General features: G+C 33.8%; 4 protein-coding genes across 5 annotated transcripts; 2 read left to right on the top strand and 2 right to left on the bottom strand.

Moving 5' to 3' along the window:
- Window positions 1-14,338: 14,338 nt before the first annotated feature.
- Window positions 14,339-18,033, top strand: LOC131634899 (probable beta-D-xylosidase 7). Its single transcript, XM_058905520.1, has 6 exons — window positions 14,339-14,813; window positions 15,090-15,389; window positions 15,498-15,667; window positions 15,766-15,863; window positions 16,230-17,000; window positions 17,290-18,033. The coding sequence occupies exons 1-6, from the start codon at window positions 14,403-14,405 to the stop codon at window positions 17,877-17,879; spliced, it is 2,340 nt and encodes a 779-aa protein (XP_058761503.1). The 5' UTR covers window positions 14,339-14,402; the 3' UTR covers window positions 17,880-18,033.
- A 23,329-nt stretch (window positions 18,034-41,362) lies between these two features.
- LOC131634896 (uncharacterized) lies at window positions 41,363-43,585 on the top strand. Of its 2 annotated transcripts, XM_058905518.1 has the most exons (6): window positions 41,363-41,462; window positions 41,993-42,087; window positions 42,195-42,371; window positions 42,458-42,556; window positions 42,673-42,915; window positions 43,026-43,585. In XM_058905518.1, the coding sequence occupies exons 2-6, from the start codon at window positions 42,001-42,003 to the stop codon at window positions 43,407-43,409; spliced, it is 990 nt and encodes a 329-aa protein (XP_058761501.1). In that variant the 5' UTR covers window positions 41,363-41,462; window positions 41,993-42,000; the 3' UTR covers window positions 43,410-43,585. The 2 variants fall into 2 exon arrangements, with proteins under 2 accessions (XP_058761501.1, XP_058761500.1); XM_058905517.1 differs by lacking the exon at window positions 41,363-41,462 and having other exon boundaries at window positions 41,507-42,087.
- LOC131634895 (2,3-bisphosphoglycerate-dependent phosphoglycerate mutase 1-like) lies at window positions 43,576-46,450 on the bottom strand. Its single transcript, XM_058905516.1, has 9 exons — window positions 46,226-46,450; window positions 45,547-45,817; window positions 45,143-45,366; window positions 44,786-44,904; window positions 44,520-44,676; window positions 44,332-44,433; window positions 44,123-44,242; window positions 43,954-44,011; window positions 43,576-43,865 (listed from the first exon to the last, which is right to left on the bottom strand). The coding sequence occupies exons 2-8, from the start codon at window positions 45,812-45,814 to the stop codon at window positions 43,967-43,969; spliced, it is 1,035 nt and encodes a 344-aa protein (XP_058761499.1). The 5' UTR covers window positions 45,815-45,817; window positions 46,226-46,450; the 3' UTR covers window positions 43,576-43,865; window positions 43,954-43,966.
- Window positions 46,451-62,039: 15,589 nt separating this feature from the next.
- LOC131634893 (uncharacterized) lies at window positions 62,040-62,858 on the bottom strand. Its single transcript, XM_058905515.1, has one exon. The coding sequence runs from the start codon at window positions 62,856-62,858 to the stop codon at window positions 62,040-62,042; it is 819 nt and encodes a 272-aa protein (XP_058761498.1).
- Window positions 62,859-72,089: the final 9,231 nt, after the last annotated feature.

The raw sequence follows: 72,089 nt of genomic DNA on the forward strand, positions 1-72,089 counted from the left end.
AAAGACAAGCGGACATTCCTCCCAACGTATACTGGGAGTTAATGATGAATGAGTTAGTAGATTTGGACGAAGACAGACTTCGAGCACTGGAAATGATAAAAAGGCAAAAGGAAAGAGTGTCCAGAGCTTATAATAAAAAGGTGAAAGGTAAAACTTTTGTTAATAATGATTTAGTCTGGAAAGTTATTTTACCTATAGATCGAAAGAATCAGGCACTTGGTAAATGGTCCCCACATTGGGAAGGACCCTTTCGAATCTTGAAAGTATTCTCGAACAATGCTTACGAAATTGAAGAATTAGCAGAAGATCATAGGATCTTGAGAGTAAACGGGAAATATTTGAAGAGATATAAACCAAGTATGTACGAAGTAAGGATTGCAAAGACGTAGATACTCAGGGTACTACGAAAAGCCAAAATGGTCAGGCATGTGTCAAAAAATATACTTCACATTGATCAAAATGGTTTCACAATCAGAAAGAATTATGGAAAGAAAAATCAAAGAAGACACCAAAATATTCTTTTCATTTCAAGCATAGAAGTACATTCATTACAAAAAGATCCAAAGAATAGGATCTGAGGTTACAAAAAGAAAGGAAGGCATATATATATAAAAAGATTAAACCTAAGGTAAAAACTTGCTAGTTAATCCTTTGGTCTAAATTGTCCAAAGACAACACAGGAGAAGGTTCAGCCTCGAACATATCCCTGGCTCCAGAATCACGCATCCTTCTCACTACGCCTTTCCTAAGAAAAATGTAACTAAGGAGTCTCCCGTAGGGAAGACAAGTCACACTCCCTCGACGGTCAACACCGGCAGAGACAGCTTTAACAAGTCCTTTGAAGATCATTAAAGGAATGTTAATTTTCCTCCCTCGAAGACCACAGAGGATGAACTCCAAGTCTTCAACCATGATGTTGTTTTCATCGATCCGCCGGGGTTGGAAGTTCCCCACGAGCATCTGATGCTAGATCCTGATGACTTTGGCACTGAAGCGATCATTGTCCATAAGAGTTCTCAACATGAGATGAGTAGTCATGCTGAAACTGTTGTCATCAAAAGTTTCACCAGAGTTATTGCATTTTATCAGGTTGGCAATAGTGGTGGGAGTGATGCTGAGACGAGCGTGTCGAATTTCAGAATCAATGGTGGTCCTACCTTCAGGATCAATGCGTAAAGACGCATTCATCCAGAATTCTGCCACCATGTTGGGGTAAATAGCACCCTCCAAGACTTCTTCAAAATAGAAGTCCAGTTCTTGGTTGACAAAGAGGGTTTCGATGTTGATGAAATGACGAACAAGTTCATCCTCAGAGAGTCTGAACTCGCCTCTGATGAGGGCTTTGATGTCGTTAAAGAAGAGAGGTTCAGCCATTGCAAGATAAGAAAGTTGTTCTGAGAAAGAAGTTGTGTGTTTTCTTTTTCTGTGTTTGGTTGGGAGAGAAAACGCATGAATGAAGAAGTGAAGACAATATTTGACCCTTTATATAGACTGGGAATTCTGAAAGGTGGTTTTTAATTTTTAATGAGTGATTGGACTGCGGTTGGTTTTCCAAAGAAAGAAGTTATGGCTTCCGCCGTTTCCCGCCCTTGGAAGTTGAAAAGTAATCATGAAACGGATGCACGCACGTCTTAAACCGACGTTTTGGAGAAAGTGACGTCACTGTTTAGTAATGATTATGGCTAGAGAAGGGGAAACGTCAAGTCTAGAAGCAAGGATGCTGCGAAGGATGTTCAGGATTCTACACGTTGCATTAAATAAAAAAGCACTGTAGAGAATCTAAAGATATATTTTGGCAGAAATGTTTAGATTCGCTAAAAGTAATGCTGGCAAACATTATAGATATAAATGGGAGTTAAGCATACAAATATTATGAGTCTACAGTAGTTTCGATTACAAAACAAAGGTGCAACAAGTAACAGGATTAAAAACATCTAGTTAAAATCCTCAGGGAGATCCGTTTTGATCTTCAAGTATTGAGTCTCCCACGAAGACATACGAAGCTCGATTAGTGCCCGTTGTTTCTTCAAACTTTCGATTTTTGGCACTAATTTCTGTGCAGTCTCGAAATGTCTAATGCCCGACTGCACCACTTCGAGCAAATCTTGTTGGTTAGATTTTTGTATGGCTGCCTGACAACGTTCAGCTTCTTTTATCTTGCCCTCGAGTGCCTTTATCTCTTGTTTCCAGGAGTTGATGTTCTTCTCATAATCATCAAAGGCCTTCTGATTTTCTGAATGTTTGAGCTTGAGGGCCTCACCTTGTTTCGTTGCGTCTACAGCAGAGTTCCATGAAGAGTCATGAGAGGCTTTTGTCTCAGATAGCTCTTTTTCGACATTTTGCCTTCGAAGAATGTTGGCTTGGAGTTGCTCGAGTAGAGAGCCTAACAGAACAATTACCTCTGAAACTTCTGTGGAGACTTGAAGCAAATCTACCTTCTTTAGAAGTTGATTTAAGTTGTGACTCTTAATAGGTTCCCGGTTGAGGACGTCTACAAGATTGACCCCAAAGAATCTTTCTTTTATTTGTCGGAGGAGGCTAGGAATGTCTTCTTTATCACCAGATTCTACAGTTGCAACTGGAGAGACATTAAGCTCCGAAGGCGAAGAAGTATTCGCATCCATGATGGCCTTTAAGAAACTAAGAGGATCAGTTTGCTTAAGCTGTTCCAGCTCCAAAGGAGTAGGCTTCACAGGGGCAAGCGTCGAAGTTGTCTCAGGAATGGTTTTCGTCTCAAGAGTCGAAGTCCCTTGAGGATCTTGTTTTTCTGGTTGAGAAATTTCCTCCATAGCATCTCGCTCCGATGCAGTATCTTCACTGTCATGTGCTTGGGGGTTCACATTGTCGCTGCCTGAGAATGGGTGATCTTCTTCCAAATTTTTGTTTTGATGAATAGGTGGGGATTCGTCAGTGGAGTGACTTTCTTCGACTGGTTCATTAGGCAATATGGTAGCAATTGGCCTAACGTCTTCAAAGACTGGCGAAAGAACATGAGTTTGATTTTGAGAGGTACCTATATTAAACAGAGTAAAGTTAGTCATAAGCTTTTGAGGGGTTTAGTTAACGAAAGTTAAAGTTTGACAATTACTGTAAAGTTTGTCAACATTAATGGTAAAGCCATGGTCCTTGAAACCTGAAGTGGTAGTGCCAGCGTCTTCCTGCAATAACAAGGTAAATGTCAGTTTAATTATTTGGTTAAGATCATAAGATAATATGTGGGTTGGAACCCAAATACCTTGGTTGGGATATTGTCTGGACTTGAATTATGACTTTCCACAACGAAAGCATTGCTAGCAGCTTTCAAAGGAGACTCTTCAGAGGACGCCTTATCACCAGGAGAAACAGTTTTAGAAGGGCTTATTCTCTTCCCTTTTCTTGAAGGGGTAACAGCTTTTTGTCTCTTCTTGTGTCCTTGTCTAGTTTGGGGAGGAGATTTATCTTCACCATCTGAGGCAGCTGTCGAGGAAGCTTTCCGCTTCGAACCTGTTGGGGGTTTCGAGCTCTGGCAAATAGACGATAAATAAGATGGATACTACTCACAGATTGTACAAAATCAAGAATATGAGATGAGTATATACCGTAGGCTTCTTGTCAGTAACGATGGAATCACTTTCACTTGGTTTGTTGCTCTGACATGTCCCAGAATCTTTTTGGGCAGAAGCTTCCTTGATCTTCCTTCTTCGTGCAACAGCTGTAGTTGAAACTGAAATCAATATATCAGCAAAGAAAAGAAAAGTCAGTCGAAAAGATTGTCTTAATCCAAACCTTCAGGTATTGGGGTCTGGACACGAACATGTTTAAGATCTATATGAAGATGTCCTTTGAAAGTATCCAAGGTATGCTTAGTCGGAACCACTCGTTCAGCGCGTTTTTTGGTACTCTCTTGAAGAATTTTGAGAGCATTCCCACACACGAACCAGTCTGGGAAAGGAGGACTTAGAGCCACACCAAAATCAGCACTTGGTAGTGGAGGGAATTTTGGAGGATTAAGTTTGAAAGCCACTTCATAACGTAGTTCTGGTCGAACATACGAGGGCAATTTCAACTTATCCAGTTTGGCGGAAAACTTTTCGCGCAAAATGACTGCAGCCTCACGAACGGTCCGACTAAGATCATCAGGCCTGTAGATAGTTTCAAAGAATTTTTGAAAAGCTTGGATTTCTTTAATATGAGTTGAAGTACCTTTTTGAAAATTCTCCTGCACATCAGTAAAAGCTGCAGTTAGTGCTTGAGCAAGGCTATCAGCATCAAAGATTTGGGAGCTATAATAATCCGTCCACCATTGATGAAAGTCTGGTGTAGAATAAAAAGCAGGTTCGAAAGAGACAGGAGGAAGTTTGGTGGTGCCAACGTATTTGTTGATTTTTGTTTTACATTCTTCTTCAGTCAAGTACAAGGTATGGAAACACATATGGTTTCTTTTCTCATATAAACACTTGGGTTTTATTTGAACCAACCCAAACTGTCTCGAGACCAAATTTGGTTGGTAGCACATGAGAATGCATTGACCTTTTGATGGTCGAAGGCGATGGGAAAATAACCTTGGAGTCAGAAAGGCTTCCCAAATTTCCATAGACTCAGTTTGTTGATCCTGAGATGTTGATGGAAATTTTCGAGTAAACCATTCAGGACCTATTGTTCTGTGTACAAAGGGAGCCATAGAAGGATCGAACTGGTTACGCCGGGCAAACATCATCGAATACGCCAAGAAGTGTTCACGAAGCTTTCCAATTTCTTCTTTTGGAGTTAGGTAAGCTAACCTGGTCCCTTCTATAGTTCGATTCTTGATTTTGCTATCCTCCTCATTGACATTTCCTCGAAAGGGAAGGTGAGTTTCGAATGTAGCATTAAGCCACAGTTGTAATAGCCAGAAAGGGCCAGCATAAAGTAAACTACCAGATTTAAAATTCTTGGTGAGGGATGCAGCTTCGCTGAGGTTTTCATAAAGAGACCCTAAAAGCAGTTGGCTGAGGTTGAGCTTTTTTCCAGCATGCAACTGATTAGCCATGCAAAGATATCTCTTTGCAACTTGAATAGATCTTGAACAGAAGGCACATCGTGAAAGCCATAGCGCTAGAAAAGCAATATGTTCTTCATCGGATACTACCGTTTCGGTGGTAATATGATGCTTCTGGATGAATGCAGTATAAGTGACTTGTGAGTCATTAAAACCAATAGTATCATTATCCATTTCGTTAGGATCGAAGGTTTCGCCAGTTGGTCGAAGTCCTGTAATCGCAGCCACATCAAAAAGAGTAGGGGTAACCATTCCGCAGGGGAGATGGAAAGTGTTGTGAGAAGCATCCCAAAAGTGAACTGCTGCTACTAACATGGGTTGGTTGTATTCTAAACCTGTCTTTGACAGTTGAATCAAATCATATATTCCTAACGATTTCCAGAAGGATTCTTTCTGTTTCTCTACTTTTTCTAACCAGGCATAGTACAAATCAGGATCCTTGGCCAAAGGGATTGATCTAAACACTTTTACAGAGTTGGTCATATAGTTTACCCTAATTTTCGCTAAAGCTAAAGGAGTTTCAGTGGGAGTTTCTTCCATGTTAGCAGATTTTCCTGAGGGAGAACAGCCATCTTCATCTATCTTAATTTTGCTAACTAATGGTCTGGTCTTGTAATAAGCGGGGAAGAATTTATTCAGAGATGGGATATTTTCACCTGGTAATGGACCTATAAAAGCGAGAGATTTTCCAGAAAGTTCAAAGGGAATGATTACCTGGGAAGCGTAAATAGCGCGTATTTCTTCGGTGTTAGGGTTTTGAACGTGCTCTTGTTCCCCAGACCGTGTTGTTGATTGGAGCTTCAGAGCAGGTTGAAGAACATTTGAAGATGAAGCCATAGAGAAATTTCCGATTAAGAGAACGAGATTTTGAAGAGATTGAAGATGTTTGGTCTTTTTTGAAGAAGATGAAGAAATAGGAATGAAAGGTTGTGTAGAAGTGCAAGACCAAGTATTTAAAGGTTTTAACGGAAACCCTTTTTAAATCTTTTGGGTAAAATCCAAAGAACACGTGGCGGCTGGTGATTCAATCCAACGGCGGTCGAATAAAGCTAGCTTCACTCCTAGTATGTAGGAGTAATGATCAAGAAGTAAGGTTAAAACGTGGGAATGTGAGTTATGAGAAGACATCTTTGAAAATGACAAGACGTTTCGGAAACAGGGTCATCAATGATTATGACGTTAGTCAGCAGTCTTGGAACTCTCAAAGATCAATAAAGAACGAAATCTTATAATGACAAGAAACGCCTATTTCTGTTGACTCTCGAAACAGGCATTTATTGGGGGCAATTTGTTAGCTGAAGATTTCGTTTTATATTATTTATCCTTCGAAGAGGTAGAAAATCGAAGGAAAGATGGTTACTGATGGCCATTCCTTAAAAATAAAAGAATGACTACTGATGGTCATGCTTCGAGAGTAAAGGTTTCTAAGTTCACTATGAAGATAATGAATACTGAAAGCTAGTGAAAAGTATGTGTCTTCGGGGACTTAGACGAATTTGTAAGTATATTCAAGTATTACTACTTAGCGTGTTTTTTCGTAGTGTTTGTTTAATACACTGCCACGCGTCGAAGACAAACTCAGGCGGGAAGATTTGAAATCCGAAGACGGTTTCATAACTGTCCAAGTAACAGATGGCATCGCTGGAAGTTCTTATGAGAAACGTGACAGCAGATTAGTATAGGACCGTTAAGGTCGAAACTAGTATAAATAGGAGTCTTAATGTTAGGATTCTGTGTGTTCATTTTGTACAAATCATTCACATATTTACTCAAGTATCAAGCGTTAAGAGAAAGAGTTCGCTGAGAAAATGTACGTATGACACCACCATTTTAATACATGTGTATTATCCTTTGTTTTTAAATATCTTCCAGAATTACTGCATTTCGTTTACTTCTTGTCATTTACATTTCTGTATCTTTACTTTAATGTCATTTACTTTCGAATTACCTTTCATGTTATTTACTTTCAAAGTCTTTTACATTTCTGCAGTTTAAAATTCTTTACGTTTCAATAGTCCTTTTAATTTTCTATGTTATGTTACTTATCTTTTCGTTGAAGTCACATTTATATGTAACGAAGTGATTGTAAAGACTATTTGTTCTTTAATCGAACAACTCTTATTGAAGAAGACAAATAATGAATATGGTTCGAATAAACATTGATAACAATCTTCTTGACTATGTGTCCTAGGATCAATCTAGTCGATCCTGCGAGTAACCAAATCATATTTATTATAGTTTGGAAGACTAGCGGTTGTTTACCGGAAATCACCGTAAACACTAGCTCACTGCGGATTTGCTATCCGCTCGGTATCCCCTTTGTCCTTTTTACTCTCTCGCGCACCATACCTTGCCATGAGAAGTAGGGTAGGCATGCAGCATCATATTTGCCATGAGAAGTAGGACCTAGGCATTCATCTGGCCAAGCCCTCGAAAGAGGCTCTGTTTTTGTTTGTTTACTGTTTTCAGTTTATTTCCAGTTATTTTCGTGTTCAACCGTCTCGGAGGACTTTCCCCGTGGACGGTAGCTTCGGAGGACTTTCCCCGTTAGCTAGAACGTTTATTTTTTGTCTTGTTCACCCGTCTCGGAGGACTTTCCCCGTGGATGGTAGCTTCGGAGGACTTTCCCCGTTAGCTAGAACGTTTATTTCCCGTTATTTGCTTGTTCAACCATCTCGGAGGACTTTCCCCATGGATGGTAGCTTCAGAGGACTTTCCCCGTTAGCTAGAACGTTTATTTCCCGTTATTTTCTTGTTCAACCGTCCCGGAGGACTTTCCCCGTGGACGGTGGCTTCTGAGGACTTTCCCCGTTAGCTAGAACGTCTCTCCCTAGCTCCCAGGTCACTACTTCGGTAGTTTGTTTGCTTTACGAGCCGAGCTCGTTTGTGTGCTGTATTTGCATTGTTTACTACTTTGGTAGTTTGTTTGTTTCTCGAGCGGAGCTCGATTGTATGCCATATGGGTGTGATGCTTGTTCACTATCTTTGTATCTGCTATGCCTGTTAGTATGATATCTTTGTGATGCTTGTTCATACACCTGCACATGTATGCCTGTTACATGTTGTTTGAGATGCCTGTTCGCATTTTTATTCGTGATACTTGTTCACATTTGACGTGTATGCCTGTTACATGTTTGCCATGCGTGTATGCCTGTTACGTGCATGTCATTTATCTGCTATGCCTGTTAGTATGTTATCACTTGTGATGCCTGTTCACATACTCACATTCGTGTATGCCTGTTACATGTTTGTTTTTGTTTGCGATGCTTGTTCGCATGTTTTTATCTGTGATGCCTGTTCACATGCCATGTTTGCTAGGATCTTTGTGACGCTCCTTGTTTGCATGCTCCCTTAGGGTGCTCGGTTCCGTTTCGCTAGGAGACGCGAATCGAGATAGAAACAGAAACTTTTTGGCCGAACTACGACGCTCTGATTTCTCCATTGCACATTGGAGGTACGTAGGCACAGGGTACGAACACCCTAGCGAGCGAACTTTTCTTTTTTTTTGTTGTTTTGTTCGACCTTTCCTTCTTATCTTGTTTGCCTATTGTTTGCATGTTTCCTATTATCTGTATATCTTCCATTGCATGTTTCCCTTAGCACATAGCATGTTACACACACACACACCCTTAGATTAGAAAATTAGCAAGAATGGATCCTATGGAGTACCACAGACGTGAGGGGTGCTAATACCTTCCCCTCACGTAACAGACACCCTTACCCTTTCTCTGAGACCATTGCTTGTTATTTGGTTTTCTTCAATATTTTCCATTCCTATGGGTAGGATAAATAGATGTTCGATGGCGACTTCATTGTTTTTGTTTCGATGAGTTTTCCAGTTGCCTCAACAACATTGAAAAATTTACCGTTAAATATACTGTAAATTGCAAGCAATGTTTGAATATTGCAGCACACAAAAAAGTGGTGAATGATAAAAAATTGAAAAAAGAAACATTATATTTTACTTTCAATTTTTTACCACTCACCATTTTTTTGTAAGTAATATATTACATCGGTTATTTTGTAAAATCGATGGGAACGTCTCTATTTTATTTTATTTTTTAATTAAAAAATGAATAATATTTTCCCTCGATTTTGTAAAAGAAACAAGGGGGTATAATTACTCAGATAGCTAACAACGAATCTACACCTTACGTTCATAAAGTAACAACATACAAGATATTGTCAACACATCAATCCACAAAAAATTCCTACATCCAATAAGAATGCAAACACCACCACTATATATCGTGGACGATATCTTGTGAAACTCCAACATTGATAATGAAAATATTTACCATGAAAACAATGAAAACATTGATAATGAAATCCTGGAACAAATCTCTGAGATGGATTGCAAGTGCAGAAAAAAATTGTTTCAAGGTCGGTGTTCTTATATAATATCTTATTTCTTTACTAGAATTTTATGTTATGTATCTAACATTTTTTATGTTATATTGGAAATTGGAAGCATGCAAACTATTGAGCTTGAAAAGCATTGAGTATACAACAAAATCTAAATTTATTCAACGTGATGATGATGAATCAGATTTGTCAAAAATGTGTACATGTAGATTGAAACCAATATAATGTAACATAAGAAACTTTGAATTGAATATTATGTGTGTTTTAATTATTCTGTGTAAATAATGTAATTTAATATTTTGTGTAAACAATGTAATTTATATTAAAAAATATTTTTTTACTCGGTTTTTGATTGAAACCGAGAGGTATATGACTTAAGTTTTGAAAATACAAAAATGTTATTGTTGGGGATCGAACCAATGACCATTTGAACTATTCCCTCGGTTAATCAGAAACTGAATGGTAAAGTGGAGAGTTTTTATGACGACCTTTATTACCCCGCTTGTGTAATGATGCGTCCGCAAGTGCACGGAAATATAGAAGTAATATAAAATATTGTCGAACCCACAGAGACCAATGTCAATCTACTGTAATCTATCGTCACTTTGTAAAGTTAAGGCTAAGGAATAATTGATTAAGGGGAAACTAAGACTAGAACTGAAATAAAATAAAGATTAAGATAAATATAAGAAAAGAGAGGTCGGAATGTGGATTTCGTGTACCTCAGGAGCATCACGCTCCGATACATCCGCATCATTATATTACTTCGATACATCTTTGATAACACGTAAATGTATCATATTTTTATATATGATTCACATGCTATTTAGTATCTTTTACTTATTTTCCTTAGTATTATGTTTTTGTTTCAGGTATTTGTCGAATAAGAACGTTCGTGCGAGAAAACTAAGAAAAGAAGTAGAAGAGAAGAAGAAAGTGCGGGAAAATGGCATTTCTGGTGCACAACGTTCGCCATTACCTAATGGCGTCCGCCATGTACCTAGTCCACATCATTTAATGCATGACCAAATGGCGTTCACTGTTGGTCTAATGGCGGCCGCCATTATCATGCAGTAGTAGAAAACGTGGAAGTCAACTTCTCATTATCTCCACTTTCTCCAACTTCCCATTATCTCCACTACTTCTCACATAAATTTTAAAGTAACTTCCACTAGTTTTCACTATATAAAGGACCTAGCATTCATTTTTCAAGACATCCAAGTTTGTGTGCGGAAGCGCTGTTCGTAGGTTTAGGCAGAAATTACATTTGTAAAAGTGATAGTTTCTCACATCGAAGAACTACCACACCATTAGTATTAGGCCTATAATATGTGTACTTTTGGATCATCAAATCTTGCCGGAATTAATAGAAGCATTTTCAGTTCATCTTTGTTTCAAGCATCGCACTTTATTTCTAACATTTTTCCGTGTTTGGATTCATAGATGATTTGAAATAAATTTAATTTTAGTTTTTTTATTTTCAATCTATAATAAAAATGTAAATAAGAAAACAAAATTGTTTTAGCGAACTTTTTTATTATTTTTGGAAAAATAAAGTCAGAGTTTGTAAAGAAAAACAAAATTGTTTTACCTATATTCTTTCAAAAAATTTAGTAACATAGATAATTTAAAAACTATACATTTTTTTTCGTGTTTGAATATTAGGAAGATTCTAAAGTCTCACATTGGTTGGAGATAGAGCATTGAAAGAGTATATATATAGAGACACTCCTCACCTTACAACCAGTTTTGTAAGGATGAGTTAGGTCAAACTCTAATATGGTATCAGAGCCTATCGATCGGACCATGGGCCGCTCACCGTTAATATCCACGCACCAAGCCCAAAAGAGTGTTGGGCGTGAGGGGGTATATTAGGAAGATCCTAAAATCCCATATTGGTTGGAGATAGAGCATTGAAAGAGTATATATAGAGGGACACTCCTCACCTTATCAACCGACTTTGTAAGGATGAGTTAGGTCAAACTCTAATATTAAAGAAAACTTTGTTATGTATTTTTTAATAAACATTGAACTATATCTTCATTCTAATAATTTTTTTAATTCACTTATAAATGACAAATATTTTTCCGTGAATACATTAATGCAATTATTGTTTTAGTTATATATTAGTAACATGCATTTTAAGTAACTCACTGTTTTTTAGCTCACTTTTTTTTAATGTTTGGACCAATAACTCATTTTCCGGTCTGATTTTATATACAAGTTGTATCAACTACTTAAAAATGATAATCTAATTTCAACCGTATGAGACAACAAAAAAAACAAACTAAAATTCACCTATTAATGTAAAAGTATTTTAAATTTATAAAATAATTTATAAGAGACATATTTTAATATTTGGATTAGTATTACATTATTCCCGAAGATATATATTTTCTCTTATTTACATAAATAAAATAAAATTATGATTCATATGATTCATGCTTTGGCAGTTTTTATGTAAAAAAAAAACTTATTCGAAAGTCAATACCACAAAATTTACTCATTCCTCTCCAAATTAGTTATAATTTTTTAATGAGTAACGGTTTTTCTTTTGATTTATTTTAATATAAACAATTAATATAATATCCAAATCACCACGAAGGTATCATATCATGCACGTAGGTGGTGCACGTATGAGTTTGATAAACTTTGTGGCACCGAGATTCATACTAGTCAATTTTGTGTTATAATAATAGTAACAATAATTTACAATTATAATGAAAAAGACATTCATTAGATAAGGTAACTAGATTAATTAAGCGTTGATGGACACATTGCACTTACATATGTAGCTTCTTGATTAAGGTTGTTTCATTAATTCAACTAATTTTATAATTTTGATGCAGATAATTTTGAATAATAGGTTACTTAAAAGATATCATATTAGACGCAACTTTCTTAAACTAATTCGGTTGTTTGAATCTGTTGAAAAGTGCTCCTTCTGGTTCCATCGGTATGTCGACTTTGATTAGTTCTTAGTGTTTTGCTTTATCATCGGATTAGGATTCTATAATATTATTTAAACGAGGATTGTGTCATTGTTTGGTTTGTAATTTGAATGACATTGTTGCTGTGAAAAGAAAAATCTTTTTGTTAGAGGACTTGAAACTGACAGCAACGACTTGTCTAGGCGGATGTCGGCAAAATATTTTTCTTCTGATGTTAACATAAATATATTTTAGTTCCTATGAATTTTAAAATTTTAGTATTTAAGATATTTTATTTTAGCATACAATTTTTTAGCTCTGGTCCTCTTTAAAAATCTATATATTGATATAGATTTTTCTCTTAAAAATTATTGATTTATAAGAAGCACTTATTCTTTGAATTACATTCACCCATAAATTAATATACTATTAGGAGTGAGTGAGAGTTGATCAGATCAACTAATATAATCTACAGTCTAATATACACAGACCATATTAAGCCGAAAAGGCTTAGACCTTTTTATAAATCTATTTAGTTAAATATAAATCACAGATTTTTAAACAATATTTTAAATCTATCAAGTCGGCCTATTTTATTAAATATGATTAAATTAATTTTTTAAATTCTGTTTTGTATTTCTTATTAAAATACAAAAGTAAAGTGTAGTTATCTTGAAGAACTTGTGAAAATAAATTAAAATTTTCTTACGGAAAATGTTATAAGTTGTTTTCATAAGTTCTCCGAAACAAATATCTTCGTTGATGCTTGTTTAGCTTCTTGGTTAAGGAATAACTGCTTGAGGTAGAGGACTTCGTTGATGCCTCCTTAATTTCTTTATTGTTCGAGTCTTTAGTGGAGTGGCTGTGATATGTAGCATTGGAGGACGAGCTGTTCTATTTTTCTTATTGCATATTTTATGCATTTTGGAGTTGTTAAACAGTTATTCTGCGATTGATGAGACCTTTATGTTAAACTTATTTGTTTTTTCGCTGCGTATTTCCAAAGATTTTTTTGTCTTTATGATTGGATCATGTGTGACACTCTAATTAGTTGATTTTATTTACTGAATTACGTTATTTTATATCAAGTCATAAATTAGGGTGTTACAGTATGCCTCGTTAAAAACCCTACTCTTGTAGGGAAAAAGAGTGTCACTCAACCAATATATTTAAGCTTTCAATATAGTAAATCATAATAGAAAAACAATTCATGGCGGGTTAAACAACATAACTCACCTTATTAATTAAAAAACATAAATTAACTATAATAATGCCTCGGGTTAACTAAGTTCCTCATCATAAGGACAAGATCATCATTCATTTCTTTTAACTTGTATTCCATATGAGATGTGGATTTCAACTATGAACTTGAGCTTCTAGTACGGTGGAAGAGGGATGACGTACAAGATTATCAGTCCAACGATCAAGTCAATATGAGAGTAAAATGAGTGACAATTAGTTTGATATCAAATTTCAAATTGTTCCTGAAAAATAGTGTGCTTCATTCTTATATAATAGGACGGTTATAACAACTTACTAATATTTAGGCGCGGAATGAGTGATCTATTTGATGAATCTTAGATTTAGATCACCCGCACTCTAGACCAAGATAGCATACCTGCTCCGCGAGTGACGTGGTGAATCAATGTGATTTTTGGACCGTAATTATTAGACCTTCTAACAGGTCCAGAACAATTCAAAATAAACAAACCAACCAAATGTGAGTTTAATCAAACTTATTCGATTTAAATGCACAAACGATTCTATTCATATGAAGAATGATTCAATTCCCAAAAATCAACTCGCAAAATAACCTTTAAAGCATTACCTTTATTAATCATGTTTAATTCTTGATTATTTATATTCATAGTATCATTCCTTATAAACTTAACCAATCCTAAAGGGATATAGTGGTTGAATTGAAAGTTTCACATGTGAGGCACATCTATTGAAACATAATAATTACCAAATAAAATAACATAAAGTAAGTAGTGATTACCTTAGTATAGTAACTAGTCTTCTCTCTCTATAACAAGCACAATTTTCAGCTCAATAATGCAACTTCACACTCTCACTTCACAGTTCACACTATGTCCCTCTCATCTCCCACCTTTACCTTTCTCACCATCATCTTCCTTTTCCTCACTCTCACTCCCAACCTCACCCTCACTCAGCTTCCTCCATTTGCTTGTGACTCTTCAAATCCATCCTCCAGATCCTACCCATTCTGCAACCCAAAGCTTCCCATCACACAACGAACCAGAGACCTTGTTTCCAGACTCACATTGGATGAGAAACTCTCTCAACTCGTTAACTCAGCTCCTCCCATTCCCCGACTCGGTATCCCTGGTTACCAGTGGTGGAGTGAAGCACTTCATGGAGTTGGCAATGTTGGTCCTGGCATCTTCTTCAATGGCACTATCACATCTGCAACTAGCTTCCCTCAAGTTATCCTCACCGCCGCTACATTTGATTCTCACCTTTGGTATCGAATCGGTCAGGTACATCGTCCACATTTAGAGTTTAAGTTTACTTGAATAAACTTTACTTGCTGATCAAGGTGCTTATTTGAGTTTATGTATTCATATAAATAATAGTTAACTAGCACCGACACAGACACCATACACGTCAATATCAGTGTCAGATACTGTATAGGCACCAGAGACGTCTGTGTTCAGACTCTCTGGTGTCCATATAGTATCTCTGACACTACATGGATTGTTAGACTAGTTGGCAAAGTGTTTTATTGTTTTTGAATTAAAGTGGAAATGAAATAGGTAATTGGGGTTGAAGCAAGAGCAATGTACAATGGAGGGCAAGCAATGGGGATGACATTTTGGGCACCAAACATAAACATATTTAGGGATCCAAGATGGGGGAGAGGACAAGAAACAGCTGGTGAAGACCCTATGATGACTTCTAACTATGCTGTTTCCTATGTTAGAGGACTTCAAGGTGATTCTTTTCAAGGTGGTAAGTTAAAGGGACACCTTCAAGCTTCTGCTTGTTGCAAACATTTCACTGCCTATGATTTGGATAATTGGAAGGGTGTTAATCGCTTTCACTTCGATGCTAAAGTAAGTTCGTCACTTGATATTACCGAGTCAAACTCTTACCACTTAGCGCTGACATCTTGTAGACAATCATTGAATTGATTTTGAATTGCCCTGAGTTTTATGATTCAGGTGAGTTTGCAAGATTTAGCAGACACATATCAGCCACCGTTTCGAAGTTGCGTAGAGCAAGGACGAGCTAGCGGGATAATGTGTGCTTATAACCGTGTAAATGGCATTCCAAGTTGTGCTGATTACAATCTCTTAACTAAAACAGTTAGAAAACAATGGAGATTCCACGGGTGATTAATCATTTCATTTTTTACCTTATCTATTTGAATCAATGAATGGTTGGTTAGTTGTTAATTACGTGTGTAACGTTGTGAACTGAAAAAAACAGGTATATTGCTTCAGATTGTGGAGCTGTTGGGATCATACATGACCAGCAAGGATATGCAAAATCAGCAGAAGATGCAGTAGCCGATGTGATGCATGCTGGTATATATTTTGAAACCTAACCATCACTTTCTTGCTTTGCTTTATTTGTGATAATGCTAATAATAATAGCAATCCAAGTAAATCTTGGTAATGATTGAAATGAAATCACAGTGTAAATGGTAATACCTAACCTGTAAGCTTTAATGCTTACTCATGAAGCATTTGTCACTTATCTTTTGTCTGTTTGTATATGGCTTTGAATATCATCCGCGTGATAATTATAAATTCATAGTAAGCATAATAGTCACATGGTTTTGGCCCACCTGTTGTATTATACCACAACACCAGCCATGCGTTTCTCAGTCTCAACTAACCCTTTGTAATAATTTAGATGAATCATAATGAATGTGCTTTGAAATTTCGCAGGGATGGATTTGGAATGTGGAACTTATTTGACAGACCATGCAAAATCCGCAGTGGAGCAGAATAAGTTACCGATATATCAAATAGACCGTGCTCTTCACAATCTATTTTCAATTAGAATAAGGCTAGGCTTATTTGGGGGAAATCCAACCAAGCTTCCATTTGGAATGATTGGTCCCAACCACGTCTGTTCCGAAAATCACTTATATCTAGCTCTTGAAGCTGCAAGAAACGGCATTGTCCTTTTAAAGAACACTGCTTCACTTCTTCCTCTCCCAAAAAGACATAGTATTTCCTTAGCAGTGATAGGTCCTAATGCCAATGCTTCACCTTTAACTCTACTAGGAAACTATGCCGGTCCTCCTTGTAAATATATCACTATACTTCAAGGGTTTCGACATTATGTTAAGGACGCTGTTTTTCATCCTGGTTGTGATGGTGGACCAAAGTGTGCTTCAGCGCAAATAGACCAAGCAGTGGAAGTTGCAAAGAAAGTTGATTATGTGATTTTGGTTATGGGTTTGGACCAAAGTGAAGAGAGGGAAGAACGCGATCGTGTTCACCTTGACTTGCCAGGCAAGCAACTTGAACTCATTAACAGTGTTGCCAAAGCTTCCAAGCGACCAGTTATTTTGGTGCTCCTTTGTGGAGGCCCGATAGATATTAGTTCAGCCAAATATAACGATAAAATTGGAGGTATCATTTGGGCTGGTTATCCTGGTGAACTTGGAGGCATTGCACTTGCACAGATTATCTTTGGTGATCACAATCCAGGTGAATGTTCTTCTATAAAATTCGCACACGTGAACTATTGAACAAACATAAGGAGATCAGATATTTTACAATTTGGTTCATGAAAATGAGAATTTTTGTCACAACTTATATAAATAATATAACAAAGCGTCGTTATGGTGAGATCTTGGATGACTGTGCAAAAAAGTTTTACACTGATAGTACATAGTTCTGAATTTCGTTATAGATTAAATCTTTAAATTACAAAAATGCAAGAATTTTTGTAGATTTACAATTTTATTACTCAATTTTAGTCATCAATGCAATGCAGGAGGAAGACTACCAATTACTTGGTACCCAAAAGATTACGTAAAAGTGCCAATGACAGACATGAGGATGAGAGCTGATCCTTCAACCGGCTATCCAGGAAGAACTTACCGATTTTACAAGGGTCCTACGGTGTACAAATTCGGCTACGGACTAAGCTACACAAAATATTCCTACGAGTTTGTCGCCGTCACACATGACACACTTCATTTCAATCAATCATCCACTCATTTGATGATTGAAAACTCAGAAACCATAAGGTACAAACTAGTTTCAGAGTTGAGTGAAGACACCTGCAAGAGCATGTCGGTCTCAGTCACAGTTGGTGTCAAAAACCATGGAAACATGGTGGGGAGACATCCTGTATTGCTGTTTATGAGACCATGGAAACAGAGAATTGGAAGTCCTAGGAAACAATTGGTTGGTTTTCATAGTTTGTTGTTAGATGCCGGAGAAAGGAGGCATGTTGGATTTGAGCTGAGTCCTTGTGAGCATCTTAGTCGAGCGAACGAGGCTGGTTTAAAGATCATAGAAGAAGGGTCTCATTTGTTACTTGTGGGAGATGAAGAATATCTAATAGATATCATTGTTTGATGCTATATATTCATTCTTCAATTAGCTAAAAGCTAATATAGTGAACCTGTTTATGAAACATGATTTTTTTCAAGGATACTAGACCTTAAAATGTACTGTAATGTAATGTATATGATGCTTAAATGATGGATACGCTTCTTTTTCAAGCTTTTTACATTGCTTTCAATAAAGGGAGAGTGACTTTCAGCAAGCCAGTTATTCAGCAAGATTAACACATCTCAGTATATTCCTCAAGTCTGTGTGTCAAACCGAGAAGCATTCCTATAAGTTTTCTATAAGAAAAGGGGTCATCCAAAGGAGCACCATCGATGCTAGAAAGCGTAGTAGTAATTTTAAATGGAATATTGGAAGGTATTATTTTTATTGACAAATATTTCTCTTAGAATTTGGGTTGGAGCTAGGTCATCCCTACAAAACTTGTAGGTAAGGATTGCTGCTACTTATAAGGATATTATAAGGATATGTTTAGATTATATATTGTCATATCTTTTAACACACTCCCTCATGTCAGGGGAAACCCGAAAATAGGTGGCACATTGGAATCTTAAACAAGACTCTGATACCATTTTAAGAATGTGGGTTAGGCCTAACTCATCTCTACAAAATCGACTTGTATGGTGAGGATTTCTCCCACTTATAAACACAACACATGTTATATCTCTAAGCAATGTGGGACTAAACCCACCCCTTCAAATCCAACACAATAAAGGTGTTGGGGACTCCAATTAAGGCAAGCCAAATGTCGCAATTAAAGTGACTAGGGGTGGACCGCAAGACTAAATCCAACACAATAGTTGTGTTTGACTACAATTAAGACAAACCAAATGTCGCAATTAAGGCGACTAGGGTGGACCACAATGAAGGCGGAAATTACAATGCACCCTTTAAAAAAAAAAGAGTGTGTGAATGTGTGTTCGCATCTCTCGGTCAAGGACTTAGGATTTGTTTTAAGTGATGTCTATAGGTTAATAGCTAGTTTTTGCATTTGTATCCGTCTAGTAAAGTATCAACCCATTGCACAAGTTTTTAAAATGATTCCGTGCAAACCAATCATTTTGGTTGATTGAATCGATTTTCACATTTGTGAGAATCGAATCAGAGAGTTTTTTTAGAGTTTGATCAATTATTTAATTTGAATGAATTGAATTATGTTGTTTGAAAAACTAGTTCATTCTTTCCTATTTACATGAACTGAATCTTGAACTGATTCATATGAATAAAATCATAAGTCTATTGGATTCGAATAAACCAAGTTATTTTAACATGTAAAACCTTTGGTTTACATTAATTGAATCTTGGAATGATTCACGTAAATCAAATCCGGTGAAATTTGAATTAAATTGTGTTCATCTGATTCCTAAGAACTTTGAAAATCTTCATTTGAATCAAATCATTCTTCATTTAAATCAATTCACTCTCTAAATTCCATAATCCGTTTTAGAGAGAAGGATTCAAATAATTCTTTTATTGAATTGGATCTTTAATTCATGTTTACATTGTTTTCAATGAATTTTTGAATCCAAACCTTTCTCGTATAAAAAGGATTAATGGTTGTCAAGTTCAAGTAGTTAGACAGTTTCGTAGCTAGAAGAATTACTTGATATCAACATTTTACTACTTTGTGCAGATTTCGTAGCTAAGAAAATTACTTGTAACATCAACATTTTACTATTTTGTGCATCACAAAATCTAGTGGAAGGAATTTTGATGAAGTTACTATCAAGACGAGATTAGACCACATACGAGAAAAATTGTGGTTGAGCTAATATAAGGCATGGCCGTGTTCTCTCCCACCCTTACTCTCTATAATTCTAGTTAGATTTGGTGTAACATGTATAGTATGTATGTGTTAGGTGTTCTCTCCCACACACTTTTAACATGGAAAACTTTCCTCAATATTAGAGAATAAAAATCGCAGGATCTAGTCTAGTAAAACCTTCCACTATATCAATATAGAGAATATAAAAAGTCTTCCTAGTAATTCTAGGGAATAACAATCTTCACCGATAAACGATATAGGTGGGAAAACTCACTTCAAACATCACCTCTACAAATTGTAGGTATATCAAAACAACTCTAAAAGAAGGTAAAACAACAGAACAAGAATATAAATAAAATTACCAAAGTGATAGGAACAACATACTAAATTTGGAGCTCAAACCGATGAGATTTGCTACACATCCTTCTATCACTTGTGCTTTTTTGCTCTTCTTTAAAAATCTTGTGCTATTCTCTTAAACCGTTGTAAGTTTCTTATTTGTTGTGTTGCTTTAGGGATTAAAAAACCCCTTTAAATAGATGCCAAATGAGTTTGGCTCAAATAAAACAAATTTAATAAAATCTTTTTTTTTATATTTTTTTTTCTTTTTCTAAATTAATGGTGGGTCCCACTTTGAGAGTGAGTCCGTCCTACAAATATCCTCCTCATGACTCAAGTGGAAAGGATATGCTTCAACCATGCCCTCCTTCTTTCTGCAGTTGATCATCTTTGTCATCATATCTAAATCATTCTCGTTAGTATGGATTTTTTTCAAGGGAAAACAACTTCGTCTACAATGCATCTCGTATCCAATGATACCACACTTCAATGTGCTTTGACTTGGAGTGAAGCGTCTGGTTCTTACCAAGATGAATTGCACTCTGACTATCACAGAACAACACGAACTTCTCTTGCTTAACACCTAACTCTTGAAAGAATTTCTTCATTCACAAAATTTATTTAGTCGCTTCAGTTGTTGCAGTATACTCAGCCTTGATAGTAGATAAAGCAACGCACTTTTGTAATCATGATTTCCAAGACACCGCTCCCCTGTAAAAGTCATCATGTATCCAGAAGTAGATTTTATGGAATCAATATCACGGACCATATATGCATACTGTAGCATACATGAAATTACCAACTACAAATGCATAATGAACATTCTTCATATATCCTTTTTGTTCTTCACTTGTAGGATATGGTTCATAATTCAATTTGAAATGACTAGTAAGTGGAGTACTCACGGGTTTTGAATTGCTCATGTTAAACCTCTTTAACATCTTCTCAATGTAATTGTGTTGAGACAACCACAATTTACCTTTCTTCCTGTCACAAGAAATTCTCATGTCAAGAATTTGTTGTGCAGGACCCAAGTCCTTCATTGTGAAGGATTTGCTTAACTCTTTCTACAGACTTTGACTTTTCTTAGTGTTATGACCAACAATCAACATGTCATCAACATATAACAATAGAATAATAAAATCATGTACAAAGAATTTCTTCACATAAACACAATGATCAACAGCAATTTAACCATAACCATTTCTTTCCATTAAAGAATCAAAATTTTTGTACCATTATCACGGATCTTGCTTGAGACCATACAAGTTTTTCATCAATCTACAAACGAGCTCTTCTTTAACTTTGACTCCGAAGCCTTTAGGTTACTCCATGTAGATCTCTTCCTCCAAATCACCATGAAAAAAAATTTACTTCAAGTTGTTCAACCTCTAGATTCAAGCCAGCGACTAATCCCATCACAACTCGAATAGATGTCATCTTCACCACATGTGAGAAAAATTCTTCAAAGTCCATACTTTTTTCAGATTAAACCTTTCACAATCAATATTGCTTTGTTTCTTGGTTGAAATTTATTCTCTTTAGACTTTATCTTGTATACCCATTTATTCTTGAGTGCTCTTCTATCCTTAGGTGATTTTACCAACTAAAATGTGTGATTCTCATGTAAGGAATTCATCTCCTCTTGCATGGCCTTCAACCACTTGTCTTTATCAACATTTGAAATGGGCTCTTGGTAGTATTCTGAATCTTCATTATCAGTGATCATCACATACTCATGTGGAGGATATCTTTAAGAAACTTCATGCTCTCTATTAGATCTTCTCAACTCAGGTTTAACCGATGGCTCAGGTGGGACCTCTTCAACTTGCTCATCACGATAAGGTTCTTGGTCATTGGTTGCATTATCATCAAATATCTATATATCTTCCCCATCAACAAAATTTACACTAGGAAGTTTAGGCATAACATCAATGTAACTTCTAGGATCAGATTTTGGCTTCTTAGCTTTATCAAAATTTTCAATTGTTTGGTCTTCAAGAAATATCACATAACGACTTTTGATAATTTTCTTGTCAACTGCATCCAATAATCTATAACCAAACTCTTCATGACCATAACCTACAAACACACATTTCTTATATCTTTTATCAAGCTTGGATCTCTCATCTCTTGGAATGTGAACAAAATCCCTGCAATAAAACACTCTCAAGTAACCATAAGAGACATCTTTCCCTGTCCATACTTTGTTTGGAATTTCACCGCCAAGTGGAACAGAAGGAGAAAGATTGATCAAATCCATTGCAGTTGTCAATACTTCAACACAAAAGGCTTTTGATAACTTTGCATGAGAGAGCATACACCTGATTTTGTCATTAATCATATAATTTATTCTCTCAGAAATTCCATTATGTTGAGGTATCTTTGAAACAGTCTTCTCAATATTGATTCCATTCTCTTTACAATACTCTTCAAATAGACCTCTATATTCACCCATTATCAGCTCTAACACATTTTAACTTTCTTCCTTTTTCTCTTTCAATACTTGCATGAAAGTGATTGAACACTTTTCTAGAGTGGTCGTCAATAAAAGTAAAAATAATATGATACACCATCTAAAGATGTATCGTCCATCATACAAACATCTGTGTGAACTAAATCTAGAATATTTGGCCTCCTATGAGGACCATTACTATTAAAGGAAACTCTATGTTGCTTACCATAACGATATTGAGTGCATTTTTTAGAGGAGCACCTTTCACGTGAAGATTTTTTTTTGGTAAGAATATGTAGACCTTTCTCACGTAAGTGACCAATGCGTGTATGTCATAAATCACTAGATGTGTCTTCAGCCGCATCCATTTCCTCTTTGAATAGCTTTATAGACACCCTGTAAAGAGTTGTCACTACTAAAAATAAGACATTTGGTTTCAAGATTTTACATCAGGTATTAAGATAATTGATGGGAAAAATATTTGTCAAAGGATTTTACATCAGGTATTTAACTCAAATGATGGAAAAAAAATTTGATTTAGTGATTTTACATCAGACATTTAACTCAAATGATGGGAAAAATAACGCGGTGGCAAACTTGTAATTAAAACAAAAATGGGTTATAAGGTCTTTCCAATCGGTGCTAACACTAACCGATGGGAAAAGTTTGCTAACGTGGCGTTTGCATCAGCCCATATTTCCACCGATGGGAAAAGTTGGTTTGCTAACTGGGCTTTTACATCGGCCCAAATTTGCACCGATGGAAAAATCCCTCTTTTTCACTAAAACCCTAGCCTCCTTTCTACTAAAACTCAAACATTTCTTTTTTCTTCTTTCTTCACCGTGACTGAACCCGCGACCGCCAAACTCCAAACGCCAAACGCAAAACGCCGCACAGCTCTCACCGTGACTGAACCCTCGACCGTTCTCCGCCGTGACTGAACCTGCGGCGGCCGCAACCGTTAGCTGTTGAACCTGCGACCGTTCTCCGCCGTGACTGAACCTGCGACGGCCGCAACCGTTCGCTGTTGAACCCGCGACCAACCAGCCACCACCAAACGCCTTGACGTGTCTACTTTACAAGTTTGGAGCACGTGAGTACATTTTCTTCTTTTATTACTTTCAATAGGTTATATCTCCATCACTTTGAATCTAATGTTTATTTTAAAATTATTCAGGTATATTCATCGTCTATGTATTGATAATTCCACATCAGAAGTGTATGGAATTATGGATCCTGCTAGGTGTATATATAATGATGATGTGCCGAAATCTTTAGTAGATGTTAGGAAATACGTACAAGAAAAGTTGATGTCGCAAAACAAAGTTTGCTACTTACTACCACTTGTTCATGCGTAAGTTTTTATGAAATTCTGTTTTCTATTTTTTAATTTTGATAACATAGATATTTTATTTGACTTTTTGTATTTCTATACACATGTACAGAGAACATTGGCAATTATTTGTCTTGTGTCCAAGAGAGAATACTGTGGTCTTCTTTTGTTCACTTAATTGGGATGTTGATAAAAACACGAAGAAAATTATTTCAACGTAAGTTTATCTTTTATGGGAATTTTGTTATAATATAGTATATATCATATATATGTGGCTGAATATGGATTTTTATTTGAATCAGTGCTTTTGAGGTTCATCAAATTTCAAATGGCAATAGAAAAAAGGCTATTACATGGCTTAAGCCCGATGTAAGTGTGATGTAAATTATAATTCTATATTTAATTTTATGATAATTATTCATTAATTATGTCTTTCATTTTGTAGTCAAGGAAACAACATAACAATACTGATTGTGGATACTATGTGATGAAAAATATGTTGGATATTGTCTCTACCAATATAACTGAATCTTGGATGCAGGTAATAAAATAACTCTAATTTGTTATTTACTTTGCGTTTTGCAACTTAATAGGAATTTTCAAAGAATAACTCTATATTGTTATTTACGTATTGTAGGTATTTAATGATCCTACAGAATTGACACAAGAAAATTTGTATGATTTGCGACTCCGTTGGGCAAAATGTTTCTTTGAGTTATATAAAGGATAACTTTATGTTTCTCGTGGATGCGTGTTGGTTTTTCAAGTGCGCGAAAGTACTTTATGTTTCTTTGAGATAATTATCTTGTAGTAGAAAATCGTGTGTAAACCTTTCTTATCATTTTGAACACTTGTTTATTCTAGATTAATATTTTTGTATATTTTGACGAACATATATATGCATCTTAGCTATTTGGTCTGTGTGCTGTGAGTATAAAATATATAGCGACCTCTTTGGTCTGTGTGGTATATGCATCTTATATTGAAAATTAGGTACAGAAAAAATTACAGGTTAAAACAGGAAAATAGGAAAAACAGCCATTATGTGGTAAAAAACATAAGACATTTTACATCGGGCTTTACTAAAACCGATGTAAAAAGCAGTCTATTACATCGGTGTAAAATTATATCCGATGTAAAATGTGGCTTATGTTTTTCAAATAAAAAATTTCAATATTTTTCACATCAGACATTTTCCCTAAACCGATGTGAAAATCAGTCTATTACATCGGCCACGTTTAGAAACCGATGTAAAAGGTCGCGTATTTTTTTTTTAATAATTTTTTTTATTGTTTTTCACATCGGACCTATGAAATCAACCGATATGGTATGATGACTTTCACATCGGGCTCTGACCCGATGTAAAATGTCTCAGACTTTTTACATCGCCTGTGTTTACATCGGGCCTAGAACCGATGTAAAAAGTCTTTTTCGCCCGATGTAAAAACTATTTTCTGTATTAGTGTGTGGGACTTTACTCCTTTGCTACCACTAGTGACCCTTTGGTTATTTACAAGACACGTGCAACTGATGTCGCGTCTTTATCATTTTTCTTCCCATTACCTTCATCTTTATCCCTTGAATATTCTATTTTGAGAAACCTATAATTCATTTTTACGTGTTCCACCTTGCCACAATGGTTATTCTTTTCTAGTTCTTGACTTGTCGTGACTCTCGGATTTTTCACGCTTATGAAATTTTTTGGATTCGCTTCTCCCTCTTGACTCAATAACTAGAGCTTTAGACTGATTAGGAGTAACAATCAAACCACGCTCTTTTCTTCTAACTTCTTTATTAAGCATGCTATCTTTAATGGTTGACATTACCAATTTTTCATTTGGAGTTGAATTAGTAAGCGTTTCCAATTATCAGAGCTAAGCAGTAATAAGGCTCGCAACTCATCATCCAACTTAATATCAGTAACTGTCAACTGATTCACAGTATTCATGATACACACTCATATGCTCTGTCATTGAGTCAACATCCTTGTATTTCATATTAATCAGCTTCTTGATCAACCATCATAAACAGTTCTAGAACACAATAATAATAACAAAAAAATTAAATAACAAGAACACCAAATTTTTAACGTGGAAAATTTTCCTCAATGTAAGAGAATAAAAACCACGGGACCTGATCCAGTATAACCTTTCACTATATCGATAATGAAAATACAAAAAGTATTTCTAAATAACACTATCAAATAAGAATCTTCACCAATAATTATATTTAAATATTATTTAATTTAACTGTTTAAATTAATTAATAAATATGTTCTTCGCTAATTCAACCCAGATTACAACCCTTGTTAGGTACTCCCTCTGTCCCAAATTATAAGAGAAAATTACTTTTTAGATTCATTAAATAATTAATGTATTTGGTCTATATATAGACCAGATACATTAATTCTTCAATAAATCTAAAAAGTGATTTTCTCTTATAATTTGGGACGGAGGGAGTATTAGTCTGGCTATGTTCTATCATGATATATAAACCTTATGTTTCAACTTATGATTGTATAATGTTTGTTCAACTTAGGTATATTAGTCTATAATTATTTGAGATTAATTGTCAGTATAGTTGAAATGTCTTGTTCTAATTGAAAGAGACAATTATTCCATGTTACTAACAAATAGACTATTTTCTAAATTTTTGTTTTGCATTCACAAATTAGCTATAAACTCAATGATTGTTTTAGCTATAAATTTGTGTTTTAAATATACCAACAATCTCAACAAATGGACCCACCATCAACTTTATTGAGTTTCAATACTTGTTTGAGTCATCACTTGGTTGCACAAATATTTTTAAGTAAATCACAACTATTTATTAACTTTTATTTATAATAATAACTTAAATTTAAAGTCATATTTTATTTTTATATAATGATAGGAAGAAGTAGTTGAAGAAGCATGGGATCACATAAAAATAAGAATAGTTGAAACTCTAACATTTTAGAAATAGCTCACAATTAAGAAGAGAGGTATGGCACAGATAGGTATTGTCCATTTTGTTATATTCATGAATCACAAACACTTTGCTCTCTCCTATTAATAAATAGAGAGTCGTGTGAAAATTTCATCCACCTCTTAAAATCTTAAACTTCCACCTATGTCTATGTGCATTTAATTTGAATTGATTTTTCAACCACTCAATTCCTCAATTAAAATTTCAAAAAAACAGCATCTGAGTTCCTGTACTGTTTCCTTCTCACTGCTGGCCTTTTCTTTGGTCAATTGTGTGAAAGAAGCTATTGAGATAAGTCAACGTTTACTTAGATATTAGCACAACACAGTCGATGCATTTCATAGATCTCTTATACACCGCACGTAATTTTATTTTTGCCCCTGCTTTCGTAAATACACTCCGGAAGCATGCCATTTTTAAAAAAAATTTAGTTTTTTTTCGTAGATCATCTACATTTGATATTTTTCAATTAATTGAAAATTAATGTGGAATTTTCTCAAGTAACTTAATTTGAGATTTTCACAATTAATTGAGAAAATCCCAAGTTTCACTAAGGAGGGGTTAAAACATAATGAAACTTGGGATTTTCCTTTGAAAAATCCCAAATTATGTTACAAATTAATTATTGGTAAAATTTTAAATTAATTTCTCAATTAATTTTGGAAAATTCCAAATTAAGTTACAAATTAATTATTGGAAAAATTCCAAATTAATTTCTCAATTAATTTCATGAAATGATTTTTTTCCATAGTTGTATCTACGGAACATTCTGATTTTCCCAATTAAATGAGAAAATCTCAAATTTCACTATGTTTTAACGCTTCTGTAGATATATCTACGGAAAAAACTAATTTTTTGAAAAACAATGCTTTCGGAAGTCAATCTACAGAAGCACAAGAATATTTTGGTCAATTCGGTGGTACGTAAGAGACTCATAGGGTGGAATGAGAAATTGTCTATTTTTTAAAACTAATATACTATAAACTAAAAAAAAGGTAATAGATGTTATATAAAAGAATAATAAATTATTAAATGAAATATTAATTAATAGTATAAAATAAATAATAAATAATAAATAAAATAATAATAATAAATACTGTACTTAATGTGTTTTAAATTAACTGACTTACTTTAAAAAAAATTGTCTAAAATAATTAGAACCTCTATCCTAAATTATGAATCACTTTGTAAAAATTTGGTCTTAAAATATAAATTTCAATATTAATAAAAAAATATTATATCATCTATTACTTATTACTCTCCTTTTATTAATTAAAAAAAAAAACATCATACAAAATTATTACACCTTTAAATTGTTTAAAATGACCAAAAGTAAATGAATTTTTTTTATCTAAATCACTAAAAAAAAAGCTCTCTAGCGACATATATTTGTGACGTGTTATTCACGTGGGACGAAAAGGACTGTTCTGACGTGAAAAACACGTTGGTATATTATTTTAACAATTAATAATAAGAATCACGTATTCACATGGGGAGTCAGAAAAAAATAATTACAAAAAAAACTTGTGAAATGCTTTGCACGTCGCAAAGGATAAAACAAAATTTTTAAACTTTGAAATCTGTAAAGTCTTATGGTGGGAAAATAAAAAATTTCAAATTTTTAATTGTGATGTGGTTTTCACGTCGGAAGCCTTTAATACTGACTTTGAATAGACATGCGCAGGCTTTGGCAGGTTAGGACAGATGAGAAATTCAAAGTTTATGACCGTTAGGTCATTAGCGACGTGTATTACACGTGTGTAATTAGCGACGTGAAAATAAAGACGGAACATATTTGACCGTTGGCAGCTTGCGACGTGTCTGGCACGTCAGTAAATACCGGCTAGCTAATCACGTCGCTAATTATTTGATATATTCCGTTTCAAAAATGCTTTCCTTCTTCATTTTCTCTTCCTCTCTTCCTCATTTCTCATTCTTCCTCTCTTCTCTCAGCATACAAATTTCTCTCTTCCTCTTCTCATTCCATTCACCACACCATTGTTGAAGGTATGTTTTTTATAATTCTATTTTATATTTAGTTTATTTATTATTTGTATTGATTTATGATTCTAATTTATTTTAATTTTTTTATTCAAGATTTTGAAGTATATTTTGAAGATTGGGAGATATAAGAATTGAACTTGAAGATTGAGGTATTTCTATAATTTTAAATCTGATATTTTGAAGTATATTTTTGTGTTATATTTGTGTTAATAGATAAATAATATATTTTTTCTGTAATATTTGTGATATATTAATAAGATTATTGAATATTATTAGGTTAATATGTAGTATGAGATAGTTTGTGATAATAGATAAATTGTATGTTTTTTCTGGAATTTTTGTGATATATTAATGTAGTATGTAATATTTGTGATAATAGATAAATTGTATGTTTTTTATTGAATTTTTGTGATATAAATTGTAGGTTATGTAGTAATTTATGGTAAATAGATATATTTATGTTTTTTAATAAAACGTATTATGTTTTTTATTAAAACAAATTATGTTTAATAGAGATAATTTGTTTAGTTTATGATAAATATATATTTTTAATAAAACAGATTATGTTTTTTATTTTTAAATTTATAATATTATTTCTAAAAAAAGAATATAATTTAGTAAATCGAACTATATTTTTAAATTTATAATATTTAGATATGTTATATTTTTTTGTAAATAGATATAATATTATTAAACATAATTTATATATGTAATTTGTATATATTATTAAACATGATTTATATATATGTAAGTTATTATATATAATTAAACATAATTTATATATGTAAATTATATAGACAACATTTATATTATACAATTTTTTTTTAAATTTTAATATTTATTATTTAATGAAAAATAGAGGTTTAATATGTATTGGAAAATAGAATATATTTTAAAATGGTAAAAAGAAATTTTAATATGTATATAGTATGTTATTATGTTAAACAATGGTAAAAAAATATAATATTATATAATATATTTATATGTAAGTTATTAAAAATATGATTTATACATTCTATTTTTTTTAAAAGAATAAAGTTTATATATTATGTGAGAATATGCTTGTTATATGTTATAGATTTAGCTAATATATGTGAGAATATGTTATATATTATGTGAGAATATGTTAAACAAAAAAGTTATATAGTTTACATAAATGTTATAGATTAATCATTAAAATGATTGTACAAATATGTTGTATGGAATATTATCTGTACTATCGTAGTTGGATGTACGATAGATTGGAACCAGGAAGACGTGCACTTAAACCTAATTTCATAGAAGGAGTTGATGGGTTTATCAAGTGGGCATTTGTTCAGGAATGTTGTCGAAGTGAGGGGGGGTTAGGTGTCCTTGTCTTAAATGTGAATGTAGACGTATAATTAGTGATCCAGAGGAAGTAACACGTTATTTGCATAGAAAGGGTTCTATTAAAAATTATTGGGTGTGGACGTCTAACGGTGAAAATTTGCCGATGAACGTGCCAGAGACTAGTAATACTCATGCTTCAAGCAGTAGACCAACTATGGAATATGAGGAAAACTTTAATATGATCGATGAGATGGTTGAGGATGCTTTTGGTGTGAACGTGACCTATGATCAACCTGAAGATTTTCATGGGGAAGAGTTGTCGAATGAGGAAGCGCAAAGATTTTATCAGTTGTTGAATGAGATGAATATACCGTTGTTTGAGGGGTCGTCAGATTCAAAATTATCAATGTGTGTGAGATTATTGGCTGCTAAGGCAAATTGGAATGTTCCAGATCAGTGTTTGGAGTTCTTCGCAAAAATGATGTTGGACTCAACCCCTATGAAAGACAACTTACCTACAATATTTAAAGATGCAAAGAAGTTGGTGTTGAAGTTGGGTTTAAATGTAAGAAAAATTGATTGTTGCATTAATGGTTGCATGTTGTTTTATGACAATGAGTTTGATACTAATGATGGATTGTTGGAGGATTGTAAGTTTTGTGAGAGTCCAAGATATCAAATTCAAAGTAAAGCTGTTAACCGTAAGCAAACACGTGTCGCAGTGAAGTCCATGTTTTATCTTCCGATCATACCAAGGTTAAAAAGAATGTTTGCTTCAATGCATAGTGCAAGTCATATGACATGGCATCATACAAACAAAACAAGTTCGGGCACTATGCGACATCCATCTGATGGCGAGGCTTGGAAGCACTTTGATCGAATACATCCTGATTTTGTCGCTGAACCTAGAAATGTCAGGCTTAGATTATGCTCTGATGGATTTACTCCATATGTCCAAGGGTCGGGAACCGCATATTCTTGTTGGCCAGTTATTGTAACTCCTTACAACCTCCCTCCTGAGATGTGCATGACAAAACCGTACATGTTTCTGACATGTATCATTCCAGGACCATCGAGTCCAAAAGTTGGAATTGATGTGTACTTACAACCTCTAATTGATGATTTGAAAAGGTTGTAGATTGGAGTATGCACCTATGATATATCCCGTAAACAAAACTTTACTTTGCGAGCAACCTTGATGTGGACGATTAACGACTTTCCAGCATATGGCATGTTGTCTGGTTGGGGTACACATGGAAAAATGGGTTGTCAGCATTGCATGGGAAGCTCTACGGCGTTTACGTTAGAGAAAGGGGGGAAGAGCTCGTGGTTTGATTGTCATCGCAGATTCCTACCAATAAATCATACCTATAGAAGAAATAAGAAAAATTTCAAAAAAGACGAAGTGGTAAAAGATCTTCCTCCGCCTCGACTGTCACCGGGTGCAGTATGGGAACAAGTTTGTCACCTACCAAAATTCACAGATACGGATAAAGCATGTAGAATTCCAAGATACGGGGTCGAACACAATTGGACAAAAAGAAGTATATTTGGGACCTCCCGTATTGGAAAGATAATTTTTTACGCCATAATCTGGATGTTATGCACATTGAGAAGAATTTTTTTGATAATATATTTAACACAGTGATGGATGTTAAAGACAAAACAAAGGATAATGAGAAGGCGAGACATGACATGAAAAAATGGTGTAATCGAAAAGAATTGGAGTTAAAGCCTCAACCGAATGGAAAATTATTAAAACCCAAGGCTAGTTACACTCTGACTTCACAAGAAGCTAAAGCGGTTTGTAGATGGTTAAAAGAATTGAGAATGCCCGGCGGATATTCTTCAAACTTAGCAAGGTGTGTCGACGCTAACACTGAGAAGTTGCATGGCATGAAAAGTCATGATTGCCACATATTTATGGAACAATTGCTGCCAATTGCGTTTGCTTCTCTACCAAAACATGTGCTTAATCTACTGACTGAAATTAGTCAATTTTTTAGAGATATTTGTGCCTCAACTTTAAGAGTGGATGATATCATTAAGTTGGACCAAAATATTCCAATCATTCTCTGTAAGTTGGAACAAATATTTCCTCCTGGATTTTTTGACTCCATGGAACATCTACCTGTGCATCTTGCATACGAAGCTTATCTTGGAGGACATGTTCATTATAGGTGGATGTATCCATTTGAAAGGTTTATGGGTGATTCTAAGAGATCCGTGAAAAATAAAGCTAGAGTTGAAGGATCCATATGTTCACATTACTTGCATCGGGAGACATCACATTTTTGCAGTCACTATTTCAACAACTTGATGTTAACCCCAAGAATCATAAGGAATCCCGTAAATGTTAATGAAAGAAGCCAATTCACCTTATCAGTCTTTGGGCTTCCAGGTCGTCCATCTGGAAAGAAAGGTGTTCATTGGTTGACCCAACAAGAAATGCAATCCGCACATGTTCATGTGTTGATCAACTGCGTCGAAGTTAAACCGTATCTTGAGTAAGTATACCCAACTATTATTTTATCTATAGTTTGTAAATATTATTACCTTGAAACTTATAGTGTGTTTTTTTATAGGGAATTTAACAACGTCTATTTTCAAAGCACCGGTGTACAATCAACATCCGGTGTCATTCATGCACAATTTCCATCTTGGTTCAAGGATAGATTGTCATGCATTGTTACACCGACACCAGAAATACTCCATTTGAGAAATTTGTGTGAAGGCCCTATTCTAAGCGCAAACGAATGGCACACATACTTCGTGAACGGATATAAATTTCACACTGAGACTTGGACTGAAGGGAAAAAAACAAAAAACAGTGGTGTATTCATAAAAGGAGTTACAGATGGGGGTGAAGATGATTTCTATGGCTTTGTTAAACATATCTACGAGTTGGTATACAATTACTTGGACTCGGAGAATAATGTTGTCTTGTTTTACTGCGAATGGTATGATCCAACTAAAGGCATAAAAATAGACACGACATATGGTACTGTTGAGATTCAAATGGAGCGAAAGTACAAAAAGTACGACCCTTTCATAATGTCACATCTTGTTAGGCAAGTTTATTATGTTCCTTATCCTACATTTGTGCCACGTAAGCGAGGGTTATGTGTTGTTATAAAAACAAAACCAATAGGCCATATTGAAACTGACGATCTAGTGGAAGATGTTGCTTACCAAGTTGATGAAGTTGGACCAATTAATGATGTCATTGCAGTTGAGCAAATTACCAATTTGTCTGATATAACAAATGAGGGGTATGAAGTTGATGCTTCTATATTGTTGGTTGAAGATAATGTGAATGAAGAGCACGAAGGCGTTGGGTATGAGGATAGTATCACATCAAATGATGATAAAGATATGTATGAAGAGCCTGTAGATTTAGAATAATAAATGTATTTATAAGAGAATGTGTTTTTTGTAATTTTACTTAATGAACCATCTATTGAATGTGTTAATGAATGTATATGAGAAACATGTTTGAATATATTTGTGTAAATGTATATATTTTATTAATTGTGTATTCTCAATAAATAGGTAAAATGTCATCCCGATCTGAGAAGGGTAAGGGTCAGAAGACCCGACGCCCAAGGATAGTAGTATGCTAGTCTCCTCAGACAGCAGTGTGTCCCCCCCCTACAGAGTTAGTTAGATCACATGTCCATGGCCAGTACTCAACCTCTTACGTCATTACTCTCCTCTCAGGGGAGGCCTATGTCTGGGTCACCATCTTTTATTCGCCCACCTGGAGGATCTAGCTTTTCATCATACACACAGGTGCCCCCAGGATTCCAGCAGACTGGAGGATCCCACACTTCATATCCCACACAGGTGCCCTTATCCTTCCAGCTGACACAGGTGCCCCCACACTTCCAGCAGATTGGGGGATTCCACACCCCGCATCCCACTCATATACCTGCACGTGAGGATGATCATGTGGAGCCGGGTGGGGATGATACAGCGCAGGATGGAGACGATGTTCAGTCTGATGGTGACGATGTTCAGGGGGAGGATGATCCGAGTGAGATTCATATCATTGACGGTAGATATTATATTTGGCCCGCTGGAAATTCGTAAGTATCTTATATATTAAATTTTTATTAAGTTTACATTTCCTTTTTTTAATATAAATTTATATTTAATGCATGCTAATTAACATAATTGTTGTTTAGGTTTGGGCCGAGTCGGACTGCTGCCAGGTGTGTGTACTATGTGATTCAGCAAATGTATAAAGAAGCTTGGACGAGTTTTGGAGATGTTTCAAATAAAAATGCTTGGTTTAATTGTTTTGTATAATTAATATATTTTTTCGAGTCATTGTTTTTTTAAATTTTTTTACTATAGTTTTCTAACAGTTTATTTTAATGTATTCAGGAAAAGTGTACTTGGGATCCAATGAGCGAGAAACTTGTTAAAAAAATTATTTCAGCAGAACATTAAAAAGACTTTTTGACACGTTGCGAAATATTAGAAAGCGTTGGGAACGTGATGGTAGTCGTCCTGGGTGGTTGGGCCAAGAAGTTCTTGAGAAACTTCTTGTATATTGGAATTCAAAGGAATTTAAAGCTAAATCTGAAAATGCAAAAAAAAAATGAGGGCATCTGAAAAAGGAGGTCACCTTAATGCAGTTGGAAGTATAAGCACTTACGAATATTCTCGACGCATGGTAATTATTGCCACTTTTTAAAGTTATGTTTTGATTAATTATATTTGTTTTTAATTAAAGTTAATTTTATTATTTAGGCTAAGAGGTTGGGGAGACAACCACTCATGGTCGAGTTGGTTAAAGAAACTAGGACAAAAAAATCGGGTGATTTTGTTGACAAGCGTACTCGAAAAGCTTTGGTAAGTTATTCAGTTTTTATTTTTATTTTTTTTATATTTAATGGCAATTTTGTGATGTTATTTTCACGTGGCAACTAAAAAGTTCCGGCGTGATTTTCATGTGGCAACTCTGATGTTGTGTCATGTAAATCACGTGGCAACTAATTTTCAATTTATTATTTAATATCATTTAATTTAAGTTATATATACATAATTTTATTCTATTTTATGTGTAGGAGGATTATCAAACAATGTTTGTACAATTTTTGGTCGCTAATCCCAAATATTCTCCTAGAGAAGGAGAGCCGCTTCATCCAGATGTTGATTTTTATATTTGGAATGAAGTCATTGGCGGAAAAGGGCCTAATGGATGTTTTTTTGGTGGTGGAAATTTGGCGGGAAGCTTGAGAAGTGGAGATAGAAATTTATTTCAAAGAGTTAGAGATGGGGAAGGATCGCCACGTCCAACACAATTGGCACCGCAAGTAATGGAAACAATAAGACAGTTGGCCCTAACTGAGGCGAGACGCGAGTTAGCGCAACGTGAGGCGGAGCTAAAGACCCAAATGGATGAACGTGAGACGGCGCTAAAAGCACAAGTGGAGGGGCAACAACGGCAAATAGAGGCAATGGCGAAGATGCAAGAAGAGATGCAACAGCAAATGCGGTTATTTATGCAGTCTCAACAAAGTGGTGGTCAACCGTCTAGAGGAAACGTGGGAGCGGCTGACACTGAGCAAGAGAATGATGATGATTTCAACCTTGATAATTATCCCAATCCAGATGATGATTTTTTAGGATGAATTTTATTTTTATTTTAATTTGAAATTGTTTGGGATACTAAAATTTTACTTATTATATTTTAGTATTTTGGTTATTATATTATAAATTTAATATATTTTAGTAGTGTAATATATTTTTGTATTTGGTTAATTATTATTAATTTAACTAAATAAATATTTTTATTAATATTTATTAATTTCCAACAAATAATATTAATAATAAAACTTTTTTTATAATAATAATAATCATATTTTTTTTAAAAAAAAATTTAATGTTTGTGGCGTGTTTTACATGTCACTGATTTGTGAAATGTAAAACACGTCGCAACTTTCAAAATTAGCGACGTGATATTCATATCAGAATATTGTGTCATGATAATCACGCCACAAATATTCTCCGTGTTCTGTGCCATGCAGCTTTTTGCAGGCTTTGTCTGTTCCAACAGAAAAATGGGACTTGGTTATTGTGCAACATTAGCGACGTGTTCTCCATGTCACAAAGTTGTGACGTGATAAACACAACACAATAAAGTTTCCACGCACTCCCAGACGACGTATATGACCATGTCGCTAATTTTAAGCTCTGACGTAATTTTCCATGTTGTGTCGTGGAATTCACGTCGCTACAGACGTGATTTTTTGTAGTGAATTTCAAATATATTACCAAATAAAAAAAAGAGAGAGAAAGAACTATACCAAAATTTTCTCAAGAGTCAACAAATAAATGATAAAGATCATAATAAAAATTTAAACATTAATAATTTATTTTATTAATATTGTAAAAAAATTATAATTTAGCACCTATTTTCTCAATTCCAAAATGAGTGATCTGATAGAACATTTTATATATGTTAAAAAAAGTATATAAAAGAAAATTTGAAAAATTAAAAAAAATAAATTATTATCATAGTCATTATCATGTATTGATATACGTGGTTAGGAAACATAATCCCACATTCATGTCATTATTGAAATACAGGACCGATCCGGTACATATGCAGGAAGAGCAGGTCTCAAATAATTCAGGGTCCAAATTTTATTTTGGGCTTTATAGAATTTTAATAAAATTAAATAATATTTAATTTTGTTTTTATAAATAAGTAATATTTAATATGTAGTTTAGTGGTTATTGTGAGTTTTAGTGTTTACAAGTAATCGGTTTGGGTCCATTTAAAAATATTTATTTATTTTTTTTAAAAGGCCACATTTTACTATTTTTGTCTAGGGCCTCCGTATGTGTTGGGTCGACCCTGTTGAAATATATATTTTATTTTTTTCTTGGTTCTACCTTTTGGACTAACATTGGCTATGTTCATGTGCATATTATGGAGGTTATTGGCCATTTGAAGGAATTTTCCTTCTCGAAAAGCTAATTTATCGCATCAACACTAACTTCATTGACCACAACAATCAATCCATCACTTTTACTATTACCATAGGGGAGATCATCATTACTTGCATTGTCCTCTATCAAATGTACAACCCCTTAACTCGTATCAATCCTTGGAATTGCATTCAAATCATTGCTCAAGGGATCAGTAACCTTTGGCTACTCATTAAGGAATTCAACGCCAGTCTTCTCCCTAGTTCCTAGAGAGGAGGCACCTTCAAACCCTATAAAATTATTATTAAGAGTTCCACATCGGCCAATATATGACATTAACGTGTGCTTATAAATGGGGGAAATCCTCCCCTTACAAGCCGGTTTTTTTAAGATGAGTTAGGCCCAACTCACATATTCAAAGATGGTATCAGAGCCTCGTTTAAGATCCGTTGGGCCACCTACTATCAGGCCACCCTCCATTCAGTTCCACGCTCCAGGCGTTCATCTTAGGTGTGTGTGAGAGTGTTAGGAGTCTCAATCAGACAATATATGACATGAGCATGTGCTTATAAGTATGGGAAATCCTCACCCTAAGAGTCGGTTTTGTACAGATGAGTTAGTCCCAATTCACACATTCTAAGAATGATGATATTTGCACATTTCTTCAACACTTGTAACTTATTGGATATTTCCAATACAATGGGTCACTTTATTTGACATCACAATAGTCATGGGTATATAATCTTTTCTAAAGGTTAGATTGTTGACTAACTAATATTCCTTGGCACCTAGCTTTCTCGAAGGGTCTCGTTGAATTCCTTGCAGGCTTCAATTTGACAACAATTGTATCCTCTTCCATTTTTGTGGCCTTCCTTTAGCAAGGGAACTGCGGACCTTCCATTTTGAGGCAACTCGGATTAATCATGAAGAGTATCATAATATAGTTATCCAGACTTAGTCTTCCACCAACATTAGTCTTGTGGCTTTTCTAATGAAAATGCAGGAAGACTCCACCACCTTTAACTAGAGTGTCTTCTACAGTATCTTTCGTTAAAAAACACATTGAAGTCGGGTTTAAATGGATCTAGAACTACCTAGAGATAATTTATTATATTTATCATGTCTTTCTGGGCAACAACTGGAAAGAGATTTCAACCGCATCCTCTTCTAGGAGGAAATCCATTGGTTCCAAAAGTCTCATGACAAATAGATCAAATTCTCTGACACAAAAAACCTTATTTCTTTCAAGTTCAAACCATCATTAGAAGAAATAGAAACAAAATGCACTGAATCAAGATCTCTAATGAAATTTGGGCAAATCATTGCCTTGTCATCCAATATGAAGCTTGGAAATTATTTAAAGACCTTTTTTTGCCAACAACACTAGTCAACCCACCTTTCAAAACAATTAAAATCAGTTATTCATGGATGACGATTGTATAACTTCCCTCGCAAATCTTGCCACAAAAGATGAAGTCATTCTCACATTAAATTTGATTAAACCTTACAAAGCCCATAATACTGACGGGCATTGCAATTTCTTTAAACAATATTGACAGATTGTGGAATATGAAATTTTCAACTTTGTCAAAATAGCATTCTCTACAGGACATTTTAGTTCAGTCATCTCTGAAACATAATTATCTCTTTGTAACACAGTGTACAAGATTTAAAGTTGACACTCTAAGAAAATTTAAAGATTTGAGACCTATAATCCTCTATAACATAGTGTGCAAGATTATTGCCAAAGTCTAAGTAAACGTCTTTGACCTCTCCTAGACACTCACATTGACCCTACCGAAGAAGTTTCTTGTCAAGTAAGGGCAACAATGACAATGTTATTTTTCTGGGGGAAATTATTCACTAAAAGTGTAAAACGAAGAAGAAAAAAGGGGATGTTTCCTTTAAACAAGATCTCAAAAAGGATTTTGATAACATTAAAGAGGAGTTTCTCAGAAGCTTTTCGTTGGACTTTGGATATCCCCGAATAACCATTTATCTCATTATGAATTGCATCACTTTCTCATATTTATTTATATTATAGAATAGGAATAAAATGCTTACCTTCAAGCCTTCCCACGGTCTTCGACAAAGGGATATATTATCGCCTTACCTTTTTATCATGTGTATGGATAAAATTTCTATTTCCATCATCAATGTTGTCCGTAGTGGTTCTTGAAGTCCTATTTTCATATCAGTCACACCTTCTATTTGCAGAGGACATTCTTTTGTTCGCAAAACAAAATAAGTCTTAGATAATAGCTATTGCCACACAAATAGACATACTTAGTCGTGCATCAGGTTTTAAGTTCAACATTGTTGAGTCTTATGTTTTCCACTCTTCTGGAATCCCTCAGAATAAAATCAATCAATTGACTACAATGTTAGGCATTCAATGTACTACTTATTTGGATAAATACCTCAATTTTCCTATTCATAGAGGTAGAACTAAAAGATCAGACTTCAACTTCATTATGGAGAAAACGGAAACACAAATGGCTTCCTAGAAAATAAGCTTCTCAACTAGTAAAATATCTTTTGCTACATCGATTCTCACCTCCACCCCTTTTTACTATGCGTAAACCACTTGGCTCCCTCAAAATATTTGTGACATTGTTGATCGTATGACTCGTAACTTTATTTGGGAAGGTACTAACACCAAAAATATTCATTTGGTTGGCTGGAAAGAAATTACACGCCCATGGAAATTAGATGGCTTAGGGGTTCGATCAATAAGATATGTTAACACATTCCTCTTTGGCAAGTTTATTTGGGATATTCTTCAAAATACTAATAAACTTTGGATACATCTCCCCTCTCAAAAGTATTCATTTAGTGGCTATTTACTCTACATTTCTGCTACTACATGTTCCTTCACCCCGAAATCCTATTGTCAAAGCGAAGAGCCTGCTTAGAGATAGGCTTGACTTGAGACTCGGGTCAGACTCGTCTTCTTTCTAGTATATCCATTAGAATTATCTTGGTCCCGTGGATGTTCTTGCTGACTATGTGCACATCCAAGACATTAATCTAAAAATTATATATTTTACTCTACGACGCCGCCTGACATCAATCACTTGTATACTCAATTCCCTCATAATATCATGATTGAGCTCACCACCAAAAGATTGAGCTTTAATACCAATACATGAGATTTCTTTATTTGGTCTGATTACATAAGTGGAACTTACATAACTAAGAGTGGCTACACTTGGATCCTCCGCAACAAAGAAGATTTATATCATCTTGATTCAAAACCTCAACCGTAGAACTGGATTTGGATACTCTTCCTTCCAAAAAGAACAAGTTCCTATTTTGGATTGTTTGTAACAACTATGTTCATACTCTTTCTCTCTCTACTTCACCATCACAACATGGTTCCCCGACTATGTATTCCATATATAGCCTAGAAGAGGAGTCATCATTTCATTGTGTCGATAACTCTATGGACTTTAGAAACCTTTGGTTGTACCTTGGCTTTAATCATCCATAAAATTTCTTAGCTGAGGAAGGAAATGCTTGGGAAAAATTGAGTCATGGTACTCGTCATAATCTCTTTGATGTAACTCTACATGCATATCTCATGAAACCATTATCATGTATCAACTCTCCTAGGGTGTCCTCTCCATGGCGGACTCTTTTCACATTTGCTTCACTAAACCTCAAACAAGGCACACAGATAACCCATTTCATCAAGTGAAACTCCCTCAACTACACATGCACCAATATTAACGTCGTTGGAAGTTGTAAAGACATGCCAACTTGTACTGGATGTGGTGGTATCTTTAGATTCATCTCGAACTCTTCTCATATCCTCCAAGCAGGACTATAGGTCATTCACAAAGACCTCTTTCTAGTCAAAGGTATAATCATTATTGACTTTGCTCGCTAATATAGACTCATCTCTCAATATCAACCTCATTGTGACCTCTCTAAATAAGTATCATAAACAAACAGTATTAATCTAAAGTATCAAAGATATCATGTTTGAAAACACCATGTTTTGAGTTATCCACGTCATTCTTAAAGATAGTTAGAATGTTAATTTTATGATAAAACTTAATACATCTGCTAACGTCAATCTCCTAATTCACAACTTCCCCCTTCGAAATGGAGTAGGATCCGCTGACGTTACAAAAACGTTATTTTTAAGAATGAAATTTGTTTTTTTTTTTTCTTTATTTTAGTTTTGTAAAAAAAATATTTTTTGGTTGCGGTGAGATGACAGTAGAAAACATTAGAAAAGGAGTGGTGTACTGTTTTGCTTTCCACATGCACGCATTCATTGGCATCACACTGTGTATAGTTATAGCTGAGTACGGTAGTGACAGAGTGCTTATAAACCCATAAATACCACGATATCCACATTACTCCTCCTATCACATAGTCACATTACAGGATAAGCTTTGAATAATTGTTTTTCTTCCTTCTGTGGTCCATCTTTCATCCTAGCATTTTCTTTCCATCTTAGTAATTTACTTTCCACTTATCTCTCTACTTTGCACAATCGGTGCTGCACTTGTATATGATAGTGACACTAATATAACATATGAATATGTTTAATACTGAGATCTTTCTTCCTATTTTACCAACTACTCTGACAAGAGTTACCAAAACTTAATGAATCTTTGTCTCTTACTTTATGTTGTTTGTCTCATGCTTTGAATTTTGAAGTTTTTTCACTTCTCTCAATTTTAACTTAAATAAACTGTTGGAAAACATGGTAGAGAGGACAAAATAATGTACAGAATAATTTGTGTAGTAGGGAAGTTTTAGATTACTTACACCATGACATAAATGAAAATAACTTTCTAACAAAATTGACCTAACTTATTAACTGTGTTAAGGCAATAATAGTAATAACCAAAGTGGTTATAAATTGAATGCTATTTTCAATGATGAAACCAGACTAAACTATATCACTTTAATTCACCTTTGTTTCTTCAAAACTTTGGCTTGTTCTAGTTTTCATTCTTAATTTTTAGATTGTTTTTATACAGTTATTACTATGAGTAGTGAGGATCTGAAGAAAACTGGTTCTGTTGGCCATGAGAAAGTGTTAGCAGTATCACTCTCACAAGAGCAACAGGCAAAGGTATCAGTATTTTCATAATCTTACTTAATTGGACTCTTGGTGCATGCATACACATGAAAATCTTGAGTAAAGGGTGTGGTAGCTCATAATATTTTGCTGTATTTCAGATCATTGAGGTGAGAAAGATGATAGGAACATTATCAGAAAAGGAATCTGTGTATTGTACTGATGCATCGATTTCAAGGTACTTAAAATCGCAAAGTTGGAATGTCAAAAAAGCATCTCAAATGTTGAAGCAAAGCTTAAAATGGAGACGGGAGTATAAACCGGAAGAGATTCGCTGGGTGAGTTAGTTCTTTCCTGTTATCAATCACTCTTGATTTAATTTTGTTCTGATGTTGTTTAACATGTGGTTTCTTTGTCGGTTAAGGACGATGTTTCTAATGAAGCGAAGATAGGGAAAATGCATAGAGCAAATTATTGTGACAAGTATGGAAGACCGGTGATTGTAATGAGAACGGATCGCCAGGTTTCTTCTGAAAATCAGTTTTAATACTATATATCATCATGTCTATTGCAGAGCTGTGTTTGGAACGAGTGAAATCGGAAGATTGATTTCGTTTATGGACTTTATTTGTGCTGCAGAATTCGAAGTTGTTGACAGAAGAGATTAAGCATTTTGTTTACTGCATGGAGAATGCAGTTTTGAATCTACCACCTCTCCAGGAACAGGTGGTATGGCTGGTTGATTTTCATGGTTTCAATTTATCGAATGTATCATTCAAGATGACACGCGAAATTAGCCATATATTGCAAAAATATTATCCACAGCGCCTCGGATTGGCAGTCATGTATGATGCACCTGGGATTTTCCAGCCATTCTTCGCGGTAACAAAACAAAATACTTTTATCTTTTTGTTTCGGTGAAATTTTAATTACATGCTGCAAAAGAATAAATCCAGTACTATTTTGTAATGTAAAAGAATGAACTGTTGCAGATGGTAAAGGTTTTGCTAGAGTCTGAGAGTTACAAAAAGGTAAAGTTTGTTTATTCGAACGACCAAAACACAAAGAAGATTATGGAGGGTTTGTTCGATATGGATCAACTTGAACCTGCGTTTGGTGGGAACGACGACACAGAATTTGATATGAATAAATATGCTAAGAGAATGAAAGAGGAAGATAACAAGATGCGCTCCTTCTGGACACGGGCAAACTCTCTATCATTGTTCTCACACAATATTCCTTCTTCTGATTCAACTGAGTCAGAAGCAGATTCTGATGCTTCCAACAACGAGAAAACACTCGGTTCCTCTGCTCCTAACCCTGATCAACGTATCTTGGTTAATCATGTCGACAAAAAAACCATGATATCAGAATGAGATATTACTTGCAGCATGAGTTATATGCTATTCTATTTCTAGTTTGAAACCTACATTTAAGAAACATGGTGTATACTTTATCTTGGATTTGTTATGATAAATGACTTTACCTTGTAACTTTGAAGCTTTTGACATTTAAAAATAAAAGACAGAATACATACTTGCATTCAACAGAATTTTCCCTCCATCGCGGAGCAATGCTTGTTTATTGTTGAAAATGTTTTCAATAATTATTACAGTATTTCGACATTAGAGCTCGTATTTTTACAATCTCTTGCTCATCATGAGATAAATGTATCTAAAGTTTAAAGCTAGCCTACTGATACAAAGGCTCAACACTATGCTAGAACAACCATAACAACCTAGCTTTAGAAATATGAGCTAATATTGAAGGCACCTAGCAGTGTAACACTGAGAACAATCTCCCCATAGGTGATTTATCTGTGGAAGTATTTCCTGAAAGTGAAACAGACTCAGTATCAAAATTTAGCATATTAATAGAGGAAAAGGCAGAACAAAAACAGTAACTAGTTCTTATTCTTACCTAAATAATGTTATTATTGGAACATCTCATCCAACTTCTGTCTGTAAAGAGCCAAATGCTGTAACCAACAAGTAAATTTGTCAGTGCAACCTTCCAGACAAACTTCTAATATTCCTATAAAAACCGTCTTAAATGGGACGAAATATAGAAGCGAGTGTAAAATGCATACCTTGGTATAGGCATAAACTCCAGATTCAGTTGGTCCTGTAGGACTCCCCCTTCTAATGAATCTTCCCTCTTTGAAAATGTAAAGCATTGGAATTCCGGTCGACAGTTCTAAGCTAATGACCTGTCAAAATACGGAGGGGAAAATCATGTCTATGATATAGTTCTCCTATGCAAATTAAGAGCTAAAATATTTCTGAGTAGTCCAATCACCTCTTGGGAAGTTAACTTGTCGAGATACATGATAATGGATCTCAACGAATTCCCGTGTGCTGCAATCATGACGTTCTTTCCGGATAAAAGTTTGGGTTCAATCTGCAGCATTGATATCGATGGATCAGTTCTGTATCAAATTTGAGTTTAAAAGTTTCATTATATATCAAACTGAAATTTCCACGTACCCGGTCTCTGAAATAGGCTACCGCTCTTTCAGCGCACATTTCTAAACTTTCACCATTGGGAGGAGGTATGTCATAGCTTCGGCGCCACTCATGGACTTGCTCTTTGCCGTATCTGTCTGCTGTTTCTTGCTTATTGAGACCCTGTAGTTCTCCATACCTGAAAGGGCGACAATTATTTATGAATACACCAATAATACGGATCCGTGTTATTCATAGCCTTGTAAAGCAGAAGTTTCAAACATTAAGACCAAGAAAATGATTATTACATTCTTTCATTTAGTTGCCAAGCTGTTGTGACTGGAATGGACTGCTTTTTTGTATCTTCGCTAAAAACTTGACTCCATGCTTTTGCTTCCTCACTTTCGTCGTGCAAAACAACAGGCACCTGCAGGAAGGTTGATCGTTAATTTATAGAAAATGATATTTCAATACATTGCACAAGATAATCTTGGAATGGTGTAGACGGGAATTTAGTCGCTACTTTGTACATAATCAGCAATAACCATTGTAACCAAACCTATCAATTTTTCTATTGCCTGATTTTCTGGATTGTTGTGCAAGTATTTCTAGTTACATATTGTGTCACTCTTTGAGACCTGAAGATAGCTATCTATTTCTGTTACCTTCTTACGGCGGTGCTGGGTCATGGCAAGCATGGCTGTCATTTGTGCACGAATCAACGCAGATGTAAATATGACATCAACAGGTATGTTACTAATCTTTTTTCCAGCTTCGATTGCCTCATCTATACCCTTATTGCTAAGTGGTACATCAACACAACCAGTGAACAAATTCTTTTCATTCCACAACGACTCACCGTGTCGAATAAGGATCAAAGCTGCTTCATCTGATCCAGAACAAAGATAACAGTCGTTAGATAACAATAACAACATCCAATCATGACAACTTCAACTTTTCGAATGTCTAACAACCTAAAACTTGCGATCCAACTTCAATAACCAATCAACAAAAACATATTCGACAGAATGATAACAATAAATACAACTAACATGAAAGTTTATCATACTTGATTTCTTAGGAGTGTCACCACTGTTGCTTCTTGAAGGGGACAACACCGGATCAATAACCGACGTCTGAGAATGGGAAGCAGAAGACCGAATTACAAAATAATTCCTCCGACTTCTTCCAGTTGTCAAGCCATTATTACTAGGGATAAAATCCTTCATCGCCAATCTCAGCGAACCGCTCCTGAGTTTTTGGCTATGATTCAAATTACTAAGGTAAGAATGAGACTGCAAAGTCCCAATAGCATGGTTACATACTTCAGTAGCCATTGTCTGAAAGATTCAAAAACAACAAACTCAGTAAGACAATACATTAGTGTTGCCACAGCCACATCATGATCAAGAACACAAGAAACACATACTAGTTTGCCTATAAAAATGATCAATGCAAACCAAAGGAAAAAAAGAGGGAAAATCCCCACCTAACAAACAATTTGAAACAAAGTGATTGCAGATCTATCTATAGGAAAGAGAACAATGAAACAAGAGAAAACCCACATAGAATTCTGAATTCATATGCATATATTAACAAAAAAAAAACAAACTTTTGATAGTAATAACATACATTAAGTTGAAAATCATGAATACAAATGAATGAGCATACCCCAGATGCAAAAAATCAAAGAAAACAGCGAGAGAAAGAAGCAGAGGGAAACATGAAATAGAGAAAAATTGATATACCTTGTTTATATAATGATTTAGGCGAGAAAAACGAGGTAGGATCAATGGAAAAATGAGAATAGTGAAGAGAGGGAGGGTATAACGAAGTAAAGACGGAGTATAAGAAGAGAATCAAAGGGAGAGAAGAAAAAGAGGGTTGTTGTAATTGTCGCAAAGTAAGGTCAATTTATAGCGTTGGAAAAACGGAAGAAATCGAAAATTGGTCTTGTTTGTGTTCAAAAAGATACATATTTATGAACAGAACAACCTCCGAGAAAGGAAAATAAAAAGGACAAAAAACCAAAAGAGTTGTCAAACCCAGGTTGTTTCAAAAATTTTAAAAAAAATTATTTTTAGAAAGTTTTTTTAAAAAAATTGGTTTTTTGTTTTTTCTTAACAATTGTTTCCTTTTTAACACAAATTTACAATTGTTTCAAAACTGATTTTTTGTTAAAACGATTACTATTTTGTTTTTCAATTTAATTTTAATTCTTTTTTAATTATTATATTAAAAAGAGAAAAAGGGATATGCACTAACAGTTTTACACTTTCAACCAATTACAATCATGTATCTAATTAAAACACAATTTTAATTTAAAAGATTAATATGACATGACAAGTGTAAGGATTTTGATTGGTTGTATGTATAAATTAGTTCACACGGTCAGTGCACTATTAAAAATATGAGTTAAAAGGTAGTGTATTGACCGTGTAAAATAATTTTACAGCGTCATCCAATAGAAATCTATCAATTCGCCATGTCATTGAATTACTTTTTAAATAAAAGAATTGTTTATACCGGCGTCACCTATTTTTTCTAAAAACATATTCTTTATGTAAATTATACTACTATTTTTTATTTTCTTATATTTTAATTAATAATTCAAATTTTAATAAATTTAATTTAATTTTTTTATATCATTCTCTTTTTAGAATTTTAAATTAAATTATATTTTTAGTTATTTTTAAATAATTTTAGTTTTGGATATTTATTTGTCTCATTTATTAAATTTTATAAAAAAAATTATTATTACAATTCTACCAATCCTTAAAAAATTATTTTTTCTATTTTTTACAATAGTTTTTTTATAAATTATATGTTTAATAGTTTTTCTTAACAATCGAAATTTTTAAAAACTTATACAATTATCTTGTTGTCAATTTTTTTTCTTTTTTCAATAATTTATTAATTTTTTCTAATTTATTTGAATTCTCGTGACAAACTGGTGACATATCCGCGGTCCTAACTAGAACCTGTGCGTACGCACGAGTTTCCCACTAGTTTTTTTAATCATTTTTAGAAAGTTTATTTTTTTAAAAAATTGTTTTTTTTTCTTAACAATTATTTCTTTTTTAAAACAAATTTACAATTGTTTCAAAACTGGTTTTTTTGTTAAAAAAGATTACTATTTTGTTTTTCAATTTAATTTTAATTCTTTTTTTAATTATACTATTTCATTAATATAATTTACAATAATATCAAAGTGCTATTACTTTATTTTTTTCATTATTTGTCACTTTAAATGAATTAAAATTGTAATTAATTTTATATAAAAAGATTATAAGCAGTTTTCTAAAATTACCTTTTATTAATAATTTTGAAAAGAAAAATTATTAAATTAGAAGAAAAGAAAGTAATGAATAGTTAAAAATATGATTGTTGAAATTTAAATAGAATAACTACTAAAAAGAGATATGAAAGGAAATTTAAATAGAATTTAAGAGAGCATATTCGATTGAGATTTGAAATGACTTTCTTATGATAAAAAATCTTGTAATATCATGAAATTCAAATAAATTTTTCACATAAGACAATAATTATGTCCCACAAGAAGATAAAAAAACCAGTTTTGAAACAATTGTAAATTTGTTTTAAAAAGGAAATAATTGTTAAGAAAAAACCAATTTTTGTTACAAAAAAAAAAAACTTTCTAAAAATAATTTAAAAAATTAGTGGGAAGCTCGTGCGTCCGCACAGGTTCTGGTTTGGACTGTGTTGAATGCACTATAGGGCAAGCAACAAAAAGATTTGCAAATATTGATTCGGGAATTATCGTCCTCAGAGATGGCGAGAATGTCATTCAACAATTTCAATTGTTTTGAACTCGGGTTTGAATGACAAAAGTATAAGAACGCAAAAGTAAAATATATGAACAGAAAAGAATTCATTCTTCGGAAAGATAAGACTTATCAAGCTTTGTATATAATCCACTTATCACAAACTTAAACTTATCGACCAGTTATACTCAACCTACGATACTCGTCTATGTTATCACGTATCTCTCACATCAGTGTCCATCTCTAGAGCACCTACGAGATCAACTCACAACCAAGGTTATCTCTAACGCAAAGTTGCGAGAACATACGTATTCTCGCATTGGCGATCTCTCGCGCGCCTCTCAAACACGAAAGCATTAAGAACGGATACCCACAGTGATTGTTAGCTCTAAATCTATCTCTAGAGTTCAGAAACTAACAGATAATCATCCTAGATAAGAATTCAAGAAGTTTATCTCTAAAGCAACCCAAATCCCGAGCACAGAGCAAAAATCTAAAAACACAATCAACATAGATTTGTAAAGCAAGTTTTATATAACGCCATGATCAACAAATATACATGAGTTCAAAGTAAAATCATATACAAAATCTAACCAAAGAGAAATACACATAGAAGAAGAGAAATGAACCGAAAATCTTCTGATTTGTCAGTTCTGCTCGATGCTCAATCCACCCCCAATCACCAAATGCAACCTCCGAAGTTGTTTTCTAAGCTAATCTATCCAAAAAAATGAAGGTTGATGGAGTTGGGAACAAATACCCCAAAACCATAACCCTAACATGTACAAATCAAGAGAATATAAACACAATTCTGCGCAGGTCCGCTAAGCGGACTGGTCTCGCTGAGCGGACCACACTTATTCCCCAAAATATCTGTAACAGTAAACGTAGCTCCGCTAAGCGGGCTACCTTCGCTAAGCGGACCTAAAACTTATTCCAGCCTCTGCCTTGCTCTGCTGGAGCTCCGCTAAGCGGACTTACTGATACAAAACTTCCTTATTTAGCTCAAAAACTGCACAATCAAAGTCGTGTCTTCGACACTTTATTCCTCAAGGCTCCAATATGCATAACTACCTACAAAACACATGAAAAACCATCAAATGTTATAAAAGTATATGAAAATACAACTATTCATAAAGTATACGTATTTATACACAAAATGGAGAATTATTCAAACGGTATTAACAAAAGTATCGACAAGTGTCACTATTTACATACACAAAATAAGTACATTTTGGAATTTATCAAACTCTCCCCAACTTGAAACTTTGTTTGTCCTTAAACAATGTCAAATAAATCAAAGAATTGAAAGTAATAAACCAAAGAATTGTGAATCAATAAGTTTTGAAAACCAAAAACAAATGTATGGCTTAATACAAAAACGTATAAACAAAGTAAATACTTACCACTATCCTACAACGACAACATTTAAACGAAACGAATCTTAAGCACAAAAAGCATACAAAACATTCTAACACAATACATGTTATCTCTTGAATCACACCTAGAAAAATTTCATCAATGGATGAAGAACACACAAATGTGAAGGACTTTTAACACTCATCCCACAATCTTGCAAACAAAAGTCACATTGAAGATACAAAAGCAAGAATCACAAGGGCTTTTCAAGGTTGTAATGTGACTTCATTAACAAACAAGGGATATCTCCTAAGGCTAATCAAAACAAAAACTTTCCTAAACCTAAGGGAGTGATCAATCCACCAAATATTCAAACAAGAAAACCTCGATTAAACTTCTTTCTTAACCACAAGTTTCTCAAACCAATCACAATACTTATTAGCACAATTATTCGCTTCTCTTTTCTTTTTGTTTTTCAAAACTTTTTCACTTTTTTTCTTTCTTTTCTTTTCACTTTTTTTTCTTTTCAACCTCATAGCAACAACCAAATAAGTACATAATCATTTTTCTCCCCAACTTGAATTCAACCACACCATCATATGAATACTCCCTACTTTCTAAGGCAAGGTAAAAATTCATACCAAAAATCATGGTTGAGGGTACAAGAAAACAAAGAATCAATCATCCATGCGAAAATGAGAACTAAACACTCAAAGATAAGCATTTAGCAAAAACAACATGGACATTGACAAAAATCTCAAAAGGGTTAACAAATGATCACACATTCACAAGGTGAATTGACTATTTAGTTATGGTGGTTGTGCTCAAAATGAAACAAAATATCTTGATCCTTTTCATGCTTTCATAAAATCAACATAAACAAAAGATTAAGCATAATAAAATCCAGTTAAAATAAATATTGTGGCCTCCAGCATATATAAACAATGGAAAACTTCCTCACATTTATGGTTTGGGAACTAAAGTGATTCAATCAACAAGCAAGTAAAGCAAAAGAATGAATGGTATGGTAACTGTACAAATGAAAAGTTTCCTAAACATGTTATGCTATAGAAAGCGATAAATGAATACCTTGAATGATACAACTTCAAAAACAATATCCTACCATACATCTGCAAGTTGAAACACTCAAGCTTTGGAAAATCACCTAAAAAATATTCGAATTACCGAACAAAATTTGAGTACAAACAACCAATAAAAGAATTAGAAAAATAAAACTAGTATCTACTACTAAATAGCCTTGGTGAAAGTGGGAAAAAGGAGTGAACCAAGTGGAATAGGAATCCCACTGGTACAAAATAAGAAAACAAAATTTTACTGTCACCGCTTAGCGGAGCTAGGCTCGCTTAGCGGATGACAGAAAAATCTGAAAAAAATCAGAACAGAAACAGCTGTTCCAATTTTCCTCCACTTCACCTAAATACTTCTTAATCCTAATTCTAAATAACATTTACAACCATTGGGGTGTCTCCCAACAAGAGCTTGTTTTACGCCGTTAGCTCGACACCTTTATTGTTTCGGTGTTTGGAAAGTAGCTTCCTCCAATCATGCCATGGTGACGTCTCACCGCACAAGCCTAAAGAAAGTATCCTAACCAAAGCACTCAACAAACGTTACGGGTACAAATATATACAATGATTAAACGAACATAAAAATGAAAATATACAACTATATACACAAACAAACACATACGCACAAGTATGGAACACAAACAACTATTATTATACAAAAAATAAAAATTGGTGAATGTTGGATTCACAGGTTGAAAAGTGGGGATTTTGAATAACGAACTGGTCCGATCTCAACGTGTTTCACCAATATTCACCAATAAAAGTATACTTGTATGCAAACATATACAAGTAAACTTATATGGTGAACATAAACAAGTAAACATGTACAAGTAAATATATACACATGAAACTATACAATATATATGTTATATACAGAGCTCAAAACCACGAAAACTATTGCAATGAAATTCACAACCATCCCCGACAACGGCGCCATTTTGTTGAATGCAGTATAGGGCAAGCAACAAAAAAGATTTGGAAATATTGATCCGGGAATTATCATCCTCAGAGATGGTGCCATTCAACAATTTCAATGGTTTTGAACTCGGGTTTGAATGGAAAAAGTATAAGAACGTAAAAGTAAAATATATGAATAGAAAAGAATTCATTCCTCAGCAAGATAAGACTAATCAAGCTTTGTATATAATCTACTTATCACAAACTTAAACTTATCAACCAGTTATACTCAACCTACGATACTCGTCTATGATATCACGTATCTCTCACACCAGTGTCCATCTCTGAAGCACCTATGAGATCAACTCACAACCAAGGTTATCTCTAACGCAAAGTTGCGAGAACATCCGTATTCTCGCGTCAACAATCTCTCGCGTGCCGTTCAAACACGAAAGCATTAAGAACGGATACCCGCAATGATTGTTATCTCTAAATCTATCTCTAGAGTTCACAAACTAACAGATAATCATCCTAGATAAGGATTCAAGAAGTTTATCCCAAGCACATAGCAAAAACCTAAGACAACAATCAACATAGATTTGTAAAGCAAGTTTTATACAACGCCATGATCAACAAATATACATGAGTTCAAAGTAAAATCATATATAAAACTCAACCAAAGAGAAATACACAAAGAAGAAGAGAAATGAACCGAAAATCTTCTGGCTTGTCAGCTCCGTTCGATGCTCAATCCACCCCCAATCATCCAAATGCAAGCTCCGAAGTTGTTTTCTAAGCTAATCTATCCAAAAAATGAAGGTTGACGGAGTTGGGAACAAATACCCCAAAACCATAACCCTAACATGTACAAATGAAGAGAATATAAACACAATTTTGCACAGGTCCGCTAAGCGGACTGGTCTTTTTGAGCGGACCATACTTATTCCCCAAAATATCTGTAACAGTACACGTAGCTCCGCTAAGCGGACCCAAAATTTCTTCCAGCCTCTGCCTTGCTCCGCTGGAGCTCCGCTAAGCGAACTTACTGATACAAAACTTCCTTATTTAGCTCAAAAACTGCAAAATCAAAGTCGTCTCTTCGACACTTTATTCCTCAAGGCTCCAATATGCATAACTACCTACAAAACACAGGAAAAACTGTCAAATGTTATAAAAGTATATGAAAATACAACTATTCACAAAGTATACGTATTTATACACAAAACGGGGAATTATTCAAACGGTATTAACAAAAGTATCGTCAAGTGCCACTATTTACATACACAAAATAAGTACATTTTGACACTTATCAGACTGCGGATATGTCATCAGTTTGTCATGAGAATTCAAACAAATTAGAAAAAATCAATAAATTATTGAAAGAAAAAAAATTGACAACAAGATGTTGAATAAGATTTCATTGAAACAAAAAAATAAGGTACAATGAGAGCATGGGACTATACCAAAACCTTCTCAAGAAGAAATGAATCTAAAGAAAGACAGACCAAGTCTATTCTTTACAAAATTAATCGTGATTTAAATCTATATATTTTTTATTAAATTTATATTTTTTATTGAATTTTCATTCCTAATCAGTATGAAGCTCTAGTTACCGAGTCGAGAGGGAGAAGAAAAATCAGAAATTTTCATAAGCATGATAATTCTTAGAGTCGTGGAGAGTTTCGAAGCAAGTCAAGAACTTGAAAAGAAATCATATGCTACAATTGTGGCAAGGTGGGACACATGAAAATGAATTGCAGGTTTATCAAAAGAGAATATTATAGATAAAAAATTAAGGTAATGAGAAGAAAAATGATAAGGACACGACAACAATTGCACGTAACAGTGATGTCTACATTGTTTATGATCATAATTCCATAAACCTTGCATGTCAAGATTCAACCGGGATTATTGATTTAGGTGCCTTATACCATGTTACTCCTAAATATTATTTATTCTCATCTTATACTGTTGGCGATTTTGGAACAGTAAAATTGGGAAATGTAGGAGTTTGTGAAATTATTGGCATGTGAGATGTTTTGGGTTGAAACTGGTGTTGGATGAAAACTTTAATTGAAGAATGTGAGACATATTCCTGATATTTGTCTCAACTTGATTTCGGTCAAAGCCTTGAATATTGAAGGTTATCGCACTTACTTTGATAGTGGTGGCATGAGTAAGATTGCAAAAGGATCATTACTTGTAGCAAAGGAGCAAAGTCCCACATCTCTTTATAGGGTGCATGTAAAGCTATGCAAAGAGGAAGTGAATGCAGTTAAAGACACGCCTTGGTCACTTGAGTGAGAAAGATCTCAATATTCTTGCAAAGAAAAATTTTCTTCATGTGAAAGATACTCCTTTAAAAACATGCACTCATTGTTTTTTTGGTAAGCAACATAGAATTTCCTTTAATTGTAATGATCCTCATATGAGGCCAAATATTGTATATTTAGTTTCCACTGATGTTTGTATTATGGATGGTAAATCTTTAGGTGGTGATTCATATTTTGCTACTTTTATTGATAACCATTCTAAAAAAGTGTGGGCTTTTGTTTTGAAATCTAAAGACCAAGTGCTCAGTATTTTCTAGCATTTTGTTGTAACTGTTGAAAGAGAGAAAGGAAAGAAACTGAAATGTGTCAGAGCTGATAATGGTGGTGAATATATAAGTCCATTTGAAGAGTATTGTAAAGAGCATGGAATCAATCTTGAGAAAATTGTTCCAAAAACGCCTCAACATAATGGAGTTACAGAGAGAATGAATCATACGATTAATGACATAATTATATGTACGCTCTCTCTTTCAAACTTATCAAAGGCCTTTTGGGTGAAATATTGAAAACATCAATGGATTTAATAAATCTTTCTCCTTCTATTCCACTTGATGGTGATGTTCCAAACAAATTATGATTTGGAAAATATGTCTCTTATAATTAATTGAGAGTGTTTAATTGTAGGGCTTTTGTTCACATTCCAAGATATGAGAGATCCAAGCTTGTTAGAATGTCTAAATAGTGTGTGTTTGTAGGTTATCGTCATGAAGAGTTTGGTTATAGATAGTGGGATCCAATTGACAAGAAAATTATCACAAGTCGTGTTGTGATATTTTTTGAAAACCAAATTATTGAAGATTTTGATAAAATAGAGAAGCCAAAATCTGATGGTAGAAGTTATACTGATGTTGTGCCTAAACCTCCTAGTGGAAATTTTGTTGATGAGGGAGATATACAAGTAGATGATGAGAATGTAACCAACGACCAAGAACCTTATCATGATGAGAAAGTTGAAGAGGCTTCACCTGAGCCACCAGTTGAACCTGACTTGAGAAGATCTACTAGAGAACATCACGTTTCTCAAATATATCTTTCACACGAGTAAGTATGTGATGATCACTGATAATGGAGATCCAAAATAATACCAAGAGACCATTTCAAATGTTGATAAAGAAAAGGGTTGAAGACCATGCAAGAAGAAATGAATTCCTTGCATGAGAAGCAAACATTTAAGTTGGTAAAATTGCATAGGGTAGAAGAGCACTCAAGAATAAATGGGTATACTAGATAAAATCTAAAGAGAATAAATATGAACTAAGATACAAAACAAGATTGGTTGTGAAAGATTTTAATCAGAGAAAAAATATTGAGTTTGAAGAAATTTTCTCAACTGTGGTAAAGATGACATTATTCGAGTTGTGCTAGGACTAGCCACTAGCTTGACTCTAGAGGTTGAATAACTCGATGTTAAGTCTACTTTTCTTCGAGGTAATTTAAAGGAAGAGATCTATATGGAGCAACATGGAGATTTCAAAGTTAAATGTAAAGAAGAACTTATTTGTAGATTGAAAAAAAATGTAAAAATCGAACCGTAGTTCTCCTTATCAAGTCCAGCGCCAATCACCACATGACCAATTAACGATTGGTTAATTATTATTTTTTATTGAACTCTTTTGAGTGACAAATAGAACATAAATTAAAACCCTTAATAAAACTATTTATAATAAAACTATTTTCATTCCAATTTAACTATGGTAATCCGATCACCTTTCAACAAAATTTGAAGAACTATGACAAAAAGAATTAGTCCCAACAAAAAACAAATTGGAATATAGTATTGTACTACCACACCAGTTAATTAAATAGAGCCTTCATTTTCCAACTCAAAAACATTAAAGAATAAAAATGGAGAATGTCGTTTTAATGCACACCTATGCATATATCACTCTGAGACAAACTTCTTTGAAAAGGATGATTAATAACTACCCCTTGCCCTTTGGTGAAGTTTACGGGACACTAGAAATTAAAAAAACAGAAATTAGTTTTTAAGTTTGTATGTTAAAAAATATTTATTTGTAACTGTCATTTTTTCACAAACTTATAAGCTATTTTTATAATTTATAGTTTTTGAAAAGGTTAATTCAAATAATCTATATTTTATTATTTTTCTTTCAATTTTATCATTTATATCTTAGTTAAAAAATGAAATATATTTTTATAAATTATATATTATAAATTAATTTAACTGTTAATTCAATTAAAAATTACAAATTCAAGGAATTAATTTATTTTCTTATCAGTTATAAATTAACTTATAAACCATCAGCTGTAAAATATATGTGCTATAAACTAGTTTATCAATGTATTTTTTTTATTTTGTCAAATATAATCAATTTACCAACTAAAAAACATAAACCAAATTCCAAACCAACCCCACCCCACCCCCACCAAGTATTTTGTCTCTCTCTACCTCTTTCATTTCGTCCCATTTCATTTTGTTATATTCTCTCTATATATTATGTTGGTTGGTTTCAAAATGAAAAATAAAACAACCTAACAAGGCGGGTCATCAATGAGTGCATTTAACACCAGACACACAGTACAAAGATACATAAAGAAATTTTATTTTTAAAAAATACTCATGTCAATTCAGCTTATCAGGAGCAAATCAAGAATATTGATGTGAGACTCCATTCCATCAGAGAGATAATCGGACGTGGAAAAGTCTAAGTGCCGAAGGTTTCGACTAAAGACAATGTTGCTAATATGATCACCAAGACATTATCAAATTGCAAATTTTTCCGTTGTATGTAGTTGATAAAGCTGCATGAAAAACAACTAGTTTGTTCTCTTGTTGTTGTAGAATTTGTTCTAAGGTGGAGATTTATGGTAAATTAGATCAAACTCTAGTCTCGACAAGGGTTGATTCGACAGCAGTCAAAGTTTTACATGTTTTAGTCGAAGTCCGCTTAAGCGTGCAGGCATTGTAGTATACTGGGTTGTTAGCATGTCGAATTGGGCAAGTTTGTTAGTCCAATTGCTTAAGTTAGCTTAATAGTCGATAAATAGATTGGTTCTCTCAGATTATTGAGAGAGCATTGATCGTTGTTATTCACTTGTAATCTTTGAACCCTAATAGTCAAAGTGAGTAGTAAAACAATTATAACCAATCCTAATTTTCTTCTTCTCCTTCCCTCTTCTCTCTATTTTATAAAATTGAAGAAGGGCTTTCTTGTGTTTGTTTAATAAACTCAATCTTTCTCATAGTTTTAATTTGTGCTTGACGATACGATGCTTGTTACAACACCGAAGTATACTTCAAGTGTGGGAGAGGTATCAAGCAAGAGGACCCTCTCTCACCTTTATTGTTTTGTTTGGTTGAATAGGTTCTCAGCACGGGCATTTCCAAAATGGTCACTAATGATAATTTGAAGTACGTGATGAGTAAAAGACACGAGCACTTTCCTTCCCACTTGTTATCTGCAGATGATCTCCTTATTTTCTACAAAGGCACTAAAAGCAACCTTCATCATCTTAGTAATTTTTTCTCCAAATATGTTGAGGCAGCAGGTCAGATGTTTAGTTCCTCTAAGTCTATAGTTTTTGCAGGTAAAATATCTTCTACTAGGCTCAATTATATTATGGAATTTACTGGTTTCAGTAAAGGAGGTCTTCCCTTTACTTACCTTAGGATTTCTATTTTCAAAGAGAAAGTGAAGGCCACTTACTTGCAGCCAATTGTAGACAGACTTATGCCTAATCTTTTTGCTTGGAAATCTTTATACTTTCTATTGTTGGTAGAGCTACTCTGGTCCAATGATTCACTCAATGCTTACACACTTCAATTTACTCATGGCCTTCAACCCCTCTTAAGGACATCGATAAAGCTACTAGAAACTTTATTTGGGGGGGGGGGGGGTTGACTCTAATAAGAAAAAACTAGTTACTGTGTCTTGGAAACATGTTAGCATGCCTAAAGAAAATTAAGGGTTTGGTCTCAGGTCTCTCAAATTTCTTAATGAAGCTTGTGATATGATATTGACTTGGGAAATGCTTACCTCTGTGGAAGACTGGTCATGCATTATCAGAGATAGGGTTTCGAGGATTTTTAGTTGATCGGACATAGTATCAGCTCATCTATTTGGCAAGATATTAAGTTTGAGGTCATTAACCCTCAAAATCCCTACTTGCATATTTAAGGACCAAAACATCTGTAATCTCAATTCAAAAATCATCTATTTAACTACTACATTAATTCTCCATTACACTAATTCAAATTCAAATAGCATGCACTTATGAGTTAGTACCTCTTTATTTGATAAGAAACAACATATTATCAATGTTTTAAAAATCGAATTGAACTTGTTGGTTCAACCGATTAGATTGGGAATTAGAGATAAATTCGGTTGGATCAATCTTTAAGAACCGCTAGTGGGTCAAAACTAGAAAAATCATATTGAACTGTCCAAAACCATTTGAACCAAAGAACCGAAGCCGGTTTTATAAAACCGTCCGGTTAAAAAAAAAAGGTGGCAAATTGCCATTTTTTAATTTTTTTTTAAAGTTTAATATGTGAATATCAAAATTTTACATACATTCTCAATCACAAAAAAGAATATCATGTTCTTTTACAACCATACAAACTTTTAAATTTTGTTATCCCAGTATAGTTTTTCTTTCAACCACACTCAATCATAATCATGTCGTCTCTTTCAAACATAGTCACACTATCCAACTCAATATTGGTTGTCATTCAAGTCAATATTATTTGTTGTTGTCAATTATGACTTGTTTGTCATATTTCAACTCGAATTTTATTTTTGTTGTTTAATTAAGTATATTGTATTTTTTATTTTTAATATTATAATTATTTTTAAATGAAGGTTGAAATATACTACAAAGTACAACTATGTTGTGTTATTATGTGTACTATCAATATTGTTCTATTAAGTTTGTAATGAATTTTTGAAATATCTATTTTTTTAAGTTGTGACCATGTATGTTTGACATATCTATGAAATTTAATTTCATATCATTAGTTTATTTAATAAACGGTTCAACAGTTGGTTTAGCCGATTGAACTAATTAAACCTTAAACTAAAAGTTTCATCGGTTTGATCTTCGGGATGATTTTAAAACATTGCATATTACCAAATATAAAAACACTATAAGATAAAATTATTTTTAATTTTTAATACAATATCAACCAATTTTTATAGTTATGTCACCTAACTAATATCATACGTGTTAAATTAAATTTTGTATTTTGAAATATATGAGCATTAGTATGGTATTTGAACACCAGGAATGGTAATTGGCAGAGTTTGGACAGGGTATTATAGTACTCGTTCTCATATTTGTGATATAAAAAAAATTTATGTACTCGAGTCCAAACCTGCATTGGCACCAATGTTCATACCCGTACCCATATTCTATGGGTACCTCAATATTCATACTCGTACCCGTTTACCCGCGCTTTAGTAAAATTAAAGCAATTAATTATAAAATATCATATAATTTTAAATTTTTTTAACAATATTAAAAAAAAGTATGGATGTTATTGTTGAGTTAAGAAATAAATAAACCCTTTTTTTAAAATGTATAATAGTTTAATAGCAGCATATTTTTAAAAAATTGATAAATATTCATTTTTATATAATAACACAAATGATATTATATAAATATGTTGTGCGGGTATAGGGCGGGTGGATAGTAAGTTATTTGTGCCCGCAACTAGGGGTGAGAATAGGCTGGGCCGAGCTAGGCTTTGCCAAGCCTGAGCCTGGCCTGCTAAATAATTTGAAGCCTAAGCCTGGTCTGTAGCCTATCGTAGGCTTATTTTTGTGGCCTGAGCCTGGCCTTTTTAAAGGCCTGATTGGCCTATGAGCCTACTTAAAAGCCTATTTCATTTAAACATTTGTAAATAAGTCATTCAACTCAACTTTATATAGACTAACAAATCAAAAGATCAGTGAGATTAAATGTTTGTTTGCATTGACTTATTTGAGTTTACCTAGTAGCATAAATTTTGTGATACTATTGTTTGAGAGAACTTATGGAAGCAACTTATGACATTGTTCATAAGATTTATTTTTATATTATTTTCATAATTTCTTCAAGATAACTAAGATTTATTATTATAGTTTAATTCAAAGTACAAAATACAATATAATAATAAAATTATTCATATTTATTTAAATAGGCCGGCCTCATAGGCTTAAAAGGCTTTTTATATGGCCTGTGGCCTAACTTGTTTAGATAAATAGGCTTATTAAAAAGCCTAGGCCTTTTTTATTTATATAAAAAGTCTGGCCTGATCTAGGCTTATGTAGGCTGGGCCGTAGGCCCCTGTTAGTCGGCTTGGCCTATTCCCACCCCCAGTGGCGGATCCAGAAATTTTATATAGCCTGGGCAAAAAATTTAACTGAAAGTTACATTTGACAATATAAAAATAGTCATAAAATGTGCTACATAAGAGAGATGAAACCTCACCTGCGAATAGTATACTAAATAAAATTAACAGGTAAATGCCCTCTCCGAGACTTCTTTGCGGTGAATGTTCGAATAATATCAACATCTTTAAGTGACTTGAATATCTCCCGCTCGGTGTAACATATCATCAAGTCATTGAACCACACATCGTTGATCTTGTTGCGCAAATTAGACTTGATAATCTTCATTGCTGAAAAAGCTCTTTCAACAGATGTTGTCGACACCGGCAATATCAAAGTCAACTCAATGAGCTTGTAAACCAAAGGAAATACCAAATGTTTCTCAGTTTGAACCATCTTCATAGCCAAACTTTGAACATCTTCACAAGAAGTAAAAGAAGCATGCCTTTTCACTTGATGTGCATAAGTCTCAAGTTGCTCCCTTATTGTTCCACGGTCATCATCAGAAAAGTCTGCATGATAAATATTAGCAAGACGAGCCAGCTTATCAACATCAAACTTGGAAAAAGAGTTCTTGGGGTCAAGACATGAGAAGCAATCCAGCACAACGTTACTTCCTTCACAAACCGGTGATTCATCTCCACACATATTTTGTCAATAGCAACATAAAAAAACTCTGCACGGTAATGGTGAAGATTAGTGACAGTCCTCCCTTCTCTTCTTGAACGTCCCCGAACCGGTATTTCTTCATCCATATTTGGCACCAGAATACTTTGAGCAAAACAAAATTCTTGGACATCACTAAATAAATCATTCCAACCACTCTCTCTCAATATAGCCAATCGAGCTTTAACATCATCAACTAATTCCATAGCAAGCACAATATTAAGATCTTATGTTTGCAAGATTTTTGAAAGTTCATTAGTGATACCAAACAACTTTAACATAAGCTTCAAAATGAAAGCAAATTTAAATCTCTCCATTTTTTCTATCAAACCCGCCGCTTGAGATGGTCCACGTCCATCTTCATCAACAATACTAAGCACCTCTAACACGGAGGACCACATCTGATCCAAACGAATCAAGGTAGTATAATGTGAACCCCATCTTGTATCTCCGAGTCTAGCGAGACTAGATGATTGGTGCAAGCCCTTTCCTTAAGATATCTCACCACTCTCAATTTTATTCAAAATATCTTGGTGTTGTGCCTCCTTCAAAGCATCCTTTCTCTTGCAAGATGCACTTGTTGTGGTTACAATCAAGGAGATGTACTCAAAGAAATCATGAATAGATGAACAACTACTAGCAACAGATACAACCACCAATTGCAAACGATGATCATAACAATGGACATAGAAAGCATAAGGGTTTTCATCTAGAATCTTTCTTTGTAAACCATTAAACTCACCTCTCATATTTGAAGCCCCATCATATCCTTGCCCTCGTATCCTTGAAATAGATAACGTATGACGATCGAGAATACCATAAAGAGCATCCTTTAGTGCCTCAGATGTAGTATATTTGACATGATGTAGAGCAATAAATCGTTCCATAACTTTCCCTTTGTCGTTCAAGAACCTAGAAAAATAAGTAAAAATTTAAATGTATTCTTCTATGTTTGAATGAAATTTACAAGTTTAAGTTAATAATTGTAGTATTTTCAATAACAAACTCATTGTACTAACCTCAACATCACCGCCATTTGTTCTTTGACAGATATATCATGTGACTCATCAATAAGCACAGATAATTGTCTATCACCAAGCTCTTACATAATCACCTTCGTAACTTCATGTGCACAACACGTTGCAAGCTCCTTTTGAATGTCACCGGAAGTCATAGTGCAATTTTTTGGACCACGATCAAAAGCATCTTTTTCATCATTAGATTTTACCCAATCCACCATCTCTCTAAAATTTACCTTGTTTAGAGAAGTAGAGATTTCATCATGGCCACGAAAAGCATTGCCTTGTGCTAAGAGATATCTAGTACAATCTAAAGAACAAGTTAAACGGATCTTATACAATTCTTCTGATTCCCTAGTTGCTCTAGCAAAGATACTTGTCAAACTTTGTCTTTGTTTATTATAATCATCATAGTGCTTCACACATGAGTTGTGCTTACTATCATGACTACCAATAAGATCTTTAAAGCCTTTAGATGCATGCTTCCAATCCTTAAATTCGTCTTTGTTGAAGACTTCATAACCAAAGTGTTCGGCCCTCCCGGGCGGCTTAAAGAGAAAGCAATAAAAACAATAAGTTGCATCCTTCGACTCACTGTATTCAATCCATGTATAATTCTTATACCATGCTTTACAAAATGCTCTTGATTTCTTCCCATATTGAGTACGAGGAAATCTTGCTAAATCTGGTTGCGTTGGACCCTTCAATATATATGCCCTCCTCACTTGGTCTTGAATATCCGGAGCATACTCATGAATTTGTTTCCTACATCCTGGATCACACACAATCTCATTTGGATTAAAATCATTGGCCACATTAGATGGCGTTTCTTCTACTTCGACATCCGGTTGCTTAACATTCACTTTCTCAATACTTGTTCTAGAAACCAAAAACCTCCTCATCTCTGAAATGTAATGATTCAGTGAAACAAATTTTTAAGTAAACAATTTATAACACACAAATTGACAAGACCAAATAATTAAATAAAGTAAATAATTCATAACAAAAAAATTAAAAGATAATTTTATTATTATGAATGACCTATTAAATTAACCAAAATCTTTGATACTATATTAGAACCCCAAAAAAAAGAGTAGAATTTCTGTTAAAATAAAAACTAAAATATAAATATTAGAAGAAAAATTGAACTATCATTCAGTCTAAATTAAACTATGTAAAATTGACCTATATTGAACTATGTAAAATTGACCTATATTAAACTAGAAAAAAAAAGGGTAAAACAAGAAAGGTTGGGTTTACAAAAGGATAAAACAAGAAATTGAACTATTAGAAAAACTGCAGGATAAAACAAGAAACTGAACTATTAGAAAAAAATTTGGTTTTCAAATTTCGATTGAACAAGGTTGGGTTTACCATTTACACAACCTATAAGGGTAGATTTTTACAACATTTATAACTATATAATATTGTATTACTATAAAACTAATAATAAGACAATTAGACAAATTAAGAAGCATGTTACCTTTGCTAGTGTGCTGGAAAGTGACGTATTGGAGAGAGAGAAATAGGAACAGGGCAGCAGTAGGGGAGATTCAAAATTTGTTTTCGGTACTGTTTAGTTTTGTTCTTTTTTAATTAATTAGATTGGGCCTGTCTGGACCATTGCGTATTCATCTGTTTTAATTTTTACACCCTTATTTTTACTAATTTTGCCCCTAGTTTCCTTTAAAAATCGGCTATTAAATTTGGGGGAATACAAAGAAAATAGGGATTGAGCCCGGGTGCGTGTCCGGGCTTGCTGGGCTATAGAACCGCCCCTGCCCACCCCTACCCGTAGCCATACCCGCTTGTTTTAATAGGTAATTATCCGTGTTCATACCTATACCTATTTTGCAGGTTTTTATCCTACTCATTATAGACACTTTTATAGATATCCATAGGATATGAGGCAAATTGTCATCCCTATTAAACACGATATATAAACAATATACCGTCTTTATAATTATACTTAAAAAGGGATAAATATAATATTTCTTTTAGTCTTATTTTTTTAAAAAAGTTAATTTTTTATATACATTATATACCATTATGTCTAGACCATATAATAGGAAAGAGAGAGTGAGTAATCTTTAGAGTCAAAATTGAGGATAATATTGTAATTTTTATTAGCTAAGATAATATTTTATTTTATTATAAAAGTTGTTAAGTCAAAATTGAGAATAACATTGTAATTTCATATATATTCCACTAAATAGCATTTTATTTATTTATTTATTTTTATTAATTAAGATATTATTTTATTTTTATTATTAATTATAACATTATAATTTCATATATATTATACTAAATAGCATTTTTTAATTATATATTTGTTTTTATTAGCTAAGATATTATTTTATTTTTATTATTAATCATCTTAATTTATTTTATTATTAATTAATAAAAATGGTCATTAATTTTTAAGTCATAAGAAAAATAGTCCATTAATTCTATTAATTAGTATTGAGTTATGTTAATTCATTATTTTATTTCATGAATTATATAAACTATATCTATTATTTTTATTTGATTATTAATTAATTAATAAAAAAAATCATGCTCGCTGAGGTCTCTCACCGCAGCTGAGCCACAAGACTTATTCATTTACACAACAAACTATTACTAAGACTTTTTAGGGTGCAGTTACCATGCATAGATAAAAATCTATGCACCGTGCATAGATTATTATGAACTCTTGGATCATTGGATCAAATTCTAGACATTAATTGTTATTATTCAATACTCAATACTCACCACTCAATACTCAATACTCAATACTGGATTAAAAATAAAATTCAATGGCTTAGATAGACTTATGCATGATGTATAAGAAAAAACCTTATGCATATTAGCCAAAACCGACTTTTTGTGTATAAAAAATATACTTTTAAAAAAATAGTGACTTTTTTTTTTGTACATCCTACCTAGTTTCTACATCCTACCTACTCTAACCACCTACCCCCTTCAATTCAACAAAAATGGGGTCAAGGCTTAGACATTGACATTTTCTAAAGCCATGTGAAACACAACCATGAGGAGACCCATTCACACAATCAACAACCCCATCTATATCTATATTGCTAACTGTAGCAGCAAAAGAATATGCTTTCATTGTTGTGAGTCAATGTCTCGAGAGAAAAGTGAGTTAACCACCATAACGGTGCCGTATTAAAATAGTTATAATTCATAAAGTTCATCTTCGGTTCTCCACCTACCTCTTCAAGTTTTCCTTGTCAATTTTCGAATTTTTTCCTGTAATGCCACAGCCATGAAAATAATTTTCCTCAATGCCACAGTTTGGAAAATAATTCCCACTATGCCACGGAATGGAATCATGTCGCCAAATGGAGTGGCGTAAACCTTTTTTTTTGTTTTCTTTTATTTAAATACTTTTTTATTAATATATTTATAACTTATAAATCTAATAAATATTTTTAATTATTACAAATTAGTTTTAAATAATAAAAAATAAAATAATTTTTTAAAAATATAATATAAATAATAAAAAACAAAATACTAATTTAAAAAATATATATTATTATACATAATATTAATACAACTTAATATTTGTAGTTGACAACAATGCGTAACTAGTTAGAGGTTCTGCAGTATTTGGTCGATGCGGACATTTTTTGCGTATATATTTTTTTTGACAGATTCCACAACGTCTTTTTATTTTTTCAACTGTGTCCATTTCAGTCCTAATCCGAGTGTTGTTCGGGGGATCTTCTTTAGGAATATCGGTGAAGCTCTGTTCGTATTAGGGCTGAAATAGACACCTTTGAGAATAAAAAGACGATGTGGAATATGTCAAGGAAAATGTAGATGCGCAAAAAATATTCGCATCGGCCAAATGCAGCAGGCAGTTTTTTAAAAATCAGACCGGACACCAAACCGGTGAGGGTACTGAGTCACTGGTTCATTGGTTGAACCACTGGGTCAGTGGTAGAACCGCATGAATAAATCGGATTAAATCGAATAACTCGGTTAAATAAATCGGTCTCTATACAATACTATATATTTATTAAATCGATCGAACCGGGTGACTTAGTCTCTAAAAAATATCACAACACCTACACAATTTTAAAATCTTAAAATATCATAATTTCATATATTTATTCTTTACATTCAAATTCAAAATATAATCATTACTCACAATAAAATAATATAAAATATAAATAAATTTTAAATCAGGTTTTATTAGAAACAGAAAAAAATTTGTTTCAAATAAGGTTTGAATAAAAGTCTAATTATATTTTAATTATATTTTTATTTTTTAAAAAAAAACATGAAAACGACGTCGTTTTGTACGGAAAAAAAAAAGCATGCATTTGAACCACCGGTTTTCTAAAATCGCCGGTTCACCGGTTTTTCCAATTTTAAGTGGTTTTGGCCGGTTCAATAGCATATCTGATCCAACAATCAGACTAGACCGGTGACTCCTCTAGTTCCAGATCTGACCGGTCCGACCGACCGATTTGGCCAAATTTTTAAAACACTGGTTGCATGTCCTTCTAACTAGTTACGCATTGTTGTCTGCTACAAATATTAAATTGTATTAATACCATGTTTAATAATTTTTTTTTAAAATTAATATTTTGTTTTTATTATTTATATTAAATTTTAAAAAAATTATTTTATTTTATTATTATTTAAAATTAATTAAAACTAATTTGTAGTCAATTAAAAATATTTATTAAATTTATAAGATATAAATATATTAATCAAAAATCATTTAAATAGAAGAAAAAAAAAGCCTTACGCCACACCATTTGGCGACATTATTCAATTCTGTGGCATATTGGGAATTTTTTTCCAAACTGTGGCATTGAGGGAAATTGTTTTCATGGCTGTGGCATTGGAGGAAAAAATTCTCAATTTTCTCACCTTCCATTCTTCATATGCACACCATAAAAGTTAAGGAAATTGATTATTTAACTTTGAAACCACTAACTTTCTCTAACTTTAGTCCATTTTGATAGAGAGAGAAGAGAGAAAGAGAATAAAAAGAGAGGGAAACATAATGTAAGAAAGATGAGTCTTAGAGAGAGAGAGACAAAGTTAGAGGGAAGTTCCTACCAAAAAGTTAGATAATTCATACCCAAGAGTTAACTAGTTGTGCTTTGAAGAAGGGTCCAATAAAAAATACAATGTAAAGATTTTTAACTAGAGTGCAAGATTATATATCAAATTTATAATATAAAAAAATTAGATAGGTTAAAGACTCATCATCCGCACAAGAAATATTAGTTATAAATATACAAAATTTATGAAATAAAAATGATTAAATGTATATCAAAATAATTATTGTAAATAGTATATTTCTTCCGTCTTATAATAAGTATTTTATTTTAACATGAAGTGATGTGAACTATCTTGTTAGTGTAGAATAATAATAAAAAAAAATATGATTTGTCAATAAACGTAAAAGAGGTAGTGGGTAAGAGTATCTTTCTAGTTTGGAATTGGTTTTTTTTAATAGGATGAAACCGGTAAATGCAATTTCTTCAAAAATAGTAAGTATTTCATCTTACCCTTTCATGGTAATTAGAACTATTCAACAATATCATCTTCATCTTTGTATTTAACTCCATCGTTCAAACAAGTAAAATAACCCTTAACCAAGAGTTCTGATGTCACTTTGATGGGAAATTAAGACACATTAACATACCAATATACAGCGGATATAAAATTCCCCACAGTTGTAGGAACCTTGAGGATCAACAACAAATATAAGACGACAAATAAACGCACAAAAGAACACTGATATTTTTAACGTAGAAAACTCCTCAATGTGAGAGTAGAATCCACGAGTCTCCAGATCAAATAAATAGCTCCACTATAATCAATTGAGAGTACAAGATATTTTTAAAGTGATTCACAAACAAGTGCTAACAACTACAAATCAGAAAGCAAAACTAACTTACAAATAAGAATCAAAAAGCTGCAAAATAATCCAAATATGCAGCTCCAATGCGAGGCACATATCTCTTAGCTTGGACCTTGTTTTCAAATTCTTAACGGTCAATTAGATACATAAGTTATGAATATGCCCATAAAATTTTAGCTCGATCCGGCAGTGAATGAATTGAGGATCGTCGATTTAGTGAGACTGGTGCAGTTAAAACGGGAATGAGTTTCTCTCCTCTTTTCTCTCTTTTGAATCCTTATTTCATCTCTATCTCTCTTAACCCTAAATTGAAACTCCTCACTTAAATAAGTGAGACAAATGAAATATTCATATTTTTGTCTTTCTCCATATATCAAGGGAGCCTAGGCCCAACAAATAAGTGAGACAAATGAGATATTCATATTTTTATCTTTCTTCATATTTAAACTTTAAGCATTTTAATTGCTAATCAACTTTTGGTTCAGTCAAACAATTTGTTTCCACTTAAGCCCAATACCATTTGTTTCTTCTAACAAAAATTCTGATTTTCTAACTCAAACAAAATTCTTATTTGGGCTTAATATTCATTGGGCCAGCATTGCATTACTTTTATGCACCTTATTTTCCAGCTTTGTACCCTTATTCCACTTAATTGTTTGCTTATTTTTTTAGCATTTCTTTTGCATAAAATAATAATAAAAATACATTCTTATAACATGAAAAATACATCGATATGACATGTAATTTTTTTTCGCTCCCTTAAGATTTTTTAGTTTAATTAATTAAATTTCATTTACTTGATTAATTGAATTAAAATAGTATTTGTAGGCCATTAAAAAAATGCATGTTCCCTTAAGAATTTATCCCATCCAAAATCCTTAAAATTAGGTACCTCGTCTTTGTATGAAAACATTAGAATCAATTCTTCCCTCTCACCATTTTTGCTTATATTACTCGTGAAAACAAAAAAAAATCTTTTTTCTTAATAAAACTCAAAATACATTTAAAAATATGGTAGTTATGGTATGTCACGAGCCTTAAGTAGATGGGGAAAGGTGAACGGGGTATTCTTTAACTCACCTTAGAGTATTTTTGTAAACATGACGTCGGGCCTAGTTGTACAAAGTATTCGCTCCTATCTCGCAGTCTTTAGTACGATATGTATCACAAACAACTTTTGCAATAAAAGGATGAAAAAAGAGCTCGTGGATCAGCTACCATGTCTATCCTACAATCAACCTTCAACCAATCAAACGTAACATCTTGCCTTAGGGCTTTTCAATTTTAAAAGCTTTTTCGAAAATGGCGTGTTATTTTTCGTTTTATCGCAATACAGGTAACACATAAGTCTCCACACAACGAGCAACAATGCCTAATGCTAGAACGTGAATGTTAACACCGTCCACTAAAAACAACCAACAAATAAACGCTTACTAGACGAACTACGGAGCTCTGATTTCTTCATCGCACTTTGAGGATACGTAGGCACAGGGTTCAAAAAATCTTGGCGAGTTCACTAATTTAAAACTTTCTTTTTCCCCCTCTTAGCAAGTAAACCCTTGGTTAACAACACCCTTAGAAATGAAAAAAACCAAGTAGATCCCATTGAGTACAATGGATGTGAGGGGTGCTAATACCTTCCCTTTGCATAACCGACTTTCCTACCCGAGTTTGGTTGCGAGACCATCTTATCCAACCTTTGGGACTTTCTCGATGTTTCTCCCTCCCTTGGGATAAATAAAGTTCGATGGCGACTCTATGTTTTTTCACGTAGCGACACAGGAGAAAATCTAATTAAAATCACCACCCTTTATTTGACGAAAACCTTTCACCACTAATCTAGCTTTATACCTTAGAGACTTAGAGTTGCTCTCATGTTTAACTCTATAAATCCACTTGTTTTCCAAAGTCCTTTTGCCTTTAGGAAACTTCACTAAATCATAAGTGTGATTATCATGCAATGATTTCATCTCATCATGCATTGCATCCAGCCACTTTTTATTTTCATCACTTTCCATGGCCTCTTGAAAATACTCAAGTTTTCCCTCGTCATCAAGGTCACATGCTCATCAGAATTATACCTTGTAGAAGGTTGTTTATGCTTGTTAGACCTCCTAAGTTGAACTTGAGATGATTCAGGAGCTTCACCGAGAATCTCATCTTGTGACATATCGCTACCCCTTTCATCATAATTATTTAGAATATCTACTTCATCTTCAAGTTGTTGATCATCAACATAATCATATGTCTTACCATTCTATCATCGTCATCAATAGCATCTAGATTATGACTAGGTAACCAAACTGGATCAACATTAGATAAACTAATATCTTTCTTGGGTGTAGTCTTCTCTACCTTATCAATTTCTTCAATGTTTTGGTCTTCCATGAACACCACGTCGTGGCTCCGAATAAGATTATTCCCTACAGTATCATACAACATGTAATAAAACTCATCTTGCCCATAGCCGATGAAGATACATTATTTTAACTTTGCATCCAACTTGGATCTTTCATCCTTTAGAATATGCACAAAAGCCTTAAAATCAAAGGATCTCAAATGAGGATCATACTTGACATTCTTTCCAAACCAAAATTTGTCTGGAACTTCCCAGTTCAAAGCAACAGTATGAGTGAGATTAAGAACACGCATTATCATGTAAAGTGCCTCACCCCAATAATTATTTGGCAACTTAGCTTCAGAGAGCATACACCTTAATCTCGTAATTAGTGTTTGATTCCAGATCCTCAAGCACCACATCCTCATAAATCTCCAGATCATCTACAACTTGTGTCAGCGTCTCCCCTGGTTAATGTGAGGACCATTGAAGAAAGTACCAGTGGTGGAAATATAAAACAACAATGAGACATCAACCAATGTGTTAGTCATCTCCCCAAATGGAAGATAAAAGAATTATGTCTCAGGATACCACCGCTCAACAAAAGCTGACAGGAGGGAGGCGTCGAGCATGGTAAGTGAGCACTCGGCAAACTCCAGCAAGATAAAATCAGTAACAATACGCCTGACCTGCTCAGGCATCTCCCCCTTTGGGAAGTTCTTCAACTTCGAGTCATGGGATGAGACCTTCAGCGTCAAACGCTCCTGTAAGAATCAAAATTAAAAAAAAGGAAAGATAATCAATCGAGCCATAATGAATAATTTACAATAAAAAAATATAACATATATAACTCGCCCTGCCATATACGGAATGCGACATGGTCAACATATCCTGTTAGCACGAACTTGTTAGTAGGTCCTCTTGGAAAGGCTGCATCAATGTGAACTGATGGCTCTGTAGACGCACGTGTTGTGGCATTTGTATCAGCAGGAGACACTTATTCAACTGTTGTAGGCGCCTCCTCAACAACCACCTCCACAACGGATATCTGCGTTTCCACATCGGATACCTGCTTCTCCACAACCGATACCTCTACAACTGCCTCCTCCACAACGGGTACAGGCACATTTGGCTCCTCCACAGGTACCTGCTCAGCCACAGGCACAAGTACATGTGTCTCCTCCGTAGTAACAACTTTAGTAGTCCGGCATTGGGATGGGCGAAATTGTGTCTTTTTAGTCATCCTTTTCTGTGAAAATCGGTCGGAAGATGTCTTCCAATCCGTGGCTGGGAAGGTCGGAAGATGTCTTCCAATCCGTGGCTGGGAAGCCTCTACTTCATTACTCTGAGGCTGAACTTCCGCTCTATCAACAACTATGCCCGCAACAAAACTGTCTCTACCCCTCCCTAGTCCTCATTTAAACAAATAATGCAAAAAAAAAAAAAATTAGTTACAAAATGAACTACTAAAAATTTTAAAATTTTCGATAATTTTTTTTTAAAAAGATTTAACTACCAAAAATTTTCAAAATTTCCGATTCGAATGCCTAAAAAAGCACCGAAAATTTCAAAAAAATTACTACGAAATTCCTGAATTTTTCATGAATTTCTACCAGAGATTTTGCAAAATAATGGAAAATTCTTATTGTTTTATAAAATTTCCGATAATTGCCTCCAAATTTCTAGTATCACCCTGGAATTTAAAATTTTCGATAATCTCTTTTAAATTTTGTAAAATGGTAAAAATTTTATATTTTCTCTTATTTCTAGTGGTGTGATTTAGCCTTTGTGCTGAGTTTCTCCTCTGCATATGCAGTTTATCACAAGTTTGTTGTATACTTGTTGTATAGTGCTTTGTACATGGTACATTTCTTATGCTTGGCTTTGTTAATGCATTCATTTTAT

Source organism: Vicia villosa, unplaced genomic scaffold (assembly GCF_029867415.1).
Source record: "Vicia villosa cultivar HV-30 ecotype Madison, WI unplaced genomic scaffold, Vvil1.0 ctg.001376F_1_1, whole genome shotgun sequence".
In the NCBI taxonomy this organism is placed as follows: Eukaryota; Viridiplantae; Streptophyta; class Magnoliopsida; order Fabales; family Fabaceae; genus Vicia; species Vicia villosa.

What these genes read in the sequence shown, in the direction of transcription:
- LOC131634899 (XM_058905520.1), top strand. Translation starts at nt 14,403, where the DNA reads ATGTCCCTCTCATCTCCCACCTTTACCTTTCTCACCATCATCTTCCTT. An exon ending in GCTTTCACTTCGATGCTAAA is followed by an intron (nt 15,390 to 15,497) that starts GTAAGTTCGTCA and finishes TTTATGATTCAG; the next exon opens with GTGAGTTTGCAAGATTTAGC. An exon ending in CTTTGGTGATCACAATCCAG is followed by an intron (nt 17,001 to 17,289) that starts GTGAATGTTCTT and finishes AATGCAATGCAG; the next exon opens with GAGGAAGACTACCAATTACT.
- LOC131634896 (XM_058905518.1), top strand. Translation starts at nt 42,001, where the DNA reads ATGAGTAGTGAGGATCTGAAGAAAACTGGTTCTGTTGGCCATGAGAAA. An exon ending in CACAAGAGCAACAGGCAAAG is followed by an intron (nt 42,088 to 42,194) that starts GTATCAGTATTT and finishes GCTGTATTTCAG; the next exon opens with ATCATTGAGGTGAGAAAGAT. An exon ending in TTTTCCAGCCATTCTTCGCG is followed by an intron (nt 42,916 to 43,025) that starts GTAACAAAACAA and finishes GAACTGTTGCAG; the next exon opens with ATGGTAAAGGTTTTGCTAGA.
- LOC131634895 (XM_058905516.1), bottom strand. Translation starts at nt 45,814, where the DNA reads ATGGCTACTGAAGTATGTAACCATGCTATTGGGACTTTGCAGTCTCAT. An exon ending in TAGCCTATTTCAGAGACCGG is followed by an intron (nt 44,434 to 44,519) that starts GTACGTGGAAAT and finishes TCAATGCTGCAG; the next exon opens with ATTGAACCCAAACTTTTATC. An exon ending in GAGTTTATGCCTATACCAAG is followed by an intron (nt 44,012 to 44,122) that starts GTATGCATTTTA and finishes TGTTGGTTACAG; the next exon opens with CATTTGGCTCTTTACAGACA.
- LOC131634893 (XM_058905515.1), bottom strand. Translation starts at nt 62,858, where the DNA reads ATGAGGAGGTTTTTGGTTTCTAGAACAAGTATTGAGAAAGTGAATGTT.